The sequence below is a fragment of the Ammospiza nelsoni genome, chromosome 3, assembly GCF_027579445.1.
Source record: "Ammospiza nelsoni isolate bAmmNel1 chromosome 3, bAmmNel1.pri, whole genome shotgun sequence".
Lineage (NCBI taxonomy): Eukaryota > Metazoa > Chordata > Aves > Passeriformes > Passerellidae > Ammospiza > Ammospiza nelsoni.
The window spans coordinates 32,366,378-32,436,980 of record NC_080635.1 but is presented as its reverse complement, the minus strand read 5'-3'; the positions used below and the strand labels follow the sequence as shown (position 1 = coordinate 32,436,980).

General features: G+C 48.0%; 1 protein-coding gene across 6 annotated transcripts; it reads left to right on the top strand.

Annotated features, from left to right (window-relative positions):
• Positions 1 to 36,172: 36,172 nt before the first annotated feature.
• VEGFA (vascular endothelial growth factor A) lies at positions 36,173 to 59,145 on the top strand. 6 transcript variants are annotated; one of them, XM_059467404.1, is made up of 8 exons: positions 36,173 to 36,888; positions 42,653 to 42,704; positions 47,779 to 47,975; positions 49,645 to 49,721; positions 50,138 to 50,170; positions 52,895 to 52,966; positions 54,098 to 54,229; positions 56,456 to 59,145. In XM_059467404.1, exons 1-8 carry the CDS (start codon positions 36,823 to 36,825, stop codon positions 56,475 to 56,477), a joined length of 651 nt encoding a protein of 216 aa, XP_059323387.1. In that variant the 5' UTR covers positions 36,173 to 36,822; the 3' UTR covers positions 56,478 to 59,145. The 6 variants fall into 6 exon arrangements, with proteins under 6 accessions (XP_059323387.1, XP_059323388.1, XP_059323390.1 ...); XM_059467405.1 differs by lacking the exon at positions 52,895 to 52,966; XM_059467407.1 differs by lacking the exon at positions 54,098 to 54,229.
• Positions 59,146 to 70,603: the final 11,458 nt, after the last annotated feature.

The following is a 70,603-nucleotide window of genomic DNA, read 5'->3' as shown; positions in this document are numbered from 1 at the left end:
CGTGTATTTTGGAGAGGGAGAAGCATGGTGCCTCGGGGGCCGAGGAGCGTGCCCATGGCACAGACACTCTCCTCCTCCTCCTCCTCCTCCATGAGCGGCACCAGGAGCGGGCACGTTGTGCACGCAACCACCAAAGCTGCCGCTGGGCGCAGGGCGGGATCACACCCAAAACTTCTTTGTTTTTGCAACACAAAGGTGGAGACGGAGCGTCAGGGAAGGGGAAGTCCTACTTGTTCTTCCCTCCCGGTGAGGCGTCCTGCATCCACCCCGCTGCGTGTCTGGGGCTGCCGGCAGCGGCAGCGCTGCGGGACAGATTTTCAGCACCACTTCTGCTGCCCCTCGGGGGATGGGATTCATTATTGTCCTCAGTGAGAGTCGAGCGCTATTAAAAATGCAGCTATTTCAGGCTAAACTGGCCTTTATTTTGTCAGTCTCACAATGAAATTGATACATGTAGAAGTAGGGGGTGCTTTTTGAAAGCAACTTTTCTGTACTACGAAGGATACCCACGGAAGGATACACCAGTACTGAAATATTAATGCTAGCTCATCCCAATCTGCCCAAGTGACAAGGACAGCATTATTTAGGGCTGAGGATGTTGCTGAATCCTGGGAGCCCACCAGATTCCCCTGATGTTGTACCAGGTGCCAGCACCCAGAGACCAGCGTACAAAGTGCTTGGGAGCGCTGCAATGCAAGCAAGAGGATTTTTTTGAGTGCACCCAGCACACCTGAGTTTCCACCGAGCTGAAGTGAGCTGTAGGGGCAGAGAGGGACATGAAGGGGGCAGGTGGTGCAAGCAGCTGGGGGGCTGTGACTAGGGGTCAACAGAGCCTGGATGTCTGGGAGGATGCAGGGAAGGGGTTTTGAGCAGCTTTGCTCTTGCTGATGGAGGTGTTGGCAGTGGTTCTGGTCCCAGCCTGTGGAAACGGGCAAACCCCTCCTGGCAAGTGAGCTCCGTGCTAAAGAGAGGCACGGATGAGCACTTGCAATCAGTCGAGATGTGTGCATGAGAAGTGCCAGGCAAATGTGAACTTGTCCTCCTCTGCCAGGCAGTTACAGTGTATATCATCATGATCCTTTGCAAACAGGGGTGCAGCAGGATCGTGGGCAGAGCGCTCTGATCTAAGGGTTGATGCCAAACTCAGCAGATAAGTATCTGAATGAGGAATCATCCAGATGAGGAACCCTGCAATAGGAGAGCAGAAGAGTAGGAAGGAGACAGCATGCTCTATGGATGCCTGTCCTGAGGAGCTTGCTTCCCTGTCAAGCCTGGGAGCAAAACCTTGGTGTGTTTGACACAGGAACTTTCACCAGTTTTTGACAGCACTTGAATATGTGGAAAACATTTTCTGCTCTCTGCAAAGGTTATGGAGTGATGCTTCCAGCTGTCAACCCTGTGCTGTCTCTGGCTGGGACTAGGGAGGAAAGTGTGAGTGGCTGAGAGCAGCTGGGCTGGGGAAACAGAGGAGCCCAGCTTTGCTCCTCGGTCTCGGCACAGCACACAAGACAGGTCTTCTCCCCTTCCCACCCCTGCCTCCTTTCTCTGATGAGCAGAACACTGGGAATGAGCTTAAAGCCTGTCAGCCGTGCCTTGATCTCCATGTGCACTCCACATCTCTTGTGACTTTGTCAACACAGCCGGCCAGACGCTGTCTCTGGCGACAGGGCTGCCTCCCGGGCAGTGAGCAGAACAGAGTGGAGGTGAGAAATTCCCTCCGGGAGAGATAAGCAGAACTCCCCTTCGTGTCCCTTTCTCTGCTTGCCCCCTCCTGCAGCTGCTGATGCAAGACAGGGAAGACCTCTAGGGACAAGTGTGGGGATGCTGAGTCAGGAAGGAAGGAAGGAAGGAAGGAAGGAAGGAAGGAAGGAAGGAAGGAAGGAAGGAAGGAAGGAAGGAAGGAAGGAAGGAAGGAAGGAAGGAAGGAAGGAAGGAAGGAAGGAAGGAAGGAAGGAAGGAAGGAAGGAAGGAAGGAAGGAAGGAAGGAAGGAAGGAAGGAAGGAAGGAAGGAAGGAAGGAAGGAAGGAAGGAAGGAAGGAAGGAAGGAAGGAAGGAAGGAAGGAAGGAAGGAAGGAAGGAAGGAAGGAAGGAAGGAAGGAAGGAAGGAAGGAAGGAAGGAAGGAAGGAAGGAAGGAAGGAAGGAAGGAAGGAAGGAAGGAAGGAAGGAAGGAAGGAAGGAAGGAAGGAAGGAAGGAAGGAAGGAAGGAAGGAAGGAAGGAAGGAAGGAAGGAAGGAAGGAAGGAAGGAAGGAAGGAAGGAAGGAAGGAAGGAAGGAAGGAAGGAAGGAAGGAAGGAAGGAAGGAAGGAAGGAAGGAAGGAAGGAAGGAAGGAAGGAAGGAAGGAATTTAAAGAGCAGCTGAACCTGCTTCTCTCACTGTGATGGAGGTTGCTTTTGACCTGAGGCAGTAGCTTGGGGCTAATGAGGGAATTTAGCACCTAACTAGTCAGAGAGCTTTGACCCCAAGCAGCAAGGCATGAAAGCACTTCAGCACCTTGCTTTAGGCACTCACCATGTGAACTCCCTTTGCCCCAGTTCCACAGTGCCTGGTTTCTTTCTGCAACAAAGCTTCTCATGTGGTCAAATCGGGACAGGGAATGAGATGGGGTCTCTGGAAACGCCTTTCCACAGTAGATAGATGCTGGTGTGATGGTGAGGCTGCATTTAAGGCCACTTCTTGAGTCTTGCTGCTTTCCTGGAACAACTACTGCATACAGTCCACTGTTCCTGTAAGTGATCCAAGTCCTCTTTGTGACAACACGATGGAGGCGCCAGTTGGGGAGTGTGGGCTTGAGCTCCAGCACTTTCAACATTTGCAGTACTGGTTTCAGTGCTTGGACAGGCTGGTCAAGAGGGCATGCAAGGACTTTTGACAGTATGGCTTTTTAACAGCCTGAGGGAAGGAAAACACTGGCTGCTGGGAGCAGGGGAGCAGAATTTCAAAGGTGGGTCTGGGTGGGTCTAAATGTGCACTGCTCCACTTTGTCACCTGGCCTGGCCTTCAGCAGGCCAGTGCGACCCAGCAGCATGCCATGAGCACCAGCAATGAGATGAGTGTGAGCTCTCCCCAGCTGGGACAGGCAGGCTCCTGGAGCCCAGCGTGGGGAGATCATTCCTCGTTACCCCTGCAGATGTTACCTGCGTCACAAAGGACGTCAGCTCCAAAACTGCTGATAGGAACAGGGGGGATATTTCTGCGTGGAGGAGTGTGCAGGGGGGAGATCTGGAAGAATATACAGACTCAGCAACCCTCCTACCCTCAGCTCCCAACATGGAATCCTGGGCCTGTCCACAGAGATCAGGGAGCTGGTTTTACAGCACTCATTAAGTGGAGATGGTAGAAGCAGAGTGGAAAAAGACAGGAAGGGATGGTGTGGGACTGTGGCCTTCCAGAATGGTGGGAGAGTGGGTGAGCTGCTTGGAGACAAGTCCACACAGAGGCAAAGCCCTTCTATGTAGCTGGGACTGCTGGTTTGACCCTTGAGGATGTTACCTATCTCTAAGATTTGTTTGCAGCTTCCGAACTGGTTGCACCTTTCCGACAAGAGTGCAGGAGCAGGACAGTCCTTGTCACACTCAATGTGAATGGTGCTAGTGACAATAGTAAAACCATACTTAAGCGTGATCTCAATCCCATTTTAACTGCCTCCAAGGCCACAGTTTATGTGGACTAGCCATGCAGTTAAGGACTTCTCTCCTACCAGCTAATTGATCTTCACTGGACCCTTGGACAATCTCTCACAGATGTTATATTAAATATGCAAACACAAGTGATCCCTATTGCATGCCACCTGAGGTCACTGAAAGCACAGCAAGGGTGCCTTTGTGTGCTGTGTCCCCTCAGGGAAATTGGCCACACTGAGATTGCCCAAAACGAAAAGTGCCATCTTTTTAACTCCATCAAAGGGCAATGAGCCTAATGTTCAAGTCTTTGGTTTAGGTGTAGCTGCCTCTATTTTGCAGGCTTCTGAGTGCTTTCTAATGAGGTCAGTTCCTTCAGGGGTGAAAGGAGACTGGGTGCCTTCCAAGCCAAGATGCTAATGGGAGTAAGCATATGGCGTATGCGTGTAAATTATAACCCAGCTACGTGCTAACATGCCAGCACCTTCCTGGTCCTGTTTTCTGGAGTCTCCCTGCTGCCCCAGGGGTGAAGAGCTCCATTCATCCTGTAGGCCACCCAGCTCTCCAACTGAGAAACTCTGAATTTTTAAGTGATGGATTTAAAGCTATTGAAAGGAAGCAGGATTAGCAGGGTGAGAGACCTTTCAACCACTTATCTGTGCCTGCCCTGGATGCTGTGAATCACTGGTGCTCCCCAGGCACTTCCCGCTATGCCCCACACAGGGAGCCCTGTTCTGCTCTGCACTTTGGAGCAGAACTGATCTTACCTCCCCTCACCAGCCCTGGCTTCTTCTTCCTAGCCACTAACTATGGCAGGACAGGAGGGAGCCACAACACACTAGAGTTTTCCTCTCTACTCCACGCTGGTGATGGAGAATGCCCTCCCTCAGACTGGATTTCCCCTCTCCCCTGCCTGACAGCCCTCCAGCTGGAGACTGTCATATCTGCCCTGGAGGTCATTGTGCTGGGGATGAGGGGGTGCAGGAGCCCAGCACACAGAGGGCACGTTTCCCTCCCAAAGCCTCCCTCCTCTGGTCCCTTGGCCCCATCTCTGAGTTGCTCAGTCCTGCTGAGGACCTCTGTCTTCCCCGACCCTTCCCTGACTGAATTCTGCCCCTGCACCTCTTTGTCCTGCACCCCATGTTGATCCCAATTCTTGGGCCTCTTGCAAAGCCCAGCAAGGTGTCAGCTCTGCCACATGGTGGCACATTTTTTGGAACAAGAATGAGGCCTGCAGCAAGAGAGACACTTAGCTGTGCCTCCTCTCCCATCACAGCATTGCTGTAGGGTGCAGATGCTCATTCGGAATATGATGGCACTGCTTGGGTGCTGAGGGAAAGGGTTTTGCAGCCAGAATGACCCCCAGCAAGACAGGTTCTCTGGGACTTGGTATGACTCCATGGCCAAGGCTGGGAGTGGGTACCTTGGTACTGGTGCACAGTGTCAGCCTGTGGCTGCTTTGTTCCCCAAGGGTAAATCTCCCAGCTTGTTTATTTTTCATTAAGCCTCTTCATTAAGGCTGTTTCTCATGTGAAAAAAGGGAAGAGGGGATGAGGGTCCAAGGAGGGGGCAGTGACAGCCCGCCCAGGTTAAGGCACCAGCTCTGCTGAGGCACAGGCTGAGCTGGGCACCCAGGGCTGTCAGGAGCCAGGGCTGGGAGTGGGAAAAGAGGAGACTCCTGTGCCTCCTGCTGCCCTAGAGGAGAGGGCTGGGCACCTCCAGCCAGCCCGTGTGCCTGCAGGCTCTGGAGACTCCCAGTGGAGCAGGGTCTGCCCCAGTGGGGCCCTTATCTCTGCTCGTATCCCTCCTGGAGCTTCCACCGTGCTGATAAGGGTCTGGGGGAGAGCAGAGGCCAGGAGAGGCCTGATTTATGGCCCCTCAGCCCCCCCAGTGGCTCCAGTCTCTGTGGCTCCTGCCAGCTCAGCCAGCCCCACGTCTGTGGGGACAGGCTTTCCTGGGAGAGGGTGTTTGCATTGCAGGGGGTGCCTGCGCCCTCGACAAGGGTCACATTGCTTTTTAATTTCTTGCTGGAAGAGCATCTGGAAAGCGTAGCCAATTACTGGATGGAAGACTCCCTCACAAAACCATGGTATTTATGAGATCCCCCAGCCTGTGGGGGTGCTGACCGCAATTAGAGGAGATGAGGGAGTGAAAGTTGCCTGTGGTGAACTCCAGGACAGTAGAGCTGGAGAAGAACTCTCTGGCCACTGCTGTAGGGGCAGTAACTCCTGGGGTGATCTGGGAATGGGTGACAGACCTGAGGGCTAGAGGAGAAAAGGCAGTAACACAGAGTTTGCTGTTGGGAGGAGATGAGGAAGATGGAGCAGGATGGGAATGGCATGTGGGGCTGGTGGGACAGAGATGGACTGGGGGTAATGTGGAGAAATGTAGTGTTTAGACCATGATGAAGACGTGGGGTGCATGAGGAGGGTTGTGCACATGTATCCTGACTCCTTTGCTGTGCCCAAAACCCCAGTGCGTAATCTGATACAACAGATGTTAGGACTGAAGATTTGTGCCCACGTGGAACCCTCTTGGGCCCCACAGAGGGGCTTCTAAACATGCTTCAGTGTCATACACGTCCCTTAAATGCTGTGTGCTGATGAGGCAGCATTAAGGGGTCATCAGCCTTGTCCATTCCCGACAAATTTTTGCCTGCATAACCCCATTAATTAAGGGAAGGGAAAGTCATCCTGTCCCTCCCATCAATACAGTAATGCTGGCAAGTCTTAAGATAATGTGCTGCTCTGCTGGCAGAAAATTCATCCAAAATAAGCCACCCTGGCATGCACAGACTTTTTGCCAGCTAAAGCTGAGTCTCTGTTGGGAGTGTTTTCCTTGCTGGTAATGAGGTGCCCTGTGTGGTGGCAGGTGAAGAAGCTTGTGGTCAGCAACCTGTGAGTCAAGTGGTAGAAGAGGACCAACAGGAAACTCACTTCATTTGTTCCCTTGTCCCCACAGGTCCCGTCTCCTCAGTGATCTTTTTCCTGAAGTGGCTCCCACCAAGCTTAGGGTTGGTTCTTGCAGGCCTTGCCCCACACCTCGTGCAGTGCATTAGCTGCCAGGGCAGTTGTGCTGCTTGAAGACATGCACCCATGCATGGAGGCAGCAGGGCTGTCCTCAGCAGCTTTGGCTGCAGCCTGAGAGGAGCTCCGTGCGAGCAGTAATTGGAGAGATCAAGGCTGAGTGTGCCCAACAGACCGACAAAGCCAATTACCCCTCAGGAATTTCTGTTCCTCAGGCTCGGATGGTGATTACAAAACCTTTGCCATTAAAAATTAGCCAAGAGAGAAACTTGTTGCCAGAGTCTGGCAGAATTTCCCATGCCCATCTGATACACAGAGTGACCACAAAATGTGCAGCAGCCAAACCATGGGTATCACCTTTTCCCAGGCCTGACATTCCCCTCTACTTTAGGAGGTGGGTAGCATGACACACAAGTGCATGGATATCCACAGGAACAGTGCATGTTTGTTGGCACACAGAGCAAATAAACTGTAAAGCTGCAGTAATAGGAGGTTGTGAAACCAACAGTGATTGCACTGACAACTTCCATTTCTGGCTGTGGGCTCTGGGCCCAGCTGCAGGGTCTCAGGGTGGAGGTGGAGGAGGGATGAGTGGCTGCAATACAGGCAGGGGGAAGGGGTCTTGCTGCTGAGATCTTGTGTCCTGGATGCTCACTGGGAGGAAAACCATGTCCTGCCCTCACTCTGTGCAGTTGTAAGTGCGATCACTGGGTGTATGAGGTGAAGGGAAAGAGCGGGAAGGCTACAACTGGACCAGTACCACAGGCCTGACTGCCCTATTCCTCTTTTGGATTCATCCTGCCTCCCTGGCCTCTCTGCTCAGCGTGGGCGTTGACTGCAGAGTTAATGGAATTATAACTCCAGTGTTGCTGGTAACTTGTGTCTTATCCACACCCACATCCCTATAAATCGAAGATGCTTTTCGAGCTGGCTGGCCAGCCAAGGAGATAGGCTAAAGTGCAGCCCCAAGGCTGCTGATGTAACTGCTCTGCAATGTGGGTGCAGCTACCCCCTCTCCCGTACTGCCAAGTCCTCCAGGGGCTCTCTTCCCTCCTCTGGGTCACACAGACATCTCCCCTCCCAGTCCTCTGGGAGAGGGTTTGTAGAGCCATGCCATTTCCTGCACAGCACATGGGGCTGTGGGATCACCCCTCAAAAGCATGGAGAGGAGCCAGTAAGGCACAGCTGCTCTTCTGCAAAGTCAGCTAATGAAGAGGGAGGCTGGACAGTAAACTACATGAGTTAACTCCATCATGTGGATGAACATTTGCTGGCATAAACCCTGTGCATCCTAAAGGTTGGATCTTGAAGTAGAAGAACGGGGGGAAATCTAACAATATGCTGCTAGTCTTACTATTTTTCATTTCTTCTCCCCTCTAGGGTTTGGTAGAGGAGCTAGGAAGTTTTCTATAACAGTCTCTTTTTTGTTTGTGGGAATTCTCTCCTATGCAAAGAAAATAACACCATGCTGGAGTCCATTGAATCTTACTTAGGCCCAAAGTAGTCCACATAGTTTCAAGGGGAGCTAAAATCTCAGATTAGGCTAATACTAGCCCTTTGCACTACATGACTATCTCTCTAGTATATTTCTCCTCCTTTTATTCTCTTTTTACTACCTCAGTTTTGGTAGAATATTGTCCTTAAAACCCTCTTAGCAATGGCTCTGTGAATGCTTCCTGGGAATTCACTACTCCTTGTAACTGCAGCAACAGGTCGCTGTTACCACCCTGCCATGCTGCTGCTGCTGTTTCCTGATCTGTGAAGAAGGAAGGAGGAGGGATGTGATCAGGTCACTTGGCCTTTGATTCTCCTGTCTGGGGGAATTAGCGAGAATGATGAAGCTTTTTGGAAGTTTTACACCTCTTCCCTTCCAGATCTTTTAAGCCTCACTAAAAGTTACTTCCCAAAACTGAATTTGCTGGTAAAACTCTGGCCCTGGTCCTGTAAAGGGCAGTTTATGAGTGCACAGCTGAGTTAACCCAACCACATCTGGAGGGGGAGGAGGGGATGGCACCTGTGAGAAACACATAGTAGAATCAGGGCTTGTGTTTGTAACCCTACAGCACCTTGACAGCAGAATCTACAAATAGAAATCCCTTCTTGTTGTATTATTTCCTCTTACAGCTGCTGAAGATGAATGATGAATGATACAGCATGTTACAAGATGGGAACATACTCCAGTTCAAGAAAAAACAATCCAGTTACTTGGTTTCTTAGGCTCTGTTTCTTGTTTTACATGTGCTCCATGTCTATGCCTTGCAGCCTTTCTGTCTACTAATTCCCATCAGGAGTTTGCAGTGATTTGTTACACTTTTTGTTTCTGCCTGCCAGTGAAGAGCCCACACACATGACTTCCTTTGGGTTCCAGTCAGTCCTGGGTAATTTTCGCTGCCTAAACTAGCTAAAGTCCTCCTGCACCTCATAGTGTAACTTTTAAAACCTGCATTTGCAGTCTCCCCAGCATGCTGCTGTTACAAATACACCACAGAGCAGTCTGGAAGCAGGAGGTGCTGATTGGATTTAACAGAACAATTCTTTCATCCTACCTCTGTAAAACCATCTTTTGTCCCTGATATCTGAGCACTTTGAGAGACCTTGTCCTGGGACTGCCTTATTTAATGGAATCTCTGCTTGATTCTGTCTTGATTTAGAGAAAGTATGTGCAGCTCTGGCATCCTCTTCCCATCCCTGTTATACCCTGGGCTTTGGAAGCTGTGGTCCCATGTCTTACTGTGCTGGAAAGGGTCTATCCTTTGGGTACCTTCTCATGAAGCCATCTGCTGCTGGCCACTACTCCCTTTTCTTGAGGCAGGGTTGAAGTTCTCCTCACTCAGCCTCATGAACTCAGTCCAGTGTGTGCTATTCGAGCCCACCTGCTCCAAGGCTCACTGATGCTGCACAGTGAGCACAATTCAGGCTTCAGGAGCTGCTGTGTGGGTGTGCCTGCACTCTACACTGGAAGAAGCACAGATAGTTCCTTGTAATAGCCCTTGTTTCAAGGCTCTGGGGAGATTTTAAGAGCCTGTCCCTTCCCTTTGTCAGCTGTAGCTTCCTTTGCACGTCACTGGAACACACACAGTGCGTGGGAGAGGTAATGACAGTGGAAGGAGAAAGTACTCACAATGTAAATAGTAAACACACTTTCACCTTGCACAGATATCAGAAGAGAGCCCAACAAATGACCCTGCAAAGAAAAGGATCTCCTCCCAGCCTGGTGTGTCTGCTAGGGGAAGGTTGCAGACACAGCCTGCACAGACACTGTGTTTTCTGCAGGGCAGTTCTGATGCTGAGAGGAGCACTGTCTCTGTGGCTGCACTTGTTTACTATGTTGCTTTTGGAATTGCAGACAGAAATGTCCAAAAAGTTTTCTACTTGGCACACATCTCACAGAGCTGTGGCTTGTAAAACTTAGACTGGCCTATTTTTTCTTCCAAATATTCAAGAAAAATACTTGGAAATGACATTTTGCAGAAAGATTTGGTTTCTGACTTTTCTCATTAATTTAGAGAGAAAACAGAGGTCCTGGAATTTCCCACAAAGCAGAATTTCTGTTTTTCCGCCAGCTTGACTCAGCAAGAATATTTCCCACAGGAATTTGACCATGAACATTCATACAAGCTAGACAGTTGTTTGAATCTCGGAAGATGGTGAAAGCAACAAAAAAAATATGTCATAAATCCTCATGTAGTTTCTGCCTCATGCCTTCATGTGAGCAAAGATCATCTCACCTCTCTCTCCGTTCTCCTCTAGAGGTTTTCTGGGAACACTCTGTGTGAATGGGTACCAAAGCAAAGGTCTGTGGGAAGGGCCAAAGCTGATGGAGATGTGCTCTGTGAATTGTTCCTTGTAGACAGCTTCCCCCTTTGTTTCTCTTTATGAATGAGCTCAGTTTTTTTTTTGCAATCAATCAACACAGCCTCTTGATTGCAATTACATGGAAATTTCATTCTTTTTTATTAGGACTGGAAAACTGATCTTAGAAATGTTTTTTCAGGTGTCATTTTTGTGGGTTCACCAGTGGGGAAGGATGGGATGAAACAGTGGAGGCTTGAGGCAGTCTGGGGACAGGAGGGGGAAGTGTTCCCGAAATGGCAGAATCACTGGCTTGAGAAGACTCAGCCCAAGCCCTGTATTGAGACCCAGAAGAGCGACTGGAAATGATCTGGCCTGTCCTTACCCAGATAGGGTGTAAGGGCTGGAGTGATGGAGATTTAACCATAGTTCTGTCTTTGTGTGGCTTCTTCTTTCAAAGCTGCATTAGGAAAAAAACCTAATAAATATCTTACCTTCTTGGAGATCTTCCTGGTACTGCTAGCAGAGATTTGCTGAATGCAAGTGTAGCTCTTGAACTGCTGAAGTCTGTGGCCTGGAGGCAGCCATGAGGTTAGATGAGATGTTCTGGCTGGCCCTCTATGGCCTTAAGGGGCTGTGAACTTCAGCTAAAACTATGTTACCCTGAATCAAGTTCAAAGTCTATGAATTGAGAATTCAAGCTTGAGCCTAGTTCAGGGGAAAGGAACAAATTCCTGGTATTTGATGACAGTGCAAGAAGTTACTAGAAGTTTCCCTGTGCATAGCAAAAACCAAATAAATGACTGTGTTCACGTCCAAAACATTTATTTTTTTAATGGAGTGATAACAGAACCTGAAGTGCAATAAATGGCTTCTAGATTTGCCTTCATCTCAGTGCTAGTGCAGGAGGACTGGTAGTTTTAAAAGCTTGTTGGAAACCTGAGCTTCGATTGGTGCTATCAGGGTAGCTGCAGCCTTTCCCATGCTTTCATAAGGAATGTGTCCCCTAAATTTGTGCCTGGACCCGAGTCTGCACTTAGAACCACTGGTGCACTTGGCTTTCCTCACCATGGTGTGGTTTCAGTGATGGTGGGACCATGTCTGCGCTGGCTTGCAGGTACTCTGCAGTTTAGCATGTCCAAAGAAGGACAATGAAGCTGGTGAAGGGTCTGGGAAACATGTCCTGTGAGGAAGGGTTGAGAGAACTGGGGTTGTTTTGTCCGGAAGAAAGGAGACTTGGGAGGACCTCATTGTTTGCTACAAGTACCTGAAAGAAGGCTCCAGTGAGGTGGGGTTTGATCTTCTCTACCATGTCTCCAGTGAAAGGATGAAAGGACATGGCCTTATGTTGTGCCAGGAGAGGTTCAGATTAGTTATTAGGAAAAAAATTCACTGAAAGAGCAGTTCAGCATTGAAATGTGTTGCAGAGGGAGGTGGTGTAATCAGCATCTCTGGAATGTTCAAGAGGTGTCTGGCTGTTGTGCTTGGGGATATGGTTTAGGGGTGATAGTGGCAGGGATGGGTTGATGGTTGGACCAGATGATCTTGAGGGAATCCTCCAGCCTTAAAGATTCTGTGATTTGGTGATTCTGTGATATGGGTGGGGATATCTGTATGAAGAATGACTTGGGGAGCTTGCTGGGGTTTAGACCACTTCCTAGCAGGTTCTCCCTTGAGCTGGGCAGGTGCAGAAACACTTCATCCAGGTGACCACAAACAGGGACTTCAGGTGATGGACATGAGAAATAGTAAATCCTCAATGGTTGCTCACACAATGAAGTCTGTCAGATAGCAGAGAGCTGATCATGGAAGTGTTATACCTTTTGTAGGCTAACAGCACAGTCAGTGATTGCCAGGAGCTTCACAGATTTTTGGTTTGGATTTCATAGAATTGCATTGTTGTTTTGCAATGATGGAAGAACAAAATACCTGAAGATAGCATATTGCAATTTGGCTTTTTACAAGCACAGAAATTGTACTTTATATTGCATTTTCAAATTTCAGGACCAAAGGATGAGTTATTTCTTTTCTTGCTTGAAAGATGACAAAAAAGCCACTGCAACTTTTTTTAAAAAGTACTTCTGCATAGTAATGTGTCATTTTTCTTTCAGAGTCTCAGGCAATACCAAGGTGACAGCAGTAGTTCTGCTGAATGGCACAGGGAACATCAAGATCACTTTGCTGAACTGTTTAGAGCTGTTCAGTGACAGATCCATTTCTACCTTGAAGCTGAACTCTTTGTTGGTGTTCTAAGATGGGAGTGAGGTTTTGCAAAGGGCTCATTGGTTCTTTAGAAATTTGTTTAGGTTTTTCCTGCTGCTCTGAAAGCAAATTTTTGTTTAAACCCATGCTTCGTGAAATTCTGCATGCTTTTGCTGCCCAAGTAGAAAGTTATAACTGTGAGTGGTTAGATTTGATTCAAATCTTCTCTATGTTCAGGTGTAATTAACATGCCAACCTCAAGAAGCTGGCAAATGGCCAGCATGCTCCTCAGCACTGCTAACATCTGTCACCCTGGCTTGTCAGAAACCAGAGTTTCTTCTGCCTCCAGAAGCAAAAGGGCTTTACTGATGTCAGGACTCTGCATGGTCCAGGAGGCCGAAACAAGTCTCCAAGACTGGTCATTACACTCAAAAACATCATTTGGTGGGGCCTGCTTGACTTCCTCCTCAGTCTCTGCTGTTCTTCTGCTGTCATAGTGGGGCAGAGCAGAAAGGGCAGAAATGTTTCTCTTGTGTCTGTACTCACAGAACTTTTGAAACTTGGGTGAGTGCCTGGATGGGATGGGCTCAGGATGATCCCATTCTGCATTATGATTCCAGGCAGGGCAGGGTATGTGCTCACACTGCATGCTGGAATATGTGGAGTCACTGCTCGGAGGGCTGCAATAATGTGGTACAGATTGCCTGATCTACTCATGTCTTTTCTTCTTTGGTCCCCATCACCACAATATCTGAGCAATGTCTCTGGTAAAGCAGGGGATTTGGTAACAAGGGGACCCCTGGTTATTAAAATTAGAGTGGTGCTGATAGGTGGAGGCATTGGCATCCCTTTATGCTCACTTGGGGCCCAGGCATGCTTGTCTTGAAACTCCAGAGGGAAATACATCCTTTGCCAGGCTTTGCATGTTCCCTACACTGACCAGTCCCTTCTTGTGTTCCTTCAGAGAGCAATGGTGAATGAGAGGGATCTGCAGGCCCAGGTGCCTCCAAGGCTTCTCCAAGGTACATAGGGCTGCTTCCTAGTTTCACAGAAGGCACCTCTGGGACCTCAGGCAAGTGTCCTGCTCCTCAGGAAACTGAATATTGCTCTCTAGTACCCTCTAGGGTTCAGAAGACACAGAACCTGGGAACTCATGGATGTGAGATGGAGTCCATAGGAGTAGAACCGCGGGTTGGGCAAGAGTGTGAAGGAGACACACTGGTCAGCTCACAAGTACTCTAATCCAAAGGCTCTGAAGCGCTGTTTTCCAAAGGGGTGTAACTTGTCACTGTCTTGCAGGCCAGCCCGAGGCCCTCACATCACCTCTGTCCCACCTGCAGGGCTGACCCAAGCAGCAGATGGACAGGAGTGAGTCACCACCTCACAGCCAAGTCACTGAATCAGAGCATTTAGAGGCAGAGGCGTGGTAAGGATACTTGGGTTAAATCCCGACACTAAAACAATGAGCCTGAGGGGTCTTTATTGTCCGTGGCAGTGTAGACAATAATATTTTTGTTACCAGAGCAATTGCTAGGGGGATGTGGAGACAGCAAGCCCTCTACATACCACAAGGCACAAGAAAATATTGCTTAAAAGTTGTCTCATGTTTTGGATTGCTACTCTTGATTTATTGCTTCTCCCTGCCTCTGGGGATGCAGTGCTGAGGCACTCCAGGAGTAGGGATGCTGCATTTTTGGAGCACAGTCAGGGCTGGACCGTCAGCACTATTTGTAAACACAGTTTAGGTCTCTCACCAAGAGTAAAAGCCATTTATCCTACAAACAAAGTTTGTTCAACTGCAGGCCCCTAACACTGACACTTCGCTTTTCCCTTATTTCCTAAGAATTAGATAAGCTTAATAATTTTCCTATTTTAATGATAAGGTAGCTATCTTTTTAGTTCCTTTTTCACTTTTCTTGTATTTGGACTTGTAGCCATGAACCCAGCCCTAGGCTTCTCTACATTAATTTCTTCCTGGAAAAAGCAGGCTGCAGGTGTTTCCAGGAAAATTCAGTCCCAGCCCAGGGCAATAGAAAAGATCTCTCTGAGCTGTTTCTTTTCCTTTACAGAGTCTCCAGGAAGAATATCTGCCTCTGGTCTTGGGGGAGGATCTTCTGGGAAAGAGGCTTGAGCAGGGGGTAGAATGAGTGAGTGCCGAGGGGGAAAGTGGCAGGAGGTTTTGCTGCAGGCCAGTAGGGAGGGAGAGCACTGGAGTGGGCTGACCTCAGCCCATGCCAGAAGGACATCCTACATGCCACCAGCAGGACCTACTTAGATGCAGCCTTTAAGGGAGTTAGAAAAGATGTCCTTGAAGAAATGGGGTTGCTGGGGCATACTTTCAGTGAGGCTAAGAGAGGGAAATAACAGGAGTTAATAAGCCTCCTGTCCTGGGGAAAGAAAGACAGAAGAGGGTTATAGCTTATCCTAGAGGTATCTCCCCATGGTTCACAGCAGCCGAGGGAGACATCCAGCTAGATTTCAGTTGTGTGAGGGTCAGCTTGAAGAGAAGGAGGAAGTTGCAGTGGAACACAACAACCTGAAAACTCAGTGGAAGTTGGGGTGCAACACATGGTAGGGCCTGCCCTGACATGAGCAGGAGCAGACTGCTGGCTCCCCTGCTATGTCTCAGTGAACAACTTGCCAAGGTGTGAAAGACCCTGCCTTGCTGCAGGAGGCAGAGCCATGCCTGAGCCTCGAAACTGGAGAAATTATCTGTGTAACAGGAGGGAAGCAACATCGAGAAAGAAAGAGCTTGAAACCATGGAAACGGATCTCCCCCCTCCTTCCCTTCACTCCCATCTGTATTTCCCAGAATAGACATTGAACTCTGGCTGCTTTTGATGAGACAGACTTGGGTCAGTGAGGTTGAGAGTGAAATGGCCATTGCCAGGCTAGGTGAAGCAAAAAACCAAAATGCTCTCTTCCTCACTTCTCCTGAAGCGGCCTCTTCATCTAGAGGCAAATTACCAGTCCCTCTACCAGATCACAAAGTCAGAGGCCAGGATTAGTGTGAAGGGCTTCCAGGCAAACAGCCTAACTTTCCTCATCTCCTCCTTATCTTGTTTGGTGCCAGTGACTCATTTTCTCAACTGCAGATCTATTGGCCTTTTGAGCAGAATCCTGACATTTTAGCTTGGCTCCAGAATTTCCCTCAAGGTTTTGTTTTTAAGTGCATACAGACCACACTGCCCATATTGCAGATCCAGTAAGATTTCAGCAGCCACTCCACCCACTGCTGTTTGCACGCATGAGGAAAAAATCTGTGCCCTAAACTTTTAAGTCTGGTATGGCTGGGGAATGCAAGGATGAATGGTGTGAGATGGCTGGAGAGTGTTCCAGGGAAAATTGAGATATGGAGAGGGCAAGGGCAGCAGAAACCAAGGACAAGGGACAGAGTGAAAGGGAAGAGGAGGAGGAAAGTCTGATTATGCATATGTAGAAACAGATGATACAGCTGGAGATTACTGAGGCCGTCAAAACTTGTGTGTTCATTCATGACTGCTGAAAAGGATCAGTTATGCTCAGGTAATGTTTGAAGAAGAGGGCGGCACTGATGGGCGTTTCACTTGAAACTGTACAAGGGGAACATGGAACTCCTGGGAAGGGCACCTGGAGGGGTTATGATGACTGTGCAGTGAAAATACATCCTCCTTTATCTCTGCTTGGCTTACACTAGACAACCACCAAGCACAAAAATTGTTCTACCACTGCCTCTCTCCTTCACTTTAAAAAATAAACCATCCATTCAGAACAGCCTCTTTGTACTGATGCACCAAGATAGGCATGCTGCTAACGAGACAGACACATCATCCATAAGAAAAACTTTGTACTCATTCATCTCCATCTCCAAATATGAGATGTCTTTGGACTCTCTGGGATGGTGAAAGAATAAAATCAAAGACAAATGAAACAACCTGAAGATGAAACTGAGGATGTAGTGAGAGATGTTTCCACAAGCAAAAACGAATATTCCTTCTGCAGATGATTGGATAGACATATAGGGATATATGCTCTGGGATGTACCAGGTTGCAGACAAATGTCATGAGGGGATAATTTCTAGCTAAAAGGTGTTCCAAACTAAGGAAAGCAGTTTTCACTGTGATCAAGGGAGGAGAAGGGTCTCTTGCTTACCTCAAGGACTCTGGCACTCAAGGGAGACAATGAGAACAAGGAGAGCTCCTGCATACGAAGACAAGCCATACTTCCTACAGCAGCGCCGAACACACTCTGTTCTTGGCAGTGCTTGAGCTTCAGCTGTGTTGAGATCAGGCTCAGCTGCACCCCTCTGCAGTAACACTGGCAGAGATATGCAGCATACGCAGCACTGGGGCTCCATGAGGCACGGGGCCCTTAGATGGATGCTCAGATTGCGGAACGCCACACTGAGCCCTCCCGCCGCCTCCAGGAAGTCCAGCGCACAAAGCACTTGTAAAAGCTTTCATCATGATAGACACCACAGGGGGCTGAGGAAGGAGCCTGTGGTCACACTAACCTGTGCAAGCTGGGGATCTGTGGAAAATATTATTTCTGGTTATAAGGAAAGGAAGCCTTCCTTTTTGGTATTTCTGGCATGGTTACAACCCCAGAAGCAGTGGAGAGCTCCTGGCTGGAATGTTGTGGGCATCTTGATACTGGAGAGAGCAATAAAAGTGGCTAAAAAGCTCTGTTTTATGTAAGAGCAAGGCATGCTACAGGTGCCCTGCCAAGTGAAAATACAACTGGGTTTATGGCCTTGTTTGTTTGTTGACATTGTGTAATCAGGACAAGAAGGTAAAATGAAAAGAGGGAAAGGTTTCTGTTTCTCAGAAAGAAACAATGAAGTTTTTGCATTGGCATTTTCCTTGATTTTAATGTATGTTTCAGAACCTACAGATTTCTCCTGTCTAAATTTACAGAGTGGTTGTTAACAAAGACACTGTTAATTTCTTATTTTTATTAGGTGTCAATATTAAGAAAAAGAAATTAGTCCTTCGACTTAGAAGTCAACATGTTTTCTTTTTATTATGATCTGGGAAGTGCCAATAGTTCTCACACCACGTCTTGATGTTCAGGTTATAGGAATCTGAGTATGAAAATGAAAAGAAATCACTCCTTTTAAAATGCTATGAAAACACTGTTAAATATCTGCCTCTTAAAGCCTATAAATTCAAACAGGTTTTTTTTGGAGGTACAGTTTAAAACACTCTTAAAATACGATGCTGTAATTCAGAAATTTAGCAGAAAGAAGACATTTAGATGCAATCAGAGATTTTGAGCAATTGCTTTTCCTTGGTTTTGGTTCCCATTATCCTTTCCTTGTTTCTTCATATCCTTTCTGCTCTGGTTTTTAATTCCTAGCGGAGGTCAGACATTTGAGGCATCCAGTTCTGACTGATTGCCGTGGAAATAGCGATGAGGCAAAAGTGACAGCAGTGACATCATGGGAGAAACAGATGGCGAGAGCTGATGAACTTCTAAGAAACAAAGACACTTCTGCCAATAAGTGTTCCTAGAGAACAAAAAAAAAAAAACAAAACTGAGAAAAACAATCCTAGTTCATAACACAAAGAGAGAGTGCAGGGAAATTACTCCTTAAGAGTAGACTGTCTGAAAGGCAGAAGAACTAGAACTGTGGATATCTTTTTGAACTCCACTAGGCCTTTGACACAAATTAAATTAAAGCAGTGTTGAATACTTGTAGAGCAGATCATTCAGGGTGCAAATCCTTCCTGACACTTCTACATTATTAGGAAGGTTGTTTTGAGTATGAAACTCACAAAAACCTTCCTCTTTGCTCAGGCATTTTTTGAAAATTTGCTTTTGGGTAACAAGACTCCCCACAACAATCCAAGGCTTTGCAGTTATGAAGATATATTGGTGTCTTTAAAAGTCTTGTTGAGATGCTGACATTGTGTGAATGTAGCTAAATTTAGAAAGGAGAATGGATAAAGTGACAGTCAGCCCTGCTAATAAAGAAAGGAAAAACCAGGAATATGCACCAGTGCTTATGTGTTTTCTTGTATGAAAAACATGAAGAAATGGTTGATTTGGAGAGGAGAGTGTCAAGGCTTTTGAGATTCATTCTACCATCTATCATAATATTAGCATTACAATTACTCTGGTGTCTAAATATGAGAATATTTTGTGATTACAAGGTCGATTAAAAGCCTGCTATCTGGGGTTTCTGATCTGCACCATCAGTGCTGGTAGTAATTGCAATGCCTAATCTTGGGGGAGTCTGAGTGTGGCCTCCTCTCATGAGATGGACAAAATGAGGTCTCACTGGTGATGAGGTGCATGCTGTGCTAATGAGGGCAGCTGAGTTGATACACCTTTCTGAAACAAATTTAGAGACAATTAAGTATTTTGCCTCACATTACTCCGGGGACATGTGAGCTGGCATTATGGAAGACTGCATCTGCTCAGTGATGCCAGACAAGCAGCTCTTCCCTTGAATGACATTTGTTGTAAAGTCATTCTTCCTCTTGCTGAGACAAGGCAATTTGGTTCCATTGATGACAGCAGAAATACTCAAACTGAAGTTGCTGGGCTTGAGGCTGAGGCTGAAGCCTGTCTGTCTTTAGACATGTGAGCAGATACCTCAAAAAAGGACTAAAGGGTTGTGATTCCTTCACAGAAAATAGTCTTCTTTCTTTGCTGTTGCTATTTGATCACATAATGGAAAACACATAGATATTACTCCATGTACTACAAAGACCCAAAGCCCAGTGCCTTCCTATTAGGCACTTTGAGGATCATATACTTTCATCTCCCTTAACTTTTGATGTTTACGTTTGAGCTTCTGCTCCAGGCAATCTTTATAGCCAATGGAGAGATAGGCACTTGCAGGACTTGGTCCATCTGAGCGCTTTTCAACATCTACCTTAAAATGAGATTACTCACAGCCCAGAATGCCTGCTTCTCTCTGCTGACTGTTAAAGTATGTCTAGACGTCTAGCTCTGATGTAAATGCCAACATCTGGACAGGTTTATCCCACAAGCAAAATGTCCCCATGTAAAATCCAGAGCAATTAGTATGTTTTCTTGAAAGGACAAACACCCAAACGCAGGGTGAGGGCAGAGAAGAGTGAGTCTGAAGAGAAATTCAGGAAGAAAATTATAAGGTGATCAAATTTCCACACCACTTCAAGGCCAGTAAGGATCAAAATGGATACAGAGGCCTGGCTCATCCCCTTATCTATGGATTTGGTGGGAAGAATGGATAGATTTCAGAGGGAGGAGCAAGGAGGATCTGAATGTTTTGATATGGTTTGTAGGAATGAGCTAATAAGTACTGGCCCTGTGTGTAAATGAAGTTACATAGTCCTAGTAGCCTGAATTCTATGATAGTGCTCTGGCATTAAAACATGACCTGTTATATGCAAAGGATCTAAACATTTTGGGGGAAAAAGCAAAGAGAAAAAAAAAAAAGTCTAAAACCAAAAGAAATTAAAATATAATGCTTCAATGTCTGAGAGGAACACAGAGCAACTGTGGCTTAGATTATTCAGTGACAACTGTACTGTTTTTCCACAATAGGACAGAAAAAGCAATCCTAGGTGGAGTTTCACCAAAGAAGACTGCTTTCTTTTTTATCAGATCCCTCAGAACAAAGGACCCTACAGATAGCTGTTTTCTCACATACTCGAGAATACTTGACAATTTTTAAATTTCTTTCTTTTCTACCCCCACTCTTCCATCAAACCAATAGATACTGAATTATATCTCTTTAAATTTGGTCCCTTAGATGCTGCAGCTTTAGAGTTGCTGAACTTGCCCAAGACAGCACAACACATTATTTTGTGTTCACTCATTCGCAGAGTGCATCTTTCTTTTTCTTTTCTTAAAATCTCCTTCTTGGAAATTTAAGATACATCTGTTCCTGTTGCTGCTTGTAAAGGCAATTACTGTTTTGTGTGAGCAACGCCCTCTGTGTGACCACAGTATATATTTATGACTGAGTTTTCTGCTGTAGTAGAGTCAGTTAAAATTCATTCAGTGCAAGGAGTAAAATACCAGTGTGACTGGTGGAAAATAAACCAGCAACAAATGTCCTACATAGGTGTATTCATATATGACTTGTTATAAAATACAGCATAAAATATGAGAGGAAGAATGTTGTTATAATTAAAAACAAAGGACTGGAAGCAAGAATATCTGGTTTCTGCTTTTGGCTGTGTCACAGACGCTCTGTGTGGCTACGGAAGGATCACTTCTTTCTCCTGTGGGTTTCCCCATCTGGAAAATGGTCTAATGATACCTTCCAAAAAGGTGCTTGAGAAGCATGACTCATTAATATTTGTAAATATCCAGGGATCAAAGGGCCCGTAGATATACAATGTAACATATTATTATGCCTGTTCTTAGCCAATTTCCCTTCTCTGTAAGGATGAGCTCTTTGAATTTATTGCTTTTGACCCAGGAAAATGGCCCCACGGGACTCTGTGTTTTTATTGACTCCAGATGAATTTTTCTCATGTTTACAAATAAAGTCATAACTTAGTGACCTCCAATGCCCACCGCGCAAGCCCTCCCTTGGATCTGGTTCCCAGCTCTCCCTGGTGCATGGCAATAAGCAAAATGCCACATTTCTGGTGAGCAGAACCAGTTTTGTCTCTCACAGCTGGATGGCTCCTGTGGGGATAGCACAGAGGGAAGTGCCCTGGGTGGGAGTTTTGGGAGTAAGAAGCACAAAGCAAGCCCAGGCACCTCAGCTCTGACATAAGGAGTGGTCACAGCTACAGATATTTTGCAGACCATGACACAGTGCTGTTTTAGTAATGATTGGTCCTGTTTTCTCTGCTCTGGGAGGCAGAGAGTTTACAGGTCTTCTTAGGAGGAAAATCACTTCTGCAGCTGCTCTGCTGAACCGGAAGAGCAGGAAAGCAGCTCTTGCAAATTATTTTCTCTAACTGAAGAGAATACATTACCAAACAAAAAGGGTCTTGGAAACACTTGAAAATAACACCAGAGTTATAAACTTCCAACTACTGGAGTTTGAGAGAGGGTCTGAAAGTGCAGGAGTCCACTGGATAACTTTTCCAGAGAGTGATTCTGCATATTTGCAGTCAAAGTGTTTCATCAGCCCTTAAAGTTTACTTCAAAATTCATTTATTGCAAGTTTGCTCTTCAGGGACATCTGAATAAGTTTTCACTTTGGTAAGATGAATGGGTAACTTTTACTTACTGAATACTTATATCTTTTGTAGGTGGATAGAAACTGTGTTTTGTTTAAAATAAAATGGGTGAGCATTTCAGATATAGATTTCTCCAAATGCACTGTATGACCCACTAGAGAAGAAAAAAGTCTGATGGCCTAAAGCCAACATTGGCTAAATCAGGGACAGAAGTTTTACCCAGAGGAAAACTGCTTTAGTTTTGGGTAATTTTAAAAAAAAAATATTACTCAAAAATGTTAGCTTCATGGGAACAAGAGGTTGCAGAAGAGGCCAGGGCTGGCCACTTTGAGCAGGAAATTATTAACAATTCTTATCATCTGGAATTTGAGTAGATTTGGTTGGTGATCTTTATAGAACAATATTTATCTTTCCCTGGTGGACTTTCTCTTTTTCTCCACCAGCTATCACAATTATAACCTGGCGTTCTGCTTGAGTTCTCTTGCAACTGTGAGCCAAGGGACCCAGGAGGAAGGACAATAGAATTATGCTTATGGTTGGCAAATTGTGAAGACTTTTTGTTTAAAGGTTGGATGGTAATTACTGGAGATTGGGGTTTGTGATTACTCATGGTCCTTCAGTCCCCTCTCCCATGTGAGTCTTTGCCTGTACAGAGCTGCAAGTAATTGCATAGAGTGAGACTTTTTTTATATGCTGTAATGTGAGTTAAGATTTCAGCATGTTTTTTCCCCTTCCCCTGTTCTGTGTTTATGAAGGAGAGGAGAAATACTAATATTCTTTGGAGATTATCTGATGTTCAAAACTTTCTCATTCAAATTCATGTCTTCCTCAACCTCTCAACTGCCTTAGGCAAAATTTCTCATTTTCTTTCCTTCCTATACCACCTTATCTGTCCTTCCTCACTCATAAATACACTAGAATCTGTATGTTTGTATGACTATTTTTTCTTAAAGTATCTTGAGCTATTCCTGCTGCATATGCAATAGTAAACAATAACACAAACTGGTGGTGTTTTTTACTCTTTGTGTATAAATGTGCCTAGTCCCAGTTGTTGGGAAAAGTTGCTCTTCACTTCCCTGCTTGAAAACTGGTAGTGTTTTGTGGGTAAACAGTGTGAGAAATGTTCTACCACAGAGGAAATCAGTGCTGGATTCCTTACCAGATAGGTTCAGAGATACACTAAAAGTTTAACCTATTGCTAGTGGGGCTGTTCTGTCTCTTTTACAGCAAGGTCTGTGCTCCCTTACTGCTTTATTCAGAGTGGTTTTGTGGAGATGTGCAGCCCACAGAGCAGGTCACACACTGGCCTGTCGTGCTGGTAGGCATACCAGGGTCCTTTTGTGCCAAAGCCTGGGATGCATTTTTCCTCATGAACCAAATTCTGAAAGAGAGAGTCGCTTGGGGTAGAGGGGGAACTTCAGCAAGAGTTCCAGTCTTATTGTGGCAGAAAGATATTGCCAGAGAGATGGGGTTATCCCATGGGTTTCTCAAGCCTCAGCTTTCTCCAGCTGGCGTAATAATCCTGTTTTTCATCTCTGGAGTTTAGCAGCCTTGCCACAAGGTTCTCTACACACAAACAAAATGCTCAGAGTAGCTTCAGTGTGCTCAGGATCAGGCCTTCTAATGGCCTGGGATGGGATCTGGGGACCACAGGAAATATGAGGTGCAAGGCCAGTTGCATTTCACTCTGGAATTTTTCTATCTTCTTTCAGCTAGAATACATTCCCTGGAAAGCTCAACTAACATGCCCCTACATTAGCTGCATGTTAATTATTACCAGCTATCTCAGAAACGGAAATCTTTACTCATTTTTCTCCTTAATCCCTATCTTCAGCAGAAAAGTCCTGTCTTCAGAGGATGGCTGTCAGGAGGGGACAGGCCATTCCTTTGAGTACTCTATCTATCTTCTTGGGAACAACAACAACAACAGCAATGCTAATAAGTTAATTTTTAGCAATCTCTTTCTGCTGGGGTTATGACCATCCTGTCAGAGGGCACAGGTAATGGGATTGCACTTCCAGCTATGAGTGATGCAAGGTGTTAATGATATTCCTGTTCACACACCTGCCCAATGGGCCTCCTTTGGTGCTGTCAGGCCTTTCCCATGGTGGCATTTGAGGGCAGAGACTCCCTTGGCTCAGGTGCCTGTGTTTTCACGGGCATTTTCAATTTGTAGCATCAGCTGAAAAGGGGCACTCATTGTTCCCCTCATCCAGACTGAAACCCATGCCCTGTCGAAACACGTGGGTGAGGGACATTTAACCCCACATACCTGCAAGGCAGGGAGTGAGTGTCACTGTGACCTGTTGCCCTCAGAATGGGGAGCAGAAGGCGCGGCTGGAGCGGCGATGGGTCAGGCTGCTGCGAGCTCCCAGCCGCTGCCGCCAGCAGGGGGGAGTGTGCGCAGCGCGGAGAGGCAGCTCCGCTCCTCGGGCCAGGAACGCTGCCCGCCCTCCGAACACCCTGCGAGGGGTGAAGCCGGGCATGACACCCCAGCCTGTCTGCCCCGCGTCCCTTCCCCGCTCTCCCATAACGCTGCAGCATGACCTGGGCAAGCTGATGGTCCCGGGAGCTGCTTTACCTGCTCAGAAGGTGCCTTTAGCCACCCGTGACTCGAGCGAAAGGCAGCTGACAGCTGCTCGCTGGAGCTGGAGAGAGACACGGGCATCTTCCCAGGGGCTGCAGGGTCTTCTTCCAGAGACATCCCTTGGGACTGAACAGTAGGAGTAGGGCTGGAGGAATGTGGAGACCTGGGGACGGCAAGACGGGAATGGAGCGGTGGGGAGCCAGGAGTGGCCTGTGAGAGTTTGAACCTTGTGGAAAGCAAGAGGGAAGGCGATGTCACAGCTTCTGGTGACAGCAGTGAAGAAGGAAAAGAGGCTGTCAGGAAGGGAATCGCTACTGGATGCAAAGGAACAGCACTGACTGACCAGCAAGTAGGTGTGAATCCCTATTGCAATCAGAGCAAGCCACAAATACAGCTACAGAATACAATTTCTATAATAGATCAAGATGCATAGGTCAGAAGGAACTCTGGTGACCATCTCATCTGATTTGAATAACACCTGACAAAGAAACTTCCTGAGTTTGTCCCTGTTTCACTTATAGAGAAACATGCTCCTTTCTAGAAAGCTGTCTAGAAAGGTTTCCAGTTTTCAGAAAGTCCACCAGAGCTTCTTGTAATTGTCCTCAGTTGTATTTTTGCCTCATTTCTAATCTTCAAGATTTCCTTGCATTGTCTCCTCCCATTGGCTCTTTCAATATTTGTAACTGGTAAACCAAGGAGAACTTTGTTGTTGCACTCCTGTCTCCAGTGGAAAACTCTTATATGCCATTACCAAATCACCCATGACCTTCTCTTACATCCAAAACCAGGCTACATCATGGCAACCCTTCTCCATGGCATCTTTTTCAGTGCTGCAGTCATCCTCTGGCTCTTCTCAGCACCCTCCTGACTCCTCCCTGCCCATGCCATGATCCCAGCAGCAGTTTTCTTGGCACTAAAGGCTGGCATAATGCAACCTCCCTTTTCCTGTTTAATAGTTCCTGTTTTGCAGCCCAGGATCCTATTACCCTTGACACTGTATTTCACTCTGGCAGATACTTCCACGGCCTCCAAGTCCTCTTCAGAGTTCTGGCTTGTTTGGGTAGAAATCCCTTTCTGGCAGGAGGAGTCCTCCTTTCTGCTACAGCTGAGTCATACACTTCTGCATTAAAATACATCATGTTTGCATGAGCCCATGCAATGTGTATTGTTCTGCACCAAAGACATCCACTTAATAATTCCATCTTTACACTATCTTCAGACTTCAATAGGAATAATTTTGTACACATTTTTGAGTTAGATTTGAATGAGGTAGGTCAAAAGCACCAACTATCAGTGACTCTTCTCCTACAGCATCACTTCCCAAGACCTACTAGTTATCCACTTCTTAATCCTTTTAATAAGATTCATACATATTTTCTATCATTCTATGGCATGAACTAAAATGGCCTGAAGAAGTTAAATAAATTACAATAACCCTTTAACCTCTGTCAAGCAAACTTATAATCTCACTGATAAAAGCTGTCATCATACCAAGTTGGTCCATTTTCTGTGTATCTAGACACACTGATGCAAATTATACTGTCCCCTTGAATTAGTTCTTCCTAACTGAAAAGCTCAGGAATGGAGGCCTCACCAGGTCTCTGGGTATTTTGCTGCAGTGCCACCCAACATTCCTGTTTTATTCATGGTAATATTGGTACAGTGCCACTCTATTTCTAGGCATATGAAATCTGTTTTCCCAAACTTATCAAAGCCCCTCAGAACTTTCTCCTAACACACTTTTTAGTGCTTTATAAATTGGGGTGTTTGTGTGTGTTCAATCTAAATCACTGCCTTCAGGTTTCTTTTGCTTCTGTTACATTTGTAAAAAACTCCACAGTCTTTTTCAGGAAGAAAATATGTGTCATCACAGTCCAAACTCCTAACAGCCATATTTGTTGGCTACAGCTGTTCCCTGTATCATTATAAGATAATTATTTCACCAGTAGTATCCCAAAGTAATTGTCTAGAACTATTTTTTATATCCTTTGGTTTTACTCTGCTTAAAAAAGCAGTCTTACTACCCTTAAATCTCCTACTCACAGATACCTTCATGTGCTTTTTCTCCCCATGTGAATTTAATCCAGTTGCAATCAATTAAATGACATTAATTATTGCTACTAGTTTCTCTCTTCCCCCCATATCTACATATATACAAATCCATACAGAGACCAACATCTACATATTTAATTATTGCTTTATTTTCCCTCCAAACCACCCCTCTTTCTCAATTATGATATTTCAGCACTAATAAAAATATTCAGTTTCCTAACTATTCCATTTTTTCTGTTTGAGTTTCTCTCCCATCTTATTTAGCTCAAAGCTGAACTGTTTTCCACTTTGAAAACTGGCCTTTTTAAACCTTCAGGTTTGTATATGAGCAGTTTGGACTTTATTCTGTTTGCCTGTAACAAATCACATTGAGTCACGCTCGTTTCAGTCTTAACTAATCAATAGTTAATTTTCAGTTCTGGTGTTACTAGTTCTTGCTCTAGTGCAGAATAATAATAGGGAATGAATCTCCTCTGGAGGAAAGTATTTTGGAAGGTTCATCCTGACCCTTTCTATCCCACTCTACCTCCGTTCTGGCAGCAGAGATGTGCGCAACTCTTGTGGGGTCACCTTCCATGTTAGCCTAGGCATGACCAGTGGTGGTCAGAGTATGTACCAATCTTCTGGGATGCAGGTGACTGTTTTGGTCTTAATCCTGCAGTGCTTTGGAGCTGGACATGCTTTGGTGCCTTCAGGACAGAAGCAGCCAGCAATAAACCACCCTGGACAGTTTTTTTCTGTTTGCCAGCAGGTGACTGTCCCTAAAGTGTCTACAAGGACAGAGCACAGCCCATCTTCTGAAAGAAGGCACAGAGGTGCTGTGCTGGCTCGCTCCAGCTGTGTGCTTGGGTGCCTCCATCTAACTGTTGTCCATCAGGGTTCAGGGACATCCATGTGGCCCACATCCTGATTCTTGTCTGGTTTCTGCCTCCAGGGGAGGAGATCACTCCTGCACTGGGAGCCTGCCTTAGTGATGTCCCCATCAGAGGCCTTCATTCTCCAGATGTTCAGATACAGAAGTGGGACACCAGGAGAGCAGTACCAGCATGACCCTTTCAGTCCTCCTCTTGCCAGAATGAGTCCTGGATGTGGGAGAACAGGTAGCTGACCCAATAGCTGTTCTCTGAAGCACATGTGCACATTGTTGGAGAAAAATGCAGCCAGCCCAGACAACCTCAGCAGCTGCTTAATGAATTTTGACTTGTACTAATTTGCCAAACTTTTGACTGGATGAAATTGGCACTGGCTGATGCAGTTCTTTCATTTACACTGCTCGGTCTGGAACAAAATGAAAAGCAAGTGCTTTTGACTGCAACCTGGCATGAGCCCCCAGCCACCAGCCTCAGCTCTCTGTCACACAGGATGCTGTCCAGCAGTGAGGCCAGCCTGCACATGGCCTGCACCTGGGTCAAGAATGCATGTTCTTAAAGAAGGCAACTCCCTTGGCAACCACTTCATTCTTCAAGGTGGTAGCCCTTGGGCTTCTCAGTGTCTCCTATTGTATCAAAGGTGCATAGTGAACTGAAAGGTTGTCCTCTTTCCATGGAATTCTCCAGGCACCGTTTTCCCCCATGGGTGAAGGACTGCAGACCTTCTACCAGCACCTCCTCTAGCAAGCTCTGCATCAGCCTCTCATCATGCACTCTGCTCAGCCCAGTCATGTGTGCTGAGACCTCTCTTCAGCTTAGAAAGGGAAGGAACAAGGGTACATGCACAGCAGGTATCTTCAACAGGGAAAGAACTGAAGTACGGAACAAGCTATTTCTCTTCTAGAATTCACCTCTTCCCCTCAAGGACTTTAAAGCTGCCTTTGTCTCAAGCAGAGAAGGCCAGCTAAATCACAGGCCCAAATGGTGCTTCAGCAGGGCTTTGCAGCTGGAGCCATTCCCCACTGCAGGGTCCTTCTGCTGAGAACCACAAAAGATCAAAGCAAACTCCCCAAGTGTAGTGCAGTGAAATGTGTCAGTGTGCAAAGAGGAGAGTGAGCAGATGTGTCAGAAACAGGACTGCTGATCTCCAGAGCCAGGCTAGCTAGCTAGCCATGGTGCTCCATGAAACACACTTATTCTTGCACTGAGTTTCCTGCCTGGCTTCGTTTGCTTAATTATTTGTTTTCCCAGATAGCACTGGTTTGTGCAATCATTTTCTTTGAAAACGGAATTCAGCTCATGTTATTTCAGCTAACTGGGCTGATGTTGAGTAAAGCAAAAGTTGTTTTGCTGACAGCCCTGGTCCCCGGCCAGTGACTGTACCTGGGATGTTGCCTCAGAGAATAGTTGTCTTGTCCCAGTGTCAGGTGTGTCCTGGGGCCCCAGAACAGCACTGCGCATGGCACTGGGAGACATAAAAATGAACCTTCCCAGAACTAATGGCACACAACTCCAGCTGTGGCATAAAGGTATTTTGGATGGGCAGGATGGCTTTTTGCCATCCAAGCTTCAGGGTCGTGAGCATTAAAAGGTAAAGTGATTTAAACATTTCTTTAGTTCAGGGTAGAGAGGATGTTTTGGTGCTTTTGCAGTTTCTGAGAGTGTAAATGAGAAAAGGAGATGGAAAGAAACAGCATGCTGCTGTTTGTAAAGGGTGAGGGAAACTTTATTCTAACTGGCCTGCTTCTCTTGAATGGGCAAGCTGGTTGGCTTGGGACAGGGGCTCTCCACATATAAATGCATTCCTGTAAGAGCTGGTTTAGGAGTCACTTTCAGCAAAGACAAACTGTTAGGTGCTTCAAAGCAAATGGTTTTGGAGCAAGGGCTATGGATTTTCCTGTGCTAGGGAAGTGCTTGCTCTTTCATGACTGCAGCTGCCTCACATTGCAATGACAAGAGAGCACTGCCCTATGCAAGTTTGGAGCACTGGCCTCTTGGTCCTGTGCTGTCCTGCAACACAAGTACAGATGGATGCTTGTCCACCCATAACTCAACACTTGTGAAATGTCCAGGAAGGGGAGGGGGTAAGCCTGCACAGTGTTTTCAGCTATCTGGATAGAGACAATACTTTAGATTCACTGGTGATTTACAAACTCATATCCCTTCCTCTGTCCATTGGCCTTTAAAAGAGTTAATACTGTATATTTGAGAATACAGATAATACTGAAAAGCAACTTCTCCATCAAATTATAGATGTCAAAAGCTATGCTCTTTGACCTATAGTTTAGTTCCAGAAAAATCACTTCTTTTCAGATGAGCAGAAAATAAGCTGGAAATGATGAAACTGATCATGTGTTTGAACTTAATTTTGTTGATGGATGGCATTTGTACGAGTAGATGTCTCTATGGTTTTTGTTTTAAATCATTTGGGCTTTTAATATTGACCTTTCTGTGAATTGGTGACATCAGAAAACCTATTACCCAATTCAGATTTTGCCAATCTTCTTCAAAAGTAGTTTTATTTATGAATATTGTACTTGTAAGAAAGGAGGCCTTTCTGACATCTCAGGCATTCTAAGCCTCAGCTACATTTTGTCCTACTAGTGTCAGTGAAGTTTTCCCAGAACTGACACTAGTGAATTGTTGTCTCAAGTCAAAGCTGTTTCAGACCAAAGTTCCTTCCTCCAAGATTTGGCTTCAGAACTCAGTTTTGAAATGCTAAGAGGAAAAAAGAATTTGGGAAATTATAATTAGCAAGGAGGAGGCCGATGAGTTTGCCCAAGGATGAGGAAGGTTCTCTCTCAGCTTCTTGTCTCAAGAAATGCTGTACACCCTGCATTTCAGTTCCAGAGCTGAGAAGAGCTCCCCCAGGAGACTGAGAGCTGGAGAATTTAGGAGCCTTCTAATAGACTATTTGCCCTTATTTTGATTTTTAATTAGTTGGGGTACTGCCCAACCTTTTTTGGGCTGTGAAGGTGTGGTTCTGGGCAGACAGCCACTAAGGTGTGTGGGCATCTGTGGAGTCCAAAGGCAGAAGGAATTTCAGAAAACTCCCCTGCTTTGACCAACCCAAAATGCTTTCATGAAGTTGCTCACTGAACTGTATTCAATATGTTCTACTTAAGATCCTCACAAAACTGAAATACAATCTTGTGTAAACTGCAATTGAAAAGAGTTATAAAATTTCCATTTATCCAAAACAATTTGTAGGGTCTGTTATTTTTTCAAAATTGCATGTTTTTAATGTATAGAGCCAGACACTAATATACCTCTGAGATGGAAGCCTTGCAATTGTATATATGGTTTGTGGTTTACACATCAGATAATAATCTAGCCTAAGTAAGAAAATTTAACTGGCATCCAGCTGCAGATTTTATTGGAGCATCCTTTGGTTGGGGTTTATAGCCCACACAATTGAGTAGGCAGGATTTCCTGAAGAGATCAGGTCCCAGGTAATTTGTGGAGGTGAAAATGGGATGATCACATATTACTTGTGGGAAAGGGGGTGGAAGGAGGAAATGGTGCAAGGAGGTCTACAGTCACCTGTGGGGAAGTGGTGTTTGGGGAGATTCCCTACCTCAGGCCCTAATTACTGGGGAAGAGGTGTGGGTATTGTTTTGGTACATATACATTTCATGTCCCTCTGGTACCCTGGGATAGGGAACCACAAATAGCCAGTAGCTGCCCTCTAGCTTTTCACTCCAGGGAAGTTATACCTCCACACATGCCCTATGTTTCATTGTAGAGGGACTTTTAGGTCTCACCAAGCAGATGAGAGGAGGTTGGGTCAGCACTTGTTGACACTATGCCTGTGTGGAAGGCCTTCTGTGGCTTCTTCCTTCTAGGGGAGCACTGGAGAGTGAGAGGCCAGAGAAAAGACATGACCTGTGGCAAGGTGTGCTCGTGATCCTGTCCCCATGTCCCCAGAATTGATTCTGACTGTCAGATCTATGGGCAGGAGGGAGTTCTTTCTGGATCAGATAGAACATCCAACACTACTGGTTGGGGTTTGCTACCTTTCTCCTTGGTGCTAGTTGTGGTGATAGTTGTGTGGGGCGCTGGTGCAAACCACAGCCTGCCACTGCCAGGACTTTGGAGAGAGCCTTGCCCTCTTCCCTCTCTGTGGTGAATTATGTTTGTGGTATTTGGCCTTTGCTTCAGCTCTGAAGTGTGGTGAGAGGTGCTGGGAGGACTTTGAGGCCCCTGGAATGCAGAATAGGTGCTCTGTGGGTTCTTCTGGACTGAAGTTCTGTTTGCTTGTCTTTGCAGAGGACTGTATATGCATAGGACTGTCCAACTTCTGTGTCTCTGTTATTGTACTCATTTGGTGCCTCACTGAGGTGGTTCTGATTTGATTGTTGAATAGATTTATTTATTGTTCAAGTCAATATTGCTAAATGCCACTTGATTTGCAGGGGAGGGATAAGCATACTTGAGTTTAGTTTTATTTTTGTTTGGTAGTTACCAAAATGTCGAAATCTGAGATCGAGCCGTATCTCTTTCAGCAAGCAACATGTGTCTAGCACCTGGGACAAACATCAAGTCATCAACCTTTGACAAAAGAATAGTTTTCCTGAAATTAGCATTTGGTTCTTAGACCCATAGCCATGAATAACACCCACTTCTTATGCTCAGAATGCAAAATATGAGCTCCAGGACAAATGATAATAAATGAGCCCAAATGAATTCTCCCCTACAGGAAATGATTTAATAAGTAAGGCTGCCCCATCAGATACTTCTCCAGGGAATGTGATGTAAGTGTAAGGTGAAGTACTATCACAAAAACTCTGTGTGTACTCGTACCAGATCTATTAGCCAGGGAAATGTAAGTCAGGGTCAAGATGATTGTACCCTTAAGCTGACATTACATATCGTTTTGGCAGGAAGAGCTGTTTTGTGTTTCTTGATCTCTGTGTTGATGTTAAAACAATGCTGCTGGTGGTTGAGGACCTGTCCTGTTACCTCCACTCACTTGGCACTGCCTCTCCTGCTTACTGCAAAAGGATGATACAAAGATCCAGTCAGTGACAGGAGACAAAGGGTAAGGAAAGGGATGCAACTCCTCATAACATGATGTGATTATTGACTATGGGAAGGTGTCCAGGGAAAAAATCAACCCAGGAGGACGGAATGAGTGACGGTGCTGTGGATTCATGAACATTTTTCTCTCTTTCCAGGAGCTGAAGATCTTTGGGAAACTCCTGAGTGACAGAGGTAAGTGAAACTGCCAGTGGGTGGTGCATGGGCATCTCTAATGCTTGCAGATCGGAGCTGAGCGTTGCCCTTACCCATCACATGTATTCTATTTACATCACAGCAGAGGGAGCGTCGGCAAAGCATCTCAGAGGAGCAACCTTTTGTTATACCTACAGCTGCTCCCTTCCCTGTTAGTGCAACCAACACAAAAATAATCACAAGACTCATGCAGTTAATTGATTCACCATTTTGTGACCATTGCAGCCCATTTGGCCATAGCTGGGTTAGTGCATCTTGTGTCCCCGTGATTTCTTACAGAGAAAGAAACACCTGAAATACCTCAGGATGTTTAGGATTGTTCCACCTGGCTGCTTCTCCCAAGAGTTAACTCCATTCTGGCCTTTTTTCCATATCTGCTAGAAGGCCATACCAAAATGTTGATTTTTCTTGTTCTGTCCTCCATGCTCTGCGCTGAGGGACTAAATTTGAAATCAGTGAGCGAGCTGTGTGTTAAGAAATAGCTCTGGCACTAAAATGCTTAAAATTACTCTTTGTTTCTCTGACTTCTCTCCTAATTTGGATTATCCCCCTGGACTTGTCCACAAGATGGAATACTAAGAAAATATTGTTTTGTTTAATTTGTTTTTTGATGTCCACATTTCTCACATTTCCTGTTCCAATTTCAAAGTGAGTCTGAGCTCCTCCACTAACATTGCTCCGGCTGTTATTTTGGGGATCTGAGAGAGGGGATTAAAAATAAACGAAGTGCGGGTAATGTGTTTCTTGCCACAGGTTCTCTTAGGCAAGTCACTAAAAAGTTATTGACATTTGTCTCTTTTTGGCTTTAATAGAGGGATTAGATGAAGGGTATTACTAACACAGGTCAAGGTATTAAAATATGGATGCCTAAATTTAGGCTCCTAGTTTTGTATTTTGAGCCCCTAAATAAGGCTTGATCTTATGCCCTTTGAAGTCAATGCCAAAACATTGACTGAGTTCAATCTGCAAGATGAAGTCCTAAGTTATTCTTAAAAGTTTTCAGCGTCTCACAGCTCCAAATAAGCCATTGCCCTGCCTCTTTGCAAATCACACATCTTTCATTAAGTTCCTAAACATGGGGATTGTGCTTTTAGGTATTCCATATTTAAAATCCTGCCTGTTGATGCTTTCTGTCTCAGGGGCCATGGACATGGGAGCGTAACAAGGCTAATAAAGAAGCCTAGCTGGGACACAGATGGATTTGCTTTTTTGGTGAGCAGAGCTTAGCACGAACACTGCAGATTCTATAGCAATGTCAGTATTTATTATGGTGTAAAGTTAACATGGAAGGCACATGAATGTCCTTGCTGGTGCCAGAATTCAGCAAGTACATGACCATTTGCACAAACTTCGCATACACTGCTCTCCTGGTAACAGGATGTTGGCAGGTGGGAAGATCACAGGATCTAGATGAAATATAAAACGAGATGAGCAATCCTGTAGTGGTAATTTTAGAAGCTGGGTTCTGTACATTATTTACAGTACATTGTAGCTTTACGGGGATAAGGCTGACCCTTGCCACTCATGGATTTAATGTTTTCTGTGGGGTTTCTGTGAGGGGCTTCCCTCAAAGCAGCAGCTGGAGGGATTTTGTCCATCCAGAGAAGTGTTAGAATTGGAAATTATTTGCAGTAGAGCTACCTTCATTCATAGAACACTCATCTAGCACGAGGGGAAAAGGCACCTAAGACTTTCCACCAAATAAAAGGATTGAGTGAGTTAATCTGCTTGCGTTGTTCTGAAGTGCAGAGGCCTGGCATAAAGACAGAACTGTTCACAGTGAACTGGAACAGAGTCGTAGTGGTTCCTGCCTCTGGGAACTTTAAATGCGCTTTACCTTCAGTTAGTGAAATATCCCCTCTTTTTCCTGGGGGAGGTTGAATTCTCCTTGTCTCTTGGAAGACATTTTTGGCAATTGTATCCTAAATATGGGGAACTCTAGTTATTTTGGATGGGTATTTGTTTCTTCAGAAACCTTCTAGAACAATTTGTAAAAAAAATTACAGAAAAAGCAAAGGAAAAGAGATTATTTTGCAATGTTTGAACAAAACCCACCACTCCGCTGTAGGAACGTGATCACTGAGGAGAAAGAGTTTATATTCTCCTTCAGGCTTTCAACTGGGCTGGATTTCTACCCTCGCCCAGATGGAAGGCTGTGGGTACAAGGGGTGTGGGGCGTGACCTGCAGCTGGGGCAGTGGAGGGGCCAGATGGGAGCTGCTCCTTGCTCAGGCAGACCTGTCACTCATCTCCCAGCCTGCCTCAGGATCAGTGTGGCAAAGGCACCATCCCCACATACTGCACCAAGGGGTGACACAAAATCTTTAAAAAATAAACAAAGGGACAAACAGGTCTAAGATCTACCGAAAGCAAAGATTTTTTTGGAGGGGGAGGTGTGTGTTTGGGGGGGGTTGTTTCATGTGTTTCTCTCAGCCAGCAGGTGCCTCTATAGAGCCGATGCTTTGCCTGTATCACTATGAGTCTGTGGCACAGCATTGAAATACCTGCTTTTAAATGACAATATAGCCTTTTCTTTCTTTACTGTCTTTTCCTGCTACCCCTTCCTCAAGCTCATGGTGAGCCCGGGGATCTGCCAGTCTGGACTTCCACTCCATCTGCCACTTAAGGTCCTTGGAAGATGAAAGCAGGAGAAAGATGTATGTTAACACACACATATTGTTACTATGTATGCAGTATGAAGAAATGTTCTGTGTGACAGGAACCAAGTAGCTCAGCTGGGGAATGCCAGCACGAAACACAGAGAGACAGGGCTGCCTCCCTGCTCTTCCAATACCTTTTCAGAAAGCAGGGTGGGGTTTGTCTGGCAAAACCTTCACCCCTTCAGTATGACACCCTTCTGCAGAGCCGGGCACCACTCAGCCAGCACAGGCAGGCCCTGGAGCCACGGGAGAATACCACTGAGTTAAGAGAAATAAAACCCACCTGAGGATAACGCTCCTTCAGCCCTTTAACACATAGATGCTAAGAAATCCCTGTATCTGAAAAGCCACGTCGTGGGGGGTGGTCAGATGATGGGTGTGATTACAGTTTGTCCCCCGCCGCCCCTCTCCCCAGATGGCTCTGCTGGACTTTGGAACAATTCCCACGGGCAAAGTGATTTTTGACCCGAACATGTATCCATCGGCACGGCAGAAGGCGCGGCGAGAAAGCAGGGCAGGGAGCTGGATTCGAAATGCGCGAGCCGCGGGACTACGGCTCTGGCGTGCGGAACCGCGGAGCCAGAGAGGCGGGGGAAGCCGGGGAGGAGGCCGGGCCATAGCCGAGGAGGTGGGACTTGCCGGAGCGTCTCTCCCCGTGGCCGCTGTGCTCAGTTGCAGAGTGCTGACGAGCGGCGGGCGGTGGGGCTGGCGCTGCGCGGAGCCGCCGCTGGAGTGCGCGGAGCGGGGCTGCCGCCGCGCCGGGGGCTCGGAGCGCACGCCGCGCCGGCGGGGGACAGCGCGCCACGGGAGCAGCCCTCCCCGGGCACCGGGACCTGCTGCTAGCTTGCCGTCTTGCTTTATCCTCTCGTTTAATTTATTTTTTCCCCACCTATACTTTGATCCGCTGGGATTTTTTTTCCTCCCTTTCCTACAGAGCCTTCCCACGCCCCAGTTCCCTCCCTCTCTATCCAGCTTGGATTTTTTTTTTTCATATATTACTATTCTGATATATATTTTTTTTTAAGCGGTGGACAGAGAGAGGGAGAGACAGTAACGGAGAGGACAGGAGGAAAACGCTCTATTCGTCCTTTCCGCCACCACCACCCCGATTTGCGGAGAGGGGTCGGGCCGAGGGGCGGCGGAATCAGCCCCTTTCTCCCGGGGAGGCGACCCCGGCTCGGGGAGCCGCCGGAGGCAGCCGCCGCGCAGAGGGGGCGCAGGAAAAGAGATGCATTGAAAGTTTCCGCGCAAACTTTGCCGTGAGTGCGCGAATCCGAGCGAGCGCGGCGCGGGTGCCTGCCTGCCCCGACGCGGGGAGAGCGCCGCGGACGGGCGCCGCTGTGGAGCTCGGACTGCCCGGCGGCGGGGGCCGGGCGGCGGCAGGGCGGCCGCGGAGCCTGCGCTCGGCCCGGCGGAGCGCCCACGGAAAGCAGCAGCGGGGGCCGGCGGAGAGCCGGGCTTATGGAGGGGTGAAACCGGAGACCCCGAAGAGGAACCCCCCTTATCCCGCAACCCTTCGCAGCACCCGGCCGGCGGCACCCCAGGAGGCGGCGGCGGGCGCGGAGGAGGAGCGGGCGAGAGCGCGGCGGGGCGGCAGCGGCAGCGGGGCGGCGGCGGCGAGGCGGAGCACGGCGGGCCCCGCTTCGCGGCGTGCGCCGGCAACCATGAACTTTCTGCTCACTTGGATCCGCTGGGGGCTGGCGGCGCTGCTCTATCTGCAGAGCGCGGAGGTAAGCGGCGGGACGGGGGCTTTTGTGCCCCGCGTAGCGGAGGGGGAGGGAAGGCAGACGGCCGACAATACTTTTCCCCCTTTTTTTGTCTTTTCGCGGCCCCCCTTTGCCTCCCACCTGCTCGGCGCGGTGCGGCCGCGGCGCTGGCGCCGGGTGCGGGTGGGTGCCCGCGGCACGGACACGTGTGCGTGCGGTGCTGCAGCGGGGGGACAGCGCTGCCCGCCGCTCCGCGGGGCCCGGGGCAGCGGCAGCGCCTGCCGAGTGCCCAAGCACACGAGCGCGCCCCGGCGCGGCGCGGCCGTGGAGTCCCGCCGGGGCCGGGGCCGGGGCCGGGCGCGGGGCAGGGAGGCAGCGCGCTGCCTTCTTGCATCAGCCTCGGGTCTCCTGACATTGCAAAAGGCTGCTTCGGCGATATTTGCCTTGGGTCTCAGCTCGGGTTCGTGCCGCCGTGTGGAGTTCAAAATGCCTAGCTGGAAAAACAAATAAGAGATCAAAGAGGACAAAATGGATCCAGAATTTCTTCCAGATAGGAAAAAAAATATCAAAATATAGATCTCCTGCACCGAGATTACAAATCCAAGGATTTTTCTCTTCCTCTTCAGTCACTTTTACCTCATTGTCATTCTTGAGGAATTAGAAACCAACTCTTCCTCCTTTCCTTTTTTTTTTAGAAAAAAGAAGGGCAGCTTTCTTTGCAAACCTGTCCTGTACATCTGTTTTCTAAAGAGTTAGGAGGGCTGTGTTGCCAAGAGATATTAAGGGGTTTAGACAGAGTGCCCACGTGAAAGTGGCTGTTTGCAAGGCAGGCATGGATTACGTTTTAAAGGTTTTAACAGGTTAGTTCTCTCCTGCCATTTCTGCTCGGCACTTGGAGAGAGCACGGGCCAGATCATCTCCCACAATCGTGAAAATAAACGTCTCTTGCAAACTAATCAGTTATTCACATTGTTTGTTCAGCACCGATGCTGGAAGGCGACTCCCCAATTAGGAGCCATTTCAGCTGTAACTGAAGTCATGCAAGCACTGCACGCTTTGTTTCTAGCCTGTTATATCTCTACTTTATCCAGTGACAGCCGCACATTAGGCTGTGCTCGGCTGTGCTCGATGGGAACTGAGGCGCACTCTCACTTGAGTGTGGCACAGAGCAGCTCCCTGCTGCCTTCCTGCCAGATTTGGCTGGTGGGACAATTGTTTCTGCTCTCCAGGAGTTTTTCCACCATCACCCAGAATAGGAGTTTCTTTGCCTCCCAGCTCCTCAGTAAAATTGTACAGTAGCATCTGTTCCCCACTTATAGTATGGGCAAGTCTGTATTGGTGTCCAGTGATAACACCCTTTAACCCTCCCCTTGTTCCTTTTCCCCTCCCCTTCCTCTTCCCCAGAAGAGGAAACGGCGGATCTGGTAGAGCCGAGATCTATCTGTCCTCATAAAAACCTTATGCTGCCTTTTCTCCTAGGCTGGAGGATGGTGCAGATGAGAAAACAATGTAGTGATGGAAAAAATGGTAGGGAAGGATTACAGGAGTTTAGGAGGAAGTGTTGCAGGGACAGACACGAGAGACAGCTAGAGGTTCAGTACCTGGGCGCTGTGGGCTGTGTAAGTGCTCAGGCAGATGGACGGTGAGATCTGCCCTTGGGTTCTGTCCTTATTTGTCCGTTGGTTGTCTGGGCACCGCAGTGATGGGAACGTTAGGAATACCAGCAGATCTCATGTAGGCAGCTTGGTGATGACTCTGAGCATGGCAGGAGGCATGACTCTTCACACAGGACTAGGGTTTGTGCTTTGATGATAATATTTATCTGGCTGTCGGGCTGATCTATCTAGCTAGCCAGGCACATAAGAGAGCATTAAATAAAAGCCCTGACAGTGTCTGAGTTGGGGGAGCAGGGTCCAGCATGTGTCAGGGAGCTTTCCTGGAAGTAAAGGAGAAGGGATGAAGGAATCACGGCGCTCCTCTGGTGAGGGTTCAGAGGGATGGCTCCTTACTGAGGTGGTTGTTATGGTTGCTCCTGCAGCAAGACTTAGATGGTGGGAAATTGTTTCATGGTCGTGTCTGGGCAGCACTGATGCCACAAGTGGTGGTGATAGCCTTTCCATGCAGGCTAGGGAAGGAAAGGCACTTTTGCAGTGCCACCCTCCCAGCTGATTGATTGTGCTGAGCGGTGTGCACAGTCCTTACACAGCATGGGATTGGAGAGGGTTGCATTGTTGTCCCCTTCCAGTCCTCCCTTTCCTAGAGAATGGGGGACAGGTGGTTATTCCCCATCTTCCTTTATCTGTGGGTCTTGCTCCAGCCTGGTGACAGGTCACTCCTCATGATGGTCTGGGAGCTCTTCCCTTCCTGCCCAGAACAGCAGAGGGACCTGGATATACCAGCTGTATTGCCATGGGGAAAAGGCAGTGATCAGACACCGAGGGAGGGAGAACACGCCTGTGACTAGACTGTTAATGATCACACACCCACCAGGCTGCCTGCCTTTGCTGTGCCTCTGCACCGCACCACCGTGGGGAGCCACCAGAACCCGCTTCCACAGCCCTTCGGCAGCTGGGACACAGCAGGTCACCTTCCCCAGAGCCGTTCCTGTGCTCTGATGATGGCTGGAAAGAGGAGCACTCCTTTGGGAGCAGGGGAGAGGGATGTCTGAGGGGCTCACTGATTCCTGAGCAACCCCAAATCCATTCTCCTGTCTGTTCTGTCAGAGGTCCCTTGGCTGTGCTGGCAGCTTTCAGGATTACTGACCTCTGTCTGCTTGTACAATGGAGAAGGAGTGCAGTGAGTCCCATTCCCCCCCTTTCCTAAGCATAAAACGCTGAGAATTTCTAGTGCCTAAGACGAAAAGTGCCTTAACTCCTGTCCCAGAGTCCCTCTCAAAGTGGATGGATTGTTTGTTCCAGTCCTAAACAGTTACAAAGCTCTTTTAATGAGCCTGCACAGATTAGGGGGAGGGGAAGGGAGAAAAAGAGTGCTGGTGGTGGTGGTGAGGGGGGTGATGGTTAGAGAGGAATGACTTGATTAACCTTTTCTCTCCCTTCAGAGCAAAGCTTGCTTTGGACAGGGACTGGGGGAGAAGGGAGGCAGGGAAGGTACAGACATGTGGATGGTGTGAAGTGAATTTATTTGTTAGAGAAGGTTTTACCCCACAGAGGGAGGGATGTGCATTTGCTACAACCTGCAAAAGAGCACAGAAAGGAGCTTCCTCTGTCAGCCCCATTTCTGGGCTCATTTATCCTACTCTCAAGGCCAGGCCAGGGGTTGCTTCCACATTACTGTGAAATGCTGAAAATCTATTGGAAGGAAATTGTGTTACAGAACCGTTGGGTAATGCCAAAAGCCAGCAGAGGAGAGCATGACCTTCAGGCTCCTACCGAAGGGCACAGTTGGCCTGCTTGTCCTGAGGAATGTTTTTGGTTCCCCATGTCTGATATTAGCAGACTGTTTTGAAGTGAGGCACAAGGCCCTGCCGCACCTGCTGTTCTAGTGGACGTGCTTTGAGGGCACTAGGCACAGGTGAAAGACACTGCTGAAAGGGCAGAAAAGTTACTCGGAATAGTGAGCAGAGAGCCTGTTACTGATAGTTCTGGGAAACCTTTCTAGTTTCTGCTGGGAGCTCCCCTGGGAAAGCTCAGAAGCTCTATGCCCACTTTGCATTGATCTTGTTTCCCATCTTTGGGGTCAGATCACATCCCAGGTCCAGGTGAGCACTGCGAGAGTGTTCTGGCTCCTGCTCCACTACATCAGGGGCAGGGTGACGTGCTGGCTAGGCACAGGTGAGTAGTGAAAGCGTATGTGTGGCTTGCTTCTGCTTCTCATCATTTGTGCAGCCTGTGTGCTTGCACGTGAGGAGGCGGTGGGCTTAGCAGCTGGCTGGGTAGTTTTGCATAGAGAATGGGTAAAAATGACCCTCAAGGTGTCTCCAAACTAATTTTGCTCAGTCTGTCATGGTCATTTTGTGTGTGAACCAGAAATCTCTCTGTGAAAAGTCTTGGGGGCGTTGTGACTTGAATGAACTGACTTGGCTCGTGATCCTCTTCCTGTGCCATAGCAGATTGAGGCTTTCCTGCCCTTGATGCGGTTTTCTTTTTACCCAGAGATTGTCAGGCACTGAGTGGCTTTGGAAGGCCGCTGCAGCCTCCGCTGCCTCCATTTTGTTTGTGCTGTTGCAGTGACCTTCACACTTCAGGAATGAAACTGTTTCTAGGAACCTGCTTTTTAAAGTGTTGTCACAGCACTGAGACTGGGCACACAGCCCCCCTCCTCCCCAGAGAAGAAACAGATCCACACATGGGGCAGCTCAGGTCTGGGCTGCTGAGTTATGCCCAGGTATAGAAAGACTTTGATTGAAATGAGAAACAAGTTCGGTCAGGGGGACCTTAGACAAAGGGAACTATGCACAGACACAAAGGAATGTCTGGGAGAGGGGCTTCTAGCTGGCTCTCTTGCCCCCTCCTTTTAAAAGCTGACATTTTCGGCTGCTTGGATGGTGGTGCTGCCCTGTGCACAGGACTGCTTAGAAGACCATAGCTGGCAGATTCCTGTTGTGAGCTTGGGATGGACTTGGCCTTAATTCAGTTCTGTCTTCAGCTGCAACATCAGAGGGCCTTTTTCTAAGCCTGAGCACAGCATATTGCTGACAAAGCAGTATTTTGTATGGACCCCTGTGCTTCTTATGGGCCTCTGCTGAAAGACAGCAGGTTCTGGGGTGGATGGCATCACACAGGTGGCAACATAGCTCGGAGAAGTGAAGAAAGCTTGGCTTTTTCCATTTTGGTTCAGAACAGAACAGCAGGGGGAAGCCTGACTTGGCTGGAAAATTACGTCAGAGCTAAAGCCCTCACGAAGAGCAGGAAGAGTGGTGTTCTTGTTTCACCTGGAATTAAAAGGACTTCCTTAGTAAAGTGGTGTAATATTTCTCCATACCATTTTGGGGGCGGGTTACCTGTCACCACTCCTGCCTGCATCAGTGCTTTGGAAATGTCCCTAGTCCCAAAAGGCGGAATGACTGCAGAGCTTTTCGTTTTTGGCCCTGGGGAGGCTGTGGAGCGCAGGAATGGGATCCACGCAGGGGCTGGAGACTGGGACCAGTAGGTGAGGGCGAGCGTCGCCCTCCCTTCCATCAGAGAGGGAGAAAACCCGGGCGGTTTGGCGGCGTCCGTCGGCAAAGTGGTGCTGTCACAGTTAATCGCCCTGACACCCGGCCAGATGCCGACACCTCCGTGGCCACCACTGCCGGGTGACAGACATCTGTAACATTGAGAGGGGAGCGATGCCCTTCCGTGCCTGGCTGCCCTTCTCCCCTCTCTGCCCTCCCGGGCCAGATTCACCTTTACGGGGAGAAGCGATGCCCGGGTCCGTCGGTCGGTGTCGGCGGCAGCTGCAGGTCCCCCCGTTACTTCTCTCCGCCGGGCTCGCATTTGCTCCCGTTGTTTGCCCGCGGTCACTGACAGCAGCTCCCCGGGGACGCGCTTCTCCCTTTGGGGCGTCTCTCGGGCCGGCACACCGCCTTGCCAGCCCCGTCTCCCGGCCCGGAGCCGTCCCGCCCCTGCCCCTCTCGGCTGCCCCGGGGGAAGGGGAACAAAAGGTCCCTCTGTGCCAGCCGGGGGCAGCGGCTCGGCCTCGGGGGCGCCCTCTCCCGCCGGGGCTCCCTCCGCCCCCTGCCCGGCGGGGCGACGGGACCGGCACCGCCGGGGACCCTGCCCGGGACCCCCCGCGCCGCGGGACCGCGTCACGGTTCCGCGTTGTGACCGATTTTCTGTTGTCTTTGCAGTTGTCGAAGGCTGCGCCTGCCCTGGGGGATGGGGAGCGGAAACCCAATGAAGGTAAGCGCTGGGCGGCTTCCCGGCGGGCGGGGACGGCCGGGGGCTGGGGGGAAGGAGCCCCCTGAGCCGCCGATGGCCAACGCCGCCACCTCCCGGGGAGCGGGACCGGGGGCTGCCGGCGGGAGGCGCCTCCGCCATTAACCCCTTGGTGGCGGCCGCAGCGCCCCCGCCCCACGCCGCGGGCCCGGGCCGGGCCGCGGGGCCGGGGGTGGCCGTGAGGCCGGGCGCCGGAGCGGCCGCGGTGCCAGGGCGGGCAGCAGGGCTGGCCCAGCCCGCCCCTGGCTTACCGCAACTCAGAGTGAAACTGCGTGCGTGCGCCGGTGCACATACGCACGCTCATTTATATATATATATATATTTATATATATATCTACACACACACGGGCGCGCACAAAGAGCTGAGTAGTGGCACGCAGTTTGCTGGGGATTCGCCACAGTGCTGTAGGAAGGGATTTGTCAAATTTTGTTGCCCGCCTCTTTACCAGCGGTGCTGGTGATGCCCGGCTGGGTGACCAGGGCTGATCCCTGAACAAAGGCCGGTGCAGCCCCCAGATGGTAGGTCTCTGAGGAAGAGAAGGAGAAAGGGGCAGTTCAGGATGATTTTCTGGGCTCATGCCTCCCAGCAGTCTCAGGTACCCCTGTAGTCAGGAGATTACTAAGCGCTGTAAAGAGCCAGCCTTGAAAAATACACCTTTTTATTCTGGTTTGGGCTGGCAGACTTTGCAGATTCAGGGAATGGCACTCTAGGGTTCTGATAGGTTCTGATGGGTTCTAGTTATTGGTTCCTGGTTGTCCAGTATGGACAGGACCATTGCCTGGTGGGGAAACAAGGTGGTATCTCTGCAGCTGCTGTGATCTTGTGTCTTTCCGGTTGCCCAAAGGCCAGGGTGTGACAGTGTCCCCTGCCTCGTTGGTTCATGCAAGTAAATGTAGACCAGAAGGCAGCCAGCCCCTGGGTTAGTCAGAGATATCTCCTGCAAGCTCCCTGTCTAGTGAAGCCCCGTGCGTGTCAGGAGGTTGGCTTCTGTCCGCAGTCCTCAGTTCAGCAGTGGGATAAAAGGGCTGTGGACTTTGTAACCTTCAGGCTGAAGTGATCATCATATGCTTTAAGACCATCCTGACCGTGTTTTCCCCTTATCTGCATAGCAGAGCAGATCACTTGTTGCATGGCAGGGTCTGGCAGACGCCTTGCAGGGTCCCCACGGGCTGTGACCTTCAGCGTTATTCCAGCCAGAGGTCAGCAGAGGGCTCCAGCACTGTGGGCCCAGATTGGCTTTTTTTTTTTCGTAGCAGTCAGTTTCAATTTCTGTAACTTTATTGGTGTGACAGACTCCATGTGTGTTGCCAGAGGTTTGTGGCAGGCTCTGCTTGGGATAGGTGTCCATTTTGTGCTGGCAAATTTTCTGATTTGCTGGTGGACTGCCGCCTGTTGCGCTTGACCCTTGCTCCTGCTGAAGTCAACAGAAGAAGGTTCAGTGACTCCAGAGGGATCAAGATGGAGCCTGCTGTGAGGCTTATTTTGGTAACCAGTTCTCTGCTGTTGGTAGAAAAGAGCTAGTGTCCTCATCTGTGCTATTTGTTGTGCCCAACAAATCCCTCCTGGGGAGGGAAAGAATCAAACAGAATTAACTTCTGTCACAAGAAGGTTGATGGGATTGCAGGAGAAGCTGGTCTGGCAATGTAAGTGGTGAGACTTCAGTGTTATTGTCTGGTGCTATTTCAGGTTCTGCAGTGTAGATACATCTGTTAAATAAAAGTCAGGACTCCTGGCTCTACTTCTGTCCTGTGGTTCGAACTTAGAAGTCTTCTCTCTATACCTCAGTTTCTTCTCTGTGAAGAGGAGATCATGATGGGCCTCTATTACCCAAGGACGGTCCTGTAGTTCCTTCCTCTGAAGCTCTTAGGGGCTTGGGCTGAAAGGTGGGCTTGTGTCTTTGGCCATTTTATGCTTTCTCTGTGATGTCAAACTGTGACAGGTTTTTATTTGGGATGGACTTACTCTGGTTGGAGACTGTTATTTTAGCTTCAGCCCCTACCCTTTTGAGCTCAAGAGAGGCTTCCACATGTTTTGTGGCACAGGAAGTTGTAGAGGAGTCAGACAAACACTCTTTTGTTTCACAGGAAAAGATTTTCTGGTATAAATAAAGGAAACCACCATCACTTGTGGCTGCACTTTTATTTTCAAAATAACAGTGTGTTTGTATTGCTGCTAAACTGTTGATGGGGAGAGAGGCAAAATGATCAGAGACTCCTCCTTTTCTATTCCAGCATGTTCTCACTCAACTGCTCCAAATTTGAACTTAAACCCTGCTTTGAAGAGTTAGTGTGGCTCCTGTCTGTGTTTTAACCTTCCTTCCACCTCCATTCACAACAAAGAACCTCTGACTCAAATCTGGAGGTGTTTTGCAGGGTAGGAGTGTGATTTAATTGTGGGATTAACTTCTAATGTGGGCTTAAGCCCAGATTGCGGGAAGGGAGCAGACCTAGTGGTGTTAGTCCTTCAGTGACCTTCCTGTGCTTCCCCATGAAGGAGACCTTCTTCCATTTGTGACACAACCAATGGAAAGGAAGCGCAGGCAGAATCAGCAAAGTGTGCAGTATGACTCCCAGTACATAGGAGTAAGTGTAGGTATGGTAGAAGGGGCAGGGCTTTGCTGTGAGGTTGACTGTACCTCAGTCATGTGCTCTGGTTTGGTTTGGGTGGTAACTGTGCAAATGAACTACCGAGTGTTGTGCAGTCTCCATGTGAATGCTCTGTGTCCAGCAAAATAAGGCAATGTGCCTTTTGCAGCAGGATTTTCTGACTGGCAGCTAGGGAAAGATTCCCTGGTTCCTTTTCAGAGGCTGATTCAGACTTTGGAAAACCATCATGTGTTAAAGTAAAGGTAGAAACTCCCAAATTCTTCATTTGAACGATTTAGTCCTGTCAAATCTTTCAGATCTCAAGTACAGTTGTCAGGGTGTAGCTGTGAAAGTAAAAGCCCTGTAAAAGAAGTTGAATATGCTGTTCTGGGGCCTGTTCTGTAGTCTGGTTTCTCTGGTGTAATCCAAATGCCTGGATAATGCAATATTTAGGAAAGCATGAGAGATGCCGGTCAGTTTCACTACACTTTTCTACTCTTGTTTTCTGCCTCCCTTATGCCCCAGACTGGTGTGGCAAGCAGCATTTGATCTGCACAGGTAACTGCTGCTTTCCCTCCCTCTTACTTTCTGTCCCTCCCCTTGACGTAGGTTTGTAAGCATTTTGATCCTGAACTATGTCTTTACTGCCAGAGTTCTCAGATCCTGTGTCTGGCACAGTGTGAATAATCAAGAGTGCAGTTCAGCGACTATCTGTGTGCCTGCAGAATTTCCCACGTATTAAATTGTTCAACTTGTTGGAACATAGGCGGTGACTGAGGTCACTCCAAAGGGAAACAGGAAGAAGGAGGAGAAGGAGGTAGTCCCAGACAAGATAGGAGAACAGACAGGAGACATACGGCAGTTAGGGGAGGAGGGAAGAGGAAGGGAAGGAACAAGGAACAGGAACGTTGTCTTCTAGACAAGGAATACCAACAAGCAGTCCATGCCTGCCAGGCTACATTTCCCTTTCACAAGCCACTTTCTCTTTTAATAGCTGCTCACGCTCTCTGACACTTCAGACTCCTTGGAGGGAAGCTCCTCCCCTCTTGTACCCGCTCTCAGCACTTCAGCACTATGGCACTGTCAGCCCCGCATGACCTAGAATTAACTTTCAACAATTAACTGCGGGCTGTGCGCTCCAAGCCCTGCAGCTTTTGCATTTTTGTGGCAAAGTAACCTTTATGCCAGTTTGTCACAAGTTCAGGGCACTTTAGAAGCGCTTACTGGAGACCATTATTTTCCATGATGCAAGCAGTTTGCTCTTATCACTCTGAGTTATCAACCTTGGTGCTGGAGGACTCTGCATACTGTACAGGTGGATCATTATAGCGCATAACAGCATGGGGCAGGTACTATCTCCTTGTGCATACTCTTACCCTCTGCTCCATGTGAGACATCCTCTGTTGCCAGTGTGGTGCTAGAGCTGGGAGGCCTGGAGGGCTCCAGGTACTCACTGTTTGCAGTACTATACTAGCACCTGGGGTTTGTGTGTGTGTACTTATCTATACTATCTCTCATCTCTTTAAACCTCTCCAACCCTTGACCAAGCAGCAAAATGAAGCTTTGGCAAGAGACTGGGAAACATTGGGAAATACTTGTGAAATCAGTGCAGATCGCAAGCGGTTAGTGTTTGCTCCATTTGTAGGGAAGGCATGGGATAATGGCAGATCCACCCTGTTCCCCCTCCCACACTGTCTCATTGTGGTTCAGTAGCCAAATATATAGTCTGGTTAATCCTGGGGGTGCTGCGAGCCTACTTTGAATCTTTCAGTGGGTGGCTTGGTTCCTCAGTCTGGGAAAGTGGTCAGTGTGGAGACACGGAGGCTGTGACTTGTAGTGGATGCTGTCATGGTTCCCTGGTGGCCTGCTGAGGTGGATGTTCTGCATGGCCAAAAGAGGTAGATGACAGGAAGGGTGAAGATGCATAGCTCCATGGTTCAGAGCCTCTGCTTGCTCTTAGGAGTGTCTGTGCACTGAGGTCTGTACAAAGGATGCTTCTGGCTTTAAAACCACTGGGGCATCCACTGACTGTTTTGAAAGGAAGTAAAGGGCAAACCAGTGAAGGGCCTTAGTCCAGAGTGTAGATTATCTGCTGCAGTTTCAGGGTTTTTTTGGCTGAGCTGATACACTTAGTGGCTGCACACCAGCAGTATGGGGAATAGCAGAGAAGAGGTTTGGGACATTCACCTGTGGCATGCATCATGGTACGAGGAAGGCAGTGAGCTCTCTTGTCCGTCTTGCCCTTAAGCAGCTGTAGGAGGAGATTGTCTTTTTCCCTTCCCACTTGATGTGTATGTATGTAGAGCCCAGAGAATGGATTTAGGCCTGCAAGACTGCTAGTGAAGAGCATAGGGTAGTTGTGTTGCAACTGTCTGGCTCACTTTAAGGGGTGAAGCCCTAGACATTCTTGAGCTAAGTTTGCATTAACTTATTCCCTCCATTCCTCTTTTAGTTATCAAATTCCTGGAAGTCTACGAGCGCAGCTTCTGCAGGACTATTGAGACCCTGGTGGACATTTTCCAGGAGTACCCTGATGAGGTGGAGTACATATTCAAGCCATCCTGTGTGCCTCTGATGAGATGTGCGGGTTGCTGCGGCGATGAGGGCCTAGAATGTGTCCCTGTGGATGTGTACAACGTCACAATGGAGGTGAGGGTCCAGCTTGCAATCTGCTATGCTTGGTTGGAAGGAAGCAAGACAGCCATCACAGCCACCCCAAGCCCCAGCTCCCAGCTAATTCAGAGGAAGTGCAACCTACCCCAGGGACCCTTTCTTCTGACCCTGGTGCTCTGTTACACCACGCAGGGTTAAAAGCTGAGTTGCCTGTGTCTATTTAAGGCTAAGAGGAGAGTCTGTGTTTTGGCTCCTGCCCAAATACAGTAGGTAGGAGCATGCAAAGAAGAGTTTCTGCAAAGGAGCACTTTGTGCTTAGAGAATGTAGAGGAGCATTTCTGATGGTGTTATCTCCCAGTTTCTAAAGAAGATACTCCTTGGACCCTTGCACCACCTTAACTCTACACACAGCTGTTGTTCTGAAGGCAGCTGAGTAGGCAAAAGGGGAGAACCTGTCAGTTCTCTCTCCTGAAGGGCATGTGAGGTCAACCTGTACCAACAGAGCAGGGAATTTGGGTCTTAAGCTATCCTGCCACAGCAGGGGTTAAAGGGAATCTATGAAACAAACTGTTCTACATCAGCTGGAAAAGCCTTTCTGCCTCTAGGCTCTTCCTCCTTTGTTTGGAGACTGCTGAAGGTGGCCATGATAGCAGAGGCTGGGCCTTTGGGGAGAGATTCAAATTGCTTTAGAGAGCTTAGTTATTGCCCTTGTCTGTGAGACTGGATCCCAGCTCTTGTCCAAAATTGTGCTGGTGTCCATTACCCATAACCTATAGCTCCCTCACCTACTTTTGTCCCTTAGCCTCTTGAATGGCCACTGTAAATATTGCTGAGAATTTTTAATATCAATGAGAGATGTTCAGTGCTAAGTGATTAACCAGCAGGTCCTTTTATTTGAATTTTGGGCTGTGTTTGAACTGTGTTGGAGAACCTGTCTGTGCCCTCTCATGGTTCCCCATACTGCTTTTCCACTTGCAGGCTCCAGCCATACTAGCTTGGTGAAGCTAGGGATGGTTTTCTTCCTACCATTCCTTGTTGAATTACAGTTCTTGACTGATATGTCTGCATGCCTATAAAGGGTCAGAGGCAATAAAGCAGATCTCTAGAGCTAGTTTTCCAGCCATGTTCTGGGTTAAGAGAATGTAACAGTATTCCATAGCTTCTAAATAACTTTCCTGGATATACCTGGGGCTGGGGTCTGGGTTTTGCAGGACTCTTTTAAACACAGATCTCCAGATTTATTTTGTGTGTCAAGTTACTGAGAAAGTGAGATGTCAGCTGGGAAGGAATAGTGGCTTAAGGAAAAGGAGTTGGGTTTGGAATTTTCATTTGGGATCTTTGTGTGAGACTGAAGCATGACTTCTGCACAAGCAGACTGGATGCCCATCATCAGCCAGGGAGGGCTCATTGAGGACCTTGCTGTAGGGTACACCCTCTCCCATGCCTGTCTCCAAGGCAGCCCACCAGTGCTGGCACTGGGCATGCACGAGCAAACAGAGCTTTGGCACAAGTCTGGTGTTGCCGCTCACTGGTGATCAAAGGCCTTCCCTGACTGGAGAACAGGGCCTCAAAGCTAGCTCGAACTCTGCCCTGCTCTTCCCAGGAGCACCTGGGGTATGAGTGCTTTGCTGCACAGCAGCCTGATTTGGAGCTGTGAACATGAAGAGTGAACAGGCAGTGACCCTTTCTGTTTCTTTCATTCCAGGTCATAAGAATTAAACCCCATCAGAGTCAGCACATATCACAAATGAGCTTCTTACAGCACAGTAAATGTGAATGCAGGTGAGAATGGAGCAGCACTGGCTCCTCTTGCAATAAACTTACTCTGAGCCTTTCTTTTTTTCTGCCGTTGGGTTGGGACTCTTGTTCAGACGCTTCTGCAGCCTTCTTGGTTGGTCTGCAGTGGGACGGCTGAGCCTGGGAAAAGAAGCCCTCTGCTGTCAGGGCTCTTCCATCTCTAGCTATCACAGGTGGACAGTGCTAGCCTGCATCCTGGGATCTTTTGGCCCTAGCTACCAGCAAGGGTCAACAGGATAGCAAAACCACTTTGAGTCGGGCCCCTTAACCAGTGCCAAGGGCATCCTGCAATGCTGCCTGTACATGACCTTCCCTGGACTTGGTGGGAACTGGGGATAATACCAGAAGTATATGTGATAAGCTCTCTTCTAATGAGGCCTTTGTTCTGTCTTCCCTCACAGACCAAAGAAAGATGTCAAAAACAAACAAGAAAAGTAAGTGACAAGCTTTTCCTCCTTTCTCTTTTGGTGGTTGGTTGGCATTTCCTCTCCCCACTGCCCCTTGCCCTTTTCTTTGATCGGATATACTCACTTTAAGAAGGAAATGGCATATGGTACTGCATGGGGCGATGCTCTGAATCCATTCCAGGTGGTCACAGAAACCCACATCTGATGGTCCTTCCTTCATACCCCAGACATGGACCTTGCATGACCCATGGCCATGGCAGTCATTCCTAATGCTTTTTTCTGAGTCAGGGAAGTCCTGTCGTGTCTGTCCTGCTGGAATGGATTCAAGGTGCAGCCCCTGTTCTCCCCTTCCGTCTTCCTGGGGTGTTTCTGGTTACTGCAAATTGCTGGCTTTCTTTATTATTAATTTTTTTCTTGCTGCTTGAGTGAGTACTTGCTGGCTTCTTTCACAGCAGCTTTGGTAGGAGCTCTGCTGGCTACAGGGAGAGGTGGAAGTAGAGGCCTGGTGGATGCAGGACTATTGCCATGCAGGATATGACACTGGTTTTGTTTGGGTGGGGACCTGGGAGGGTGTAAAGGGAGGTGGATGTCCTAGCTGGGTCTCAGTGAAGGCTTTCCTGAAGGTTTTTTTGAATCTGATGAGTTTGCTTTAGTGGCCTGAAGGAGGTTAAGTCACAACCTTCCCTTTTCTTCCTCTCTAAAGTATAATGGTTGTGGAAAGTAGAAAAATAAGCTCTAATCCTGCAGAAGTTGCAGAGATGAGCATAAAATACAAAACAACATTGAAAAGAAAGAATGATCTCTCTGAGCAAGAGGATCAGCTGGACTGCGCATGGCTGGGAAAGCAGCTCTGCCATTTAGAGGTGCGGAGTTGGAGAGGAAGGAGTGAATATTTGGAGATGAGGCTGAATCTGAGACCGAGGGAGCAAACAGGAGAGAGAGAGCTTTTTTCACCCCTCTCCTGGTGGTTGTATGTTTCTAGCTGCCTTCCAGCCTCTCCTCCTCCCCCTGGAAATCTGCTCCTGGCTGCATCAGACTGCGTGCAGCCAACAGTCCTCTCTGCACAGGGCCGTGTCAGGGATGGTCGGTCTGTGTGGCTCTGTAGTTTGAAGGTGTGTGAGAGTTTGGTCTGTATGAGCTCTGGTGAGGATGGGGTGTGGGTGTAGCAGCCAGCTCGGACTGTGTTGCATTCACTTTTCCTCTTCTAACAGCACCTTGCCTGCTCATTGCTGGTTCTGCACTCCCCAGGGAAGGAAGGGAAGGGAGGGGAGAGACTGGTGTGCTTTGATTTGTGCCGGATTGAAAGTCTTGTTATATTGGTACCCGTCTCCTCCCTTCAGGTTGATTTTCTTCCCCTCACCGTCTCCCTGTGACTCCTGCCTGACATGTAGGGCAGAACTGGGATTGAGCTGATGCTCTGACACTCGTTCCAGTGAGACGACTTGAACAGGGCCTAGGAGACACCCATGGTGCTTTCTCTTCTGTCCCTCCAATTCCCTTTGACAGCTCTCTCCCGAGGTGGGCTGCACCAGGGAACGAGGGAGCCTTTGCTGAACTGCCTCAGAGCTGGGACTCATTTGCCTGACAAGCCCTGGTGCTTTGCCTAGGGCCTTCTCCTTGCATGTCTCTCCCTTGCTCCTGTGCTAATGTGGCTCAAGGAGCAGTACAGGCTCCAAACTCCCTCGCTCCCTGTGCTCTCAATGGCCCATAGAGATCCATGGTTAGTGTCCAGAACTGCATATCCTAGCCCCTGCCTGCTCAGCCCCTGCCCAGGAATCAGAGGCAACTGGTGAATTTTTCAGAATGGAGTCAGCACCTTGGCTCCATCTGCTTGTCTGTCTGGCAGGTCCATGTGGACAGTGACAGGAGAGAAAGGAGGGAAGAACTGAAATCTGCTTGCTGATTATCTCCTGGGTAAAATAACTAGGTCAGGCCATCCTCTTCCCCTTCTTTACTCTTCAGTACTCAGAATAGAGGCTGCCAGAGGAGATGTTACAAACATCCAAGTAAGGTCTCCTGGACTCCTCTGAACCACAGGCAGGAGGTGAGGTGGATAAGCAAAGCCTTCAGGTTGGATAGCTCCTCAGAGATCAGATCTCTTCCTTTGTCTGTGGAGTGCTCCTGTCCCAAGGCGGGATTGCCACCCACCCTGCAGCAGAGCTACTGGAGCTCAGCTGCCCCCTCCTAGGCCCAGTACTGTGCAGTGCATCAGGTCAGAGTGGTTTCCTCTTCCTTGAAGAGAGCCCTTTCACTCAGGTTGCCTATTGTCAGTCGTTGTGCACCTGTGCTTGTCGCCTGGAATGATTGTCTGCACTCACCGCGGTGGCGTGATGCTTTCACAAAGCTTTCTGTTCCTTCCCCCTCTCACCCCCTGCCCCTTTCTCACTGCCCCTCTCTGGAGGGGGCAGATGCCCCCCTGAGGCTCCAGCAGATCCGCCTCTGCTCGCAGCAGCCTTGCAGGAGATGGTCTCTGCTGAGTTCCCTGGTGTTGGCTTGGCTGTGGGCAGGCTGGTTGCAGAGCTGACAGGAGCGCCGGAGCCGGTGAATGTGCGTGCAAGATGGAGATCTGTGCTTCAGCCCTGGGATTTACCCTCCAGTCCTGCCTCATGTGCTTCTCCCCTCCCAGCAAGGCACATGGCTGTATTTTTTTTTCTCTTCTTCCTTGCGTTTTCTTCCGTTTTCTCTCTATTTCTCCCTTTCTTTCCCCCTCTCTCTCTTTCTCTTTTTTTTTTTTTTTTGTTTTTCTTCCAGAAAATCAAAACGAGGAAGGGGGAAGGGTCAAAAGAGAAAGCGCAAGAAAGGCCGGTACAAACCACTCAGCTTGTACGTTTGTGTCCTCTGCTTGTAGACTCTCTTCCCTCCCTCTCCCCAAAGCAATCTGCCTGCTTGCTGCTCGCTCAAATCTCACCCTCCCCTCCCAGTCACTGGTGGGCTGCAGATCCTGCAGGGGCAGCGCTGGTGGTGGCACTGCTCTGGCACTAAGGCTATCTCAGGGAAAGGTGGCTTTAGCTTGCTTGGCTCTCTAATCATCAGTAGTGACCATTGTCCCAAGGCACAAGAGTGTGGCGGGCGGACGAGAACCCTGCACCTCTTCACGCCTTCTGGTTGTAACTCTGTCATCTGCTTTCCACCACTTGTCTCATGTCCTCCCTGCTATGGTGACTGGTGACAGGCAGGCTGGCATCTGCCATGCATGTGTGTGTGTGTGTGTGCGTGTACATATGTGCGTGCGTGTCTGGTGGAGTCACAGGTGGAGAGGAGAGGTGGGACAGTGGGAAGCCAGAGAGGGGGTGCTGGGGAGCCAGGGGGGGGCCTCTCTATTTTGTTTTTTTTTTCTCTCTTTCTGCTGGATTTGGTGGCTTGTCTCTCTCTGTCTCTTTTGCTCTGCCTCTCTCATGGTGGTTCACAAAATTCTGCATTGTAAATTCACGGCCCCTCCGTAGGAGACTCCTAGGTGGTGAGGTTGGGATGGGGCTTACAGAAAGGGCAGTGCCAGCTGCAGGGTCAGCATGTGGTGCTGGAGCCCAGCTGCTTTCCAGGGGAGGAGAGACCATGTGTATTTAACTCATTTAGCTGCTGGCCTCTTTCTACTCCAATAGTCCACTTCGTAGAATTCATTTCACTTATGTGTCAATAGCTGGCTGGGACCTCTCACCTTCCCGTCCTTGCTTTTCCCTTCTTCCTCCCTCTGGCCTGAGCCAATGGATCCAATGCAGCATTTGTGAATACTGTGCAGAAGGCCTGTTTCCTTTCTCTGCGCTAATGCAAGGGGTTGCTGTCCTGGGGCTGTTGAGGTGCTGCTGGAAAATCCATCAGCCCAAGGCACTCCAGTTGGCAGCATGGGGGCTGCGGGAGGGGGCAAGGGGATTGCTTTGATGTTCAGGGTGTTGCATGTGTATTTTCTTTCTGCTGAAGCGCTGTAGCTTAGACATCTTTCCTTTTGCCTTTTTGCAGTCACTGTGAGCCTTGCTCAGAGAGGAGAAAGCACTTGTTTGTACAAGATCCCCAGACCTGTAAATGTTCCTGCAAATTCACAGACTCACGTTGCAAGTCGAGGCAGCTTGAGTTAAACGAGCGCACTTGCAGGTTTGTGTCCTGAAGGATGAAACACACAAAGAGAAAGAGAGAGAAAGAGAAAGAGGGGGGGAGCTTGCTTTCTGCTGACTTCTGGCACCAGTGCTATTTGATTACTTCTTTTCTCTGTCCTGCATGGGCCAGAGAGCAGAGAGTCTGACTGGGGTGAGGAAAGAGTTTCCCTGTGTCAGAAGGCAGCTGTTTGTTTCAGGTGTGCTCTCAGGACTTGGATGGGGATGGCTCCCAGAGACAAGCCCTTTGTATCTCAGGTATTCTTTACCATAGAATAGCATAATGGAGTTCATGTTGCTGAGCTAGGCAGGGGAGGGTCTGTATCCCTCTGTACCTTACCTGTATGCAACTCTGAGCATACTGTTGGACAAAGACAAATCCTTAACTGACTGGGATTTGACTACCCCTGTCTTCCAAGCCCCTTTTCTGTGGCTTGTAGATGCTCTGCTGTGTGCAGAATGAGGAAAGCCATTACGAGCCTCCCTCAAGGCTGAGCCTACATTCTCCTTTGCCTCTGTTCTTCTAAAGGCCAGGGAGAGCACCCTGTGTTTTGTACTGTCCTCACAGTTCCCTGTCCATGTCCTGTCCAGAATTGTGGTTTGAGAGGCTGCAGTCAGGACTGTGAATGGAATACAGCAGGTTTAAGTCTGACCCTGGGCGAAGGCAGAGGTGCCTGTTTCAGATGTGAGGTGGGAAACATAAAGGCACTGTGGGGTTAGTGTTTGTTCAGAGATCCATGTTGTTCATGTGTCATCTGAGTCTGTCACACACCATTTGTGGCACAGACATGTAAAGAAACTGATTCCTGGTTCTCACCTGAGCACTTTGGTGAACTCATTGGGGTGTCTTGACTCGCACAAGCTGCGTGTGCACCTCTGGTGTGGGATCATCCTACCTGTGTAGAGGGAGACATAGAAATGGGGTCACTAATGGGCACTTGGCTGTAACTCTGAACTCAGATCCCCTTCACAGAGATATAGGAGATTGTTCCTGTTCCTGCAGTATTGCAGGGGCAGCGACTTAAGGGGAGAATACAAGGGAGAGAGATCCAGGGTCCTCTGTGGCTCTGTCTTGAAAAGAGGAGACATCCATTGACTAGGTGGCTAAGGCTGTTACAAGTAGCAAGTGCTTCCTTTGGGTGTGAAAATGCTTTGTGTCCAAGCCAGAGAGGCATTGGCACTGCCAGTGTGATAGAAATCTGTATACAGAGAATTTTTCTGGGGTGTTGTAATTTCAGTGGGAAAGTAATTGATGGAGGGGCCATAATAGAGAGACTTTCAGAGTTGCACTTCTCCTAGCAAGTAAAACCAGACTTAGTCTTGGCCTTTTCCTCCTGTTCCTTTTCCCAAAGTCCGGAGTAACTCATAATTACCCCACAGAGTTTGAAGGGTGAGAAATAGTAATAAATACAATGAGAAACAAAAAACCAAAGAAATCATGGTAGCAGAAGGGGTTTGCTAGTTTCTCTTACCTAGTCCCTCTCTGTTGTGGGATAATTGGCACTAAAGGAGGTTTCCAGAGGCAATGTGTTGGCCAGAAAAATGGGAAGGAGTCATAGGAGTGGTTAGCTTATCAATTTCCAGATAAAAAGCTAGTTAAACTTAAGTTCCTTTTGCTCTTTCTTGTAGAATTAGTATTGGGACCTGCAGGGGAGGGTAAATTCTCATTTCTCCTGCTGCTTCTTCAGGCCACTGCTGTTCTCTGGTGCTAACCCCCACTCACAGCATCTAGTGGAATGAAAAGCACTTACTTTTCACCTTCTTGCCTGCATGGGGCCTTGTTGTCTGCACTGCTTCCAACCCAGACAAGAGGCTAGGTGGAGAGCTGAGGGTGTGTCTCTGCATGCACTGCTTAGCCTTGTTTTTCTGTGTTCGTGTGTATTTGTGTGTATGGTGTGCAAAGATGCAAACAAGACACTCAGCTTATCTGTGAGAAGCCACTGATTCTGCTCAAAAATCTTGTTTGAATATCCCCCCTGCTCTGTCTAGGTGAGCCTGGGGGAATAGAATTCATTGACTCATTTGTGGGGTCGAGATTCTCAGCTGATTTGCCCCATCTGCACAGCACTTCACCCCACCAGTGACATCATGCCATGTCTTAACACCATGTGCTCTTAAACACATTAGTCACCACCCTTCCTTCCCTTCCCTGCCCTAGCTGCACCCCCATCACAAACATTAACCCCTGTTCTGTTCTCTTCTCTTCCTTCCTTCTCCTCTTCGACAGATGTGAAAAACCGAGACGGTGAGCAGCGGAAAAGAAGGGGAAACAGCCCTGTTTCTGGAGCCTGATTTCTCGCCTGGACAGAATAAAACCAACAAAACACTAATCCAAATGAACCCTAAAAATGAAGGATCAGTAGAGCACAGCACTTTCAGTACGGACGATGGACTCCGGAAGGAACATTCCCCAAGGCACCCGCCGCACAGAATTCACCTTTGGGTTTTGAACTGTTTTATTTTATTTTTCTTTTTATGCTGCTAAATAACAGAGCCAGGAAGACTTATAGGGGTGTATTTGATGGGTTTTCCCATGCATACATATATATGTGTGTATACATGCATATACATATATATATATGTATATATATTTTAACCACATCTATATATACATATATGTATATCTTAACCACACACACACACACACACACACATATATATATAATATATATATATATATACTGATTATTTTTTTTAACATTGCTAATGTTATTGGTGTCTTCACTGGATAATACTCGACTGCTGTGGACACAAGCGGGCTACTTGGGGCATAAGAAACAAGCTAAGACTGGACTTGAGTAGAAGCGCTGGGTGTAAACTTAACTCCAACTGACTTGTGCGGCCTCCGCTGTTTCTCTGTAGAGTGTGCTGTACCACAAACCACCTTCTCCTTGCCTGGGACAGGGAGGAGAGATGATGGAGAGGATGGGCAGGGAGTTCCAAAGAGCGGCATCCTAGGGTGCAATGGGTCAAAGGCCAAGGAAATGGCCATCTCCGTGATCAAGGATTCCTCCTCCCCTCTCTTCCCCCAACCTTCGCCCTTACTCGTCTCATAACCTGCCTGCCTTGCCGGGACATGGGATGTCAGTGTACATTTTGCGTTGACTTTATTCGCTGTAGAACCTTTGCCAGAGAGTCATGCTGGCTTCTCTTAAGGATGGTGGGCAGCTGATGCACACTGACTTTCTGTTCAAGGAATTATCACAGGAGTCTAGATTTCCTGCCCTTGGTGGCTGCAGAAGGACACAAGGTCTACAGTGTGCTGAAGCAAGAATGGGGACCGGTGCATAGCCACACAGTTGTTCAGCACTGTCTGCTTTCTTCATGCACAGAGCTGCCACTCAAGAGCATCCAAGATGCTTATGGAACATTTCTGGAAAGGGATATTAATCAGAAGTATATACACAGTAGTGGGGGTGTGTGTGTATGTATGTGAATGTATGCATTTGTGTGTATGTATGTATGTATGTATGTATGTATGAATGTGTTTTTCTCTCTTTTTTATATATATATATTTATTTTTATACATATATATATATAAAAAATAATATATATGTATGCCAAGATTGAAGGGGGGAGAGAAGAAAGCAACTTTTGCTGCCTTCAGTTTGCGTGCCCAGTATGAACGACCCTTAAGAACGTCAAGTTTTTTTTTTAATGACGTACTGTAAATATCAGGCCCCTTTTCCATGTCTTGGGCTGGGGAACCAAATGTGAGGACAGCTGGAATCCCTTAGCTGTGTCGTGAGGTTCTTGGCTACGTGTGTATCTGCAGTGTAGGCTGTGGTGTACATGAAACCCACCTTACACACGCGCGCACACACACACACCCCCCTGAAAGTGTGTTTGTACATCTATGTGGATATATATAATCTAGTTCTGTGATTAAAATTATTATTAATAATAATAATAATCAAAAAGGTACTCGGTCTGTGTCAGAATGCTGCCAAACATCATCTGCAATTGAATTTTCAACGCCTGATAATGTACAACACGGAAAGCTTCCAAAAAGACAAGATAGTCTAAAAACAGACTCACAACAAGCGACTACTAACCACTAGGATCTCCCCATCCGACTGATGGCTTTCAGAAGGAGAGAAAACACACGGGTGGGTGCTTGCATCTGCAATGTAGAATACTCATGCTGCATCGTGTGCAAGACAGAGGCTTCCGATCGGGGGAGGGAAGAGAAAGTGTTTTATATACTTATTTAATATCCCTTTTTAAATTAGAAATTAAACAGATAATTTAATTAAAGAGTAGGGATTTTTCAGTATTCTTTGTTAATATTTAATTTCAACTATTTATAAGCCGTACCTCCTTTTTTTTTCTTTTTTTTTTTTTTTTTTTTTTTTTTTTTTTTTTTTTTTTTTTGTACTGGTTGTGTATAAATTTAACCTTCCTGTTGTCCCATCCCATCTCTCCCCAATTGTTGGCAGAGTCAGTAGCATGTTATGGGCAGTTATTTAATTAATTTCTCTAACACCTACCCCTACACATTCCTATTGAGACAACAGTTAGATATACATCTACATACTATATATATATATTTGGCTATGTGTTTGTATATATATATATGTTTATGTATATGTGTGATTCGGATTAAATAGACACTACAATTTTTTTATATATGTAAAAAGAAGAAACAGGAAAAAATAGAAAATTCTACATCTTGAATCTCTCTCCTTTTTAATTTTAATATTTGTTATCATTTTATTTATTGGTGCTACTGTTTATCTGTAATAATTGCGGGGAAAAAAGATATTAACACTACATATTGTGTCTAGTGAATTTTTTCAAGATATTCCTTAGTACATATTTATTTTTAAACAAAGAAATTACAGATATATCTTAAAACAACAACGACGACGACAAACAAACTTTTTTTTGTATTAAAGAATTTAATTCTGACCTTGATTTCCTTTGCCTTCTCCTTCTGCCTTGCATCCTGGTTTTCTTCCATTGTGTAACAGTTTCTCCAGCATTGCCTCTGGAGGCTACAGGGCATCAGCAGCCTACCAGTTGGACTCTTGGATTTGTGTCCAGAGCTTCCAAAAGCACATAGGTACCTGAAACCCACTGAAAAGAATGGGAGGTAGGCACCAGAATCCTGGAGTGGAGCTCAGCCTGAGTTCCCTGCTTGGTGAGAAGAGGGTGGTGTGATGGGCAGGACCAAGGGGGCAGGACTCCTGGGTTCCTTCCCAGCGTGATGCCAAGCAGTGTGGAGATGGTCCCAACCCTGCCTCTTGTCAGGAGCCAAGTCCCATGAGCTGGGTACTGTACAGGCATGAGTAGATGCAATCCTGGTGGAATTTACAATCCAAGGTGAAAGTAATGCTGTGATCCTGCCCTTTCTGGTAATGGACTTGGTGTTTGCAGTTGGATCTGTGTGCATGTAACTCGCTGTCAGTGATGGCTCAGCCAGACCTTGCCATCCTGGATGACTTCGAACAAAAAACTGTTTAGCTCTGACAGTGCTCATCACTTCATGAGGGATCTTGATACCATTGCATCTTTTGTGATGTGCTTTGGGGTCTAGGAGCAAAAGCTTTGGCAGTGGTGTAATTTCCTCATTATCCATGGAGATGAATGTGTCATGTGTCAGTCATCTATCCACACTGCAAAGGAGCATGCAGGATGTTTCCTGGATGTCTGGGAGGCAACTCACTTAGGGTAATACAGACCACTGAGTTCATGGCTGCAACATTCCTGCTCTTGTGAAGGTAAAGAATCTGGCTTCTGTTCAGGATGGACTCAAGTAGCTCAACAGGTGGACCTGCAGTCACTGCCTCAGCAGAGGGTGGAGCAGAAGAAAGAGGATGAGTACCTGAGGACATTTTGGTTCACTGTATTCAGTAACGTCTTGTGGACTGCAGGAGTGAGGTGAGAACGTGAGCCATCTGGATGTTTCTGCATGAGGAACCCAAAGGAGTTGCTTCCCTTATATATTCACCACTGGCTTGTGTTCTGTGTGGATCTATGGGCTCTTTCGCTTGTGGCTGTGCAAGGTGATGAAGACAGCAAGCCTATCCTCAGGAGACCTGTTCTGCCTATTTGCAATCTGGGAAATGTTTACAAGTTATCAAATTGGAAAAATTGAAACCCTCAGGTAAGTGCTTCTCCCCTGGGCTGAGCTGGATGTGAAATCTCAGCATGAAGGGACCCAGGTCTCCTGTATGGATGAGTCAGGATGTTTCTGTCAGTCACAACACATCAAACCCTCATCAGCACATCAAACCAAACACATCAAATTCCATCCCACTAATGGCAAGCTGGACTGGCTACTCCTGGTGCCCCTCTCTTTTCCTACCTCTAAGGGCTCAGAAGTAGGATATCTGCAGAGCAAGGTGACCTGGTAGACACCTACTTCATGAGACGGGCTGGATGGCATATTTCAGATGGGACAGCTCACAGAATTTGTGTGGATGCGGCAGAGCCAAGGTAGCTGCCTTACATCTGCAGGAAGACCCTGCCCAAGCCAGCTCTGATGGGGGTTACCTGGGGCCCTGGAAGCAATCCAACTCTTCTTTGTTCTCCAGGGTTGGTATAACTAGGCTGTCATCTCTTGTGAGGACCATGGTCATAGTTTGGTGTTGGAAGTGAGCTCAGGCTGGTTGAAGAGGCTGTACATGATTGATAACCCTGCCTTTGCAGAGGCTGGAACCTAGGAGAGCAGCTGCCCCTCACCCTCCCCAGAGTTTGCACCTGGCTCGCCTGTGCCGTGGCCCGAGGTGAGGCAGGGACACATGGAGGGAGGCCAGGTTGTCAGGCTGGCACTCTGATCTCGTCATACAGCCTTTCACCGTGTGCATGAGAACTTTCCCTGAAAGGTTTCTGGTCACGTCCACGTTTTGGTTGCTGGCTAATTAAAATGCTATCTTCAGGCAGCCAGCTGATGCTTTCCTCGTGCCTGCTGCGCTTATTCTGTGTGATTCAGAGAGTGGAGGCACCGTGAAAGGCAGAAAAGGGTGCCCTGGGCAGACACAACAGAAAATCCCACTGGCAATGGAATAAAGAATGCTTTTCGTTGGAAGCTCTGTCTGTCTCACCCTTTTGGCACCTGCTAGCTGGTTTAACCCCTTGTTGCTGATGTCTTGCACTGCTCATCAGGTCTATAAGTCAGCCAGGCTATGCCTGGGCTCCACCACCACCTACAGTGTCTGTGTTAGAAGTGCCTATAAATCTCCTGTCCTTCAGCATGGTCCCACAAAGGACTTTGGAAGCCCAAAGGAAATTAATTTCACAGGATATGTCCTCCACTGTCTGCCCATGGGACCTTTGGTAGTGAGAGATGGGTATTTTTATAGTAGTTCATGTGGTGAGTGAGCAGGCAGTCTCTCTGTGCTTGGGATGGCTGAAATTCAAGGCTAATCCGGATCATCTAGCACAAGGTCTGCAGTCCTGGTCTGCGCAAGCACCGTGTTTGCTCCCAGCTCCCCATTTGGGGCCAGGCCAGTGTGGCCCTGATGGCACTGTGCCACCCCACAAGCAGCTGCTGGCCCTTGCTATGCCCCACAGCACCTGACACCGTGCACGATGGGGTGGCTGAGCTGCTGGCCATCCCAGAGCAACCAGGCACTTGTGCCTGGACCTCCAGCCAAGTACCCCGTATCTCATAAGAGGTGGTGAGTTGTGGATAAGAGCAGGGAGGTGATATCCCCTGCACAGCCGTGAAGGAGGGTGCGAAAGGAATGCACAGAGTGCCTGACCACAGCTTTGGGGAAAGCTTGCCCTTTCGTGTGGGAAGGTGGAAGGACCCCAGGGGCTTTGCATCACGAAGGGAAAAAGGGTGAGGTTTCCCTTCAAATGTCAGAGGTTTGCTGGCTGCCTACCTGAGGATAGTATCTGCAGAGATGTAACTCTGTCTTATGTGAGGTGATTACAGACATATAAAGGGAAACAGGCTTATTGGGCCAGTGCCACCTGTTTACCTGCCCAAGCCTGGCTTCCCAAGGCCAAAAAAGCCTTTCCATAAGGATTTCTTTAAACTTGCTGCCTCCATACATCCAGGTGAGCAATGCTGCCTATCCACAACTGAGAGACTTCAGGAAATATCTGCAGTTCTGGGTTGTACCTGTACATTGTGACACAGGGCTAATCTTGCTGGTTCGTTCTCTATATTTTTACCTCGTTTTTTCAGATGCCCCAAATACTTCTTTGGGAGAAAAAAAAAGCTCTATCTCTCCCTAGCCTGTGTATGCCCAAGCATCTCTTTAGGCATCGGGGTGCCCACTGCAGCCAGCTGCCATTGGGTTCTGTGTGTTTAGCACCCACGTGCTTCTGCTGCCCAGCCCACCACATTGCCCATCTCCTGGCCATGCCTGGTGAGGGCAGCAGGGAATGCAGCAGGGGGAAGGCATCCTGCAAACCTGATGCCAGCACAGGAGGGCTTTACTTCAGGGCTTGCTTTGACACCTCCTTTGTCAGCCATTCTGAGAGTTGTTGGTGTGCTCCATGCTTGGAGAGTGTTGCGTGCTGGGACCCAGGCTAGGGACGGTGTCTGACTCTGCTCAGCCCCCTGCCAGGCCTGGTGATGAGTGTCAATTCCTGCTGAACATTCCTCATGAAGGCTCACGTAATCCCAAAACAATCTAGGATGCAGGTCAGGATGCCTTGCTCCCAACCTGTGTGGTAGCTTTGAGGTGAAATCTTCGGCCCCAGATGGCATTATCTCTGAATCTTGGTCAAATGAGTCTATGGAAGGAAGGGTATGATTGATGGAAGCTCTTGAGCCCTTGCAACCCTTTTCAGTGGGAGCAGTATCTAAGGGGAGATAAAAAGGAGGAGAGGCAGCACAAGATGAGCATAATGATCAGCTTATGCAAGTACTTCAGTTCCATCACTCTTCAGGTGATGGAACTGAAGGTGAAGGGCTCAGAGATTTTAAGGCCTGAGCCCTTCACCTTCATTTGCCCATAAATCCTTCCTGAGCCACGGTATACACTTTGGAAAGGTGTCCAAGCTGCCATCTCACTGCCTGGCCTTCCTGACCTTCTCGCCTACAGAGAACCTGCTGGTACTGGATTCGGCCTGTGCCACAAACATATGAATACCAGGGAGTAGATGCTTATGTCATTGGCCTCTTCTCCAAAAGCAAGACCCACACCAGCATTCCTCCCTGCCCTTCCTTCTGTCCTCAGTTCTGACGCCATGAGTGCAGAAGCAAAAGTACCAATAGAGATTTATGATGGGCTCATTCTTTCAAAAAAACCCCTCACCCGGTTGCTTGGATCTCTGTGCAGAGACTAACTTCTGGAAATGCAACTTCCTGTTGATCATCTCTACTTTTTTTCTTCACCACTCCAATCTGCTCATTCTCCCTCCAAGTTCCCTTCCTCATGTCGGACAGCTTGCTGGAACCTCCAGGTCTTTTTTCCACTGCAAGGACCTAACATCTGTGAGAAGCAGCCTGAAGACTCCTGAGCAGATTATGTTTGTTCCAAAGTGCTGTTGCTCCTGGGGATAAGAAGCTGACTCCTGCTTACTTTGATTTATCTCACTAGTGTGGTGAATGGGGGTCAACGGCACAGGATATGATTGTTTCCAGTTTTCGTAGGCATAATAAATTATGAGTCATTGGATCATCCCGAGTTATTCAGTGACTAATCTGATGCTGGTCCTGAGGCCGAGGGCCAATTTTTTGTTGCAGTGTTGGCTTCCCAGAGCTCTGTGTGGTGGATGTGTAGTGTAGACCTAGTCGACACGCAGCACCTGGGAGAACTGGCTGAGCTGCCGGAGGAGGTGCTGATGAGTCAGGGGGTGGCACTGCCCTCTACACCAGTACCCCGCTGAGGTGACTGGATGCACGGTGCTAGTGGCTGTGACTTTTGTGAGTCACTTTTGTGGGACTGAGTGTGATCCACACCCTTGCTGAGTTGTTGGGACCAGTCACGGACTCAGAGACATCCCAAGAGGAATAATTTGTGGGTTCTTGTGCACCACGTGCTGCTGTCCTGAACAGCCTAACCTGTTGCACTGCCTGGACTGTCCTTATCTTTACTTTCTCTTTTCTGTAACTTAATTTCATCCTTAAGTTTGCAAATGTGTCAGTAGGCGTGTTCCCTTTCTCTCTGATGTAGACCCTCATATGCTTGTGGAGTCTAATTACATCCCTCTGGAGTAATTTCTTGGCCAGTGACATAAAACGGATCTTTAAATCCCATGGTGTCAGCTCATCAAGCTCTGCCCTCTATCATTCCTCTTTCTTATATCCCAACACCTTTCATATATAAAAATAATACTCCTTTCCCCTCACAAGTTGTCTACTGCTGAACACACTCAAAGGTGAGTCACTCCAAAAACATAGAAGAGGCAGCTGGCTCTGAACATATCCCCTTATGTCTCTCTCTAGATGCATCTCTCCATGGTTGCTCTTTCTCAACCCCTTCTGGCAATTCTGCTTTCCAGGGTGTCCCCTCCCACTGCAAAGCAGCTTTGCCCCAGATACATTAGCTTATCTTTTCCCAAGTTAAATCTCATTTTGTTTCCTGTTCATTTCTAATCTCTCTAAATCCTTTTGGAGGATTTCTCAGTTTGCTCTGGAGTTTGCAATCACTTCTGCTGGAGGTGCCAAATTGGGGAGTTCATGAGAGAACCTTCTCCTTGGTGCTGCTGAGTCAGGAGGGTGCTGTGGCTGCCAGTGCTGGGGTGGTGGTGCTGGTGCCCACGGAGTGGATGCAGTGCGGTCCTGCACGTAGCTATGCTCAATCATCTGGTGAGCCTTGTTTCTGCCTCACCATCAGATAGGGATTGCCTAGCACAGCTGAAGGAACCATGGGAGTCAGCGAGTCCTGGTCTGTAGAACAGAGCAGAGGTGGGGAAGAGAAGGAGCTGGGTTGAGTTCCTAACTGGGTCAATAATACTGCACTTTCCCTCCCTTGCCTTGATTCCTCCCTGCATAAGACAAATCCCATCCTCTGTTTTTGGATCCTTGACAGACACCAAGTGCCATTTACTAATTCTTCTTTTATTTCCATTTAGTAGAAGGCCTCCCACCTTGCTGAAATGGTTAGGGTTCTCTATATACCTTCTCCCAAAGCAAGTAAGTCATTGGCCCCTCACCACGCAGTCCCAATGACAGTCCCATCTCCCTGCTCCTCTTCATCATTAGAGAGAGAACTTCAACAGGCATTTGGGTACCAACAGCATCTTCTTCCATCTGGTATTTAGGAAGGAGATAGGAGCAAACAGGATAGAGGAATGGAGGGGAGGGAGAACAACAAGGCACAGCTCTGGAGGGGCTTTGTTTGCTGGGAGAGGTAGGACGTAGTGCAAAGGCAATGAGAATGGAAGGTAAGGGATACCCTGTGAGGTGAGGTGGGAGGATGAGGAGGAGTAGGCTGGCTGTGTCTCAGGAGTGGGGTGGGGCAAGTCTGAGATTATCTATCAGCCCCAGGTGTAGGGAACCCTCCCAGTTATGAAACCTCCTGCACTCCCATGGACACATTTCCCACTGGTTTGAATTGGTTTGAGTGCTGGAAACCTCATGGTGAGGGTTTGCAGAAGGCCCTGAGCTTCCATCCTCCCCAACACCTGATGCACCTTCCCTGGGCAGCCCTTTGGCCTCCCCCTGCTACAGAGAGCCCTGCTGCAGACAGGAGGGTCAATATGCTGTGGCTATTGACTATGCAGATGAAGAGGCACCTGCTAGAGCCTAAGATGGCCAATGCTGAGAACCTTGTGCTACTTACACCAGCACAAGACCAATGTGGTGTGAAAACTACCTGCTTTTAGCCAAACAAAAAAGATTTTGGTCTCTCATGCTGAAGATATGAAATCCAATATGACCCAAGTATGGAAAAAAAACTCAGAAGGCAATTATGCTCCAATTGCATTTGTTTTCAAAGTGCTGTGAGGTTCAGCTGGACAAGTGGTTTGGCAGCAATGACTTTCCTTCCTAGCCTTGGATCCTGCCGGTTAAATCCCCTCAGGCATGCTCCAGACTCTGCTCTTCAGGCTCTTGCTATATCCCTTTACATCCAGGTTCCACCCTATTTTTAATCTGCTCCCCATTTTCTGGTGTTGTCAATTGCAGACCTTTCCTAAACCTGAAAGGGAGCTGTATATTCATCCTTGTCCTGCTGTGGATATTTTACAGTTTCTCACTCAGTTTTAAGTCACTTGAGCTCTATTTGCTTCTTGGGCTGTAAATACACATAAACATCCAGACATCCAATCAGGGGTATCCACAGCAACTGCTAAATATTTTTTTCCAGAGGAGACCTTCAGGAAATGTAGGTGAAGAGGTGAAGTTCCAGCTGTTCTGTGCCAGGGTATTCACCTTCTGCCTATCTGGGGGCCATTTCAGAGGGCTGTTACACTGTTTCACACCAAAGTATCTTTACATCCCCTTCAGGCACCCCAGACATCCCAGCACCATGAGCCAAACCCATTAGCTCCTCATCCCCAGGGTCCTGGGATCACTCAGAACCCACCAGAGCACTGGCACCCTGCAGCTTCCTCACTGGAGGCTCTGCTCCAAGCAGCAAGTTTTCACTTTTTCTTTAATCACATCACCAAGTTTTAATGCCCAGCAAGAACTTTGACCCTTATCCAGGGATTAGTTGTTATCCTTAAGAGCTTTCTGTGGCAAGCCTCATAAAAGAACTCCAGCTTTGGAGAATGTAGGCAAATCATGTCCACTGGGTTAATTTTCTTTATTAGCTGACTACCTCGTTTTTCTATCCACATCTCTCAGATATTGTCTCCTTGCTCCAGGAGAAGGGCTGTTCACATCAGTTCACAGGAAGTTCACTGCTGGGATTCTTGCTAGCACCAAGCCATTCATAGCAAGAAGGGGAGATCTTGACTTTATTGAAATTAAGGGAAAAATGTTATGTTCCCTCATCAGGCTGTTTTGCACCCCAACCCAGCACAATTAGGCAGTGATGGAGGGCTGCCAGACAGATCCTGTAAAGAGGCAAAATGTTTTAAATCGGGGCTGTAGAGGCAGCTGAGGTTAAGCAGAAGTAGCAAAATCCATTTGGCTGATTAGCAATTTTCTTCATGAAAAGAAATGCGTGTATCTGTGTGTCTTTCCTTGTATTTCTACCGTAGCCTATTTAAAGTATAATCCTGTTTACTGAGCAGGATTTCAGTAACGCATAAAGGAGAAATTCTGTTTGTGTTATTGACTGTTATTTTTCATGTGTGTGCAAGGTACACAGATGCAGGAAAACCTGGAGCACAGTGTGTTTTGCTCTAAATAATTAGAGGCAGGATTCACAGGTATATTCTGGCTGCTTTCAGCCTTTCCCGTGACAGAAAGCAGCTGCACACCCAGCATTAGCCAATCTGCTAATAGGCTGTGTCACAAGACACAGCATCACCATGTCTCACAAAGCAACTGCATTGTCCTCCCTAAGCTTATTGTGTGAAATATCACGGGAACACCACCAAATCGTGTTCCACAGACCGTTCCAGACTAAACATCCACGACCCAGCTCCCTGATCCAAACTGAGGGTCCTTGAGGAAGGAGAGAAGGCACCTTGCTTTTGCTGAGCTGAGAGCACAAGAGGTCTGTGCGCTCAATCAGCATGTCCACGCAGACCTGCCTGTGTGAACAGATGCTAATGCATCCAGGGACTCCTCATTTTCTCATTCAGATGATAAGTGTGTGAACATGCTAGTGACAAAAATCTTTTCTGTGGATACCTCTGAACTAGATCCTTGGCTCTTTCAGTCCAAGCAGCCTGGAAGACACCAGGAAACAGTGGATCCTTTGAGTCCAGGGTGCTGGCTAGCACTGGATGGCTGGTCTCTAACTCACTGAGGGTCAGAGGGTGTGAGTAAAGATGGAAGACAGTGTAAGGATAGGGAACCTGCTCGGAGGATACTACAGAGAATGGAAGGAGTTTTGGATAGGATCCTGTAGCCAAGACAAACCAAAGCTGTAGCATCTATGCAAGATTCTTTTTGCTAAACCCTTTGTGTAGAAGAAACTCCCTAAAATTATAGTGTTGTGCATTACAGGTGATTCTGTATCTTGATATTCTGCCAGAGCTGGGAGTCTTGGGTTGTCTTCCCTGCTCTGTCCCTTGCTTTCTAATTAGTGCGGTGTCAATCACTTCTCTGATCTGTGCCTCAGTTTCCTCAGCTATTAATGCTGATAAGAGTACAGCAATGATAACAGTATTGAGCTGCCCTAGGGCCTGATCTGTAAGTGAATTAACAGTGAGGAGTTAAAGAAGAATTAATTGGTGGCCTCTGCTGAGTGGTCAGAGATTCCTGGATAGCGGGCAGTGAGTGGGGAGCAGAAGCTTTGTGTGCTGTGCAATGCCCAGCCTGTCCCTGGGCCTCTGCTCCTCACTGCCTGACTCCAAAGCAAAGTCGTGCTTTTATTAGGATGAGTGCTCATCAGTCATGTAATGTTAATTCCAGGTGTGCAGCTCACTGTGTGGGCAGGGTGGATCAGTTTCCCAGCTGCAACTCGTCTTCCCTTGAAGCAATATGTAATGAGATAATCCAGGACTAACATTCCCTAGGAGACCCCTGCATGTTGCCTGTGATGACAAAGAGAAAGGAAAAAACTAGGAGAAACAGAGTGAAGTGGGATGTTGCTCGTAGCACACTCATGCTGTACTGTTTTAACCATAAACTGGTAAAAACTAGGAAACACAGCTCTTCAGGAAAAAAACCTGGAGAGTGGGAAGCATCGCATGAAGTCTGCTGGGATGGTAAGATCAAAAACTGGAAGGAAGTATCTGCTGAAAAGTGAATTTGGCCTCTAGCTCCAGAGTATGAACAGTGAGTCTGAGGAATGACAACAGCTTATTAGGTTTCAAGTTTTTTCAGTCTCTGAACCCTTGCCCCTCTTTCAGGACTGTTTCAGAGCTGTTCAGAGAAGCTGGGCATGTAAATTTTTGCAGAACACCTGGCAAAGTGTCCTACTCCATCGATACTTCTGGATCACTAAGATCCAGATCCATGTAGTCATGAAATCTGTGGAGGTCTCTGGAGCATAAGCACTAGTTCACACTTGGTGGATCATTTCTCCTCTCTACACTTCAATTTCCTTTCCTGTGAAATGAGGATGTTAAAAACCAGTGTCCTCCTAAACAGCAGCTCGGTGCCTAGAGCCTGGCAGGGACAGAGCAGGGAGTCCACATATAGGTCTGAGAAAGGCGCCAAGAGACCAAGGCTCTTTACTGATGGGGAATGGTGCCTCAAGCGCAGCTGAATGCAGTGTTGGGAAGAAGGTGGGTGCTCAGCACTGGTGTCTGCTCTGCACCCATTTGCACAAACTGCACTGCGTGTTACAGCGGTCACTGCAGAGCTCTGAGTTACCCTGGTCCAGGTCCCCCGGTCCATGGGGCTGTCCTGTGTCTGAGGCCAAGATGCTATGCCTGTAACCCACTCCTCTGCACTCACAGCAGGTCCTTGAGGCATCCAGGCCCCCTCTCCCCATGTGTTCTGCCTCCAGACATGGAGCCTCTCTCCCCTGAGAACAGAGCAATGTGGCAATGCTGTCAGACCTTGGCTTGTAACAGCAGTAACCTCCGAGCTGCTGACTGTTGCTCAGCAATAAACACCACTCGTGCTATTAATAAACACTATCTGTCAGCCTTGGTATTTTTAATGCCGGGACACTGTGCCCTGGCATGCGGAGCCACTCTGAGACTGAAGGCCAGATTCAGAGACGAACCCAAACTGCTGTGAGGCTCTCCATTGTGCAGCCCTGCACCCCATGCCTGCTGTGGGGTGGAAGGGCTCTGTTCTCCTTGGTGTGTTCTACAGGATCCAAGTTCTGCCCCACAAGGGATTTCCCCTCCTGTCCTTTGCAATCCCAGAGCACTGACACTCACAGAAGGCTCTGCTCACTGTCATAGGCTGGGATAGATCTAACAGGATCTCTGGACCCGTGTGAGTCAGGGAAAATACTTCAGCTTTTTTCCCGTGATGATGATGTGCCAGTACATTCAGCTGAATCAGCAAGGGAATGCTGTCTACTTAACACTGTGTCTTTGGACTCACAGTCCTGTTATGGGAGGTTTCACACAGCAGACCTTGAGAAGTGCTCCCCAGTGCACAGAGGTTGTCAAGAGATTGACTGATGGGATTGGTGCCTCTGAAAGATGCACGTGGTTATGGCCTGCCACATGAGACCTCTCCGCCAGTAGCCTGGAAAATAATAGGAAGGAAAAGGAAAATTAGGAATTTATGGGGGCTGATCATGTACTGAAGTTCCTGGCTGCTCCCAGGTGGCTGCAGTGTGAGCCATCCCTGCACCCATCTGGTGTGTTCTCCGCTGGGCTTAGCCTGTACCCAGGCTGTGCTGAGGGCATTGCTGTGAGGCCGCGGCGGGGCCTGCATGGCTGGCAGCCCGATGCAGCAGGACAGGGCTGCTTTCACCTTCAGCCCCGGTGTTTGGCCCTG

What these genes read in the sequence shown, in the direction of transcription:
- VEGFA (XM_059467404.1), top strand. Translation starts at nt 36,823, where the DNA reads ATGAACTTTCTGCTCACTTGGATCCGCTGGGGGCTGGCGGCGCTGCTC. An exon ending in TCTATCTGCAGAGCGCGGAG is followed by an intron (nt 36,889 to 42,652) that starts GTAAGCGGCGGG and finishes TTGTCTTTGCAG; the next exon opens with TTGTCGAAGGCTGCGCCTGC. An exon ending in TGTACAACGTCACAATGGAG is followed by an intron (nt 47,976 to 49,644) that starts GTGAGGGTCCAG and finishes CTTTCATTCCAG; the next exon opens with GTCATAAGAATTAAACCCCA.